Source organism: Talpa occidentalis, unplaced genomic scaffold (assembly GCF_014898055.3).
Source record: "Talpa occidentalis isolate TD23 unplaced genomic scaffold, MPIMG_talOcc4v2.1 talOcc4.4, whole genome shotgun sequence".
NCBI classification, from domain to species: domain Eukaryota; kingdom Metazoa; phylum Chordata; class Mammalia; order Eulipotyphla; family Talpidae; genus Talpa; species Talpa occidentalis.
Genome location: NW_023604295.1, coordinates 99,880,844 through 99,952,932, shown reverse-complemented (window position 1 = coordinate 99,952,932; position 72,089 = coordinate 99,880,844).

Genomic DNA, 72,089 nt, shown 5'->3' with positions numbered 1-72,089 from the left:
ATTTTCTAGTTTCTAGTTGTTATGGCTAGTCTCGGTAAATGGATGAACAGTGAATAAAGAGAATGAACAGATAAATCAATATTAATGTTTTCCTTTCTGTGCCTGAGAATCAATCATAGGTCCATGGCTGGGTCCCAATTTTTGGCACCAATCAAAATGACAACTTTGGTTGCTGGACCCATTTCTTGATGCATTTGTTTTTGGAGAGCAGAGATAAACTGGGGAAAGATGGAATGCTGTATTTTTCCACTAGAGGCATTGTTTGTGTTGTTCTTGTCATTTTTTCTTTTAAAGACACACAGCCTTTTGGTCCAGGCTGTGTGCTAATGTGCCCAGAGTAACCTGGGTACTGCACAGGACACAGGAGAGCAGAACACCTCCTTGCACAGGAGACTCCGTGGGCTCCTCCAACATCATCTCAGCTTCTCACAACTCATGTTGCCTGGAGACTTCCTTATAAATGTGGTAGCAAGGAAGTGCAGAGCACTGTCTGCAGGACTGGCTGCTTAATGTGGGGTCCAGTGCAAAATGGAAACATGAGGCACTGCTAATTTTATTATGAATTCCAGACAGTTGTCACGGCAGAGCAGTAAACCAAGCACAGGACCCCTGCTAGGTGTGTGTGTGTGGGGTCTCTGCACAAGCTGTATGCCCATGAGGCCAGCCTCGACTATCAGGGTGTTGACCTTAAAAGGATGCTTTAGAGACACAACTTCTCTGGGGCAGTGGGTGGCCAGAAAGACTCTCTCTGTACCTCCTTTTTCCTTCCTTATCTTTTCTATGATTCCCCATGTGCCTCTGGTGTCCTGCTCAGAGCCCAGTTCCATTTCCCTCTTTATTTGCTCCTTTCCCTGACCTGCACATCTAACTCTCTGCTCCCAGGCTGCTGTGTTACCATTAGCACAAAGGCCCAAGGTGCCAATTGTTCATACCTTCACTCTGTCTCCATATGAGCTTACTCTGACTCCAGATACTTAGAATTCTACCACTGCTCACCATCTCCACCCCATCACTGGGCCACGCTGCCAGGATCTCTTGCTGGCATTATGACTCATGCAGTAGTCTCTGAATTTCTTTCTCTCTGTGCTGCCCTGGCCACGGCACCCTCCAGGCTATGTCCAGCACACATGGCAGAGCCTGTCTCTCCTCTCCGCAGGGCCACCTTGTATCCTAACTGTAATTCAGATGATTCCTACAAGGTGCAGTAGTTGGAGAAAAACATCATAGTGATCTGGTGAGACAGTTCAAATGGGACCTGAAAGGTGAGGAGCCACAATGTGAGAATTTGTTGGAAGAGTTATCCAGGCCACAGAAACCAAGTGTGACAAAGGAGTAGAAAGATGCCATTGCCACTGAAGTGTGGAGAGGGAGTGATGAAGTTTGGCAAATGGGGTATTGGGTACCTTGACATTCAGGTAAGCAGTTGCATTTTTCATCTAGGTTCTTGTGTGTGCAGCAAACACCCCTGTTATGGCTTTTCAGCCCCAAAGGGCTCAGACACTGATGGGTGTTCTGTCCCAGGGAGCCCAAACCATGGATTTTGGAATCTTGCAGACCTGGGTCCAAATGCCATTTCTACTGTTTACTAAGGAGATGACTTGGGTTTTGTTTCCTGAGTGGCATTTACTCCCAAATGATTATTGTTACTTCCTATACAGGGTGTTGTTTCAAATATTTAAGTCCCTGGAGGGGCTCTGTTATGCCAGGGGTTAACTCCTTAGTTGCTGGATCTGGGGTGATCAGGGGAAATGTAGGGGAAAGGGCTCGAGGCAGTGGTTTGTTATCAACCATATAGAAACATTCTAATAATATGCTATTTTATAAGCTTTACTTTTATTTCACCTTGTATATACACAGTTACATAATTTTACTTAGCATTTTAACTGAGCACTGGTCGGTGACCAAGCCCAGTGAAGAGAGGATACACAGTAGTGAAACATAGCCCCTTTCTACCTGGCATCTGTAGCCTGGCTAGTGCAGCGTCCTTGACTTATTTTGTGTTGTTTAATTTGCATGCAGCACAGCAAGTGGGCTAGGATGTAGCTCTCTCTGTTGAAATCCAAGTTCAGTTACTTAAATGTGTGACCTTGGTCAAGGGACTTACCCTGGCTGTGCCTTTCTCCTCTTCTGTAAAATGGAGATAATAATTAGCTGGAGATGATATCAACTTTGTAGGATTGATGTGAAGATCTAAAAGGGCCACTAAAATGAATAAAATCTCAGTAATACTACATTCTGATAGCTGCTTTTAAGGAAGACTTTTTCTTTTATACTATTGGAGGCCATCTTGCCAACTACATATTTAATGGTATTACTTGAGATTTTCTCACTTATCCTTTGACTTTATGTTTACTATCTCACTTTAAGTATTATATTTGTAGAACTTTGATTTTTAAGGGATTATTACTTTTTGTAATTTCATATGTTCTAAAAATATTTGCCCAGTTCCTCACACTTATTTGGTATTTCTGGCAGTTGGGATATAAGGTCTCTACATTTCCTCCTGTCTTGAAATGCAAATGTCCCATAGCAGCATCAAACAACTGGGAAAGGCTGGGACTTAAAGTAAGACCTACCTGTGGAGGGATAGCAGGAGCTGAATGCAGACACATCTGCATTGGCTAATAAAGAGAACATGAGTTTCAGAGAGCAGCCTGGACCAAGGCAGGATCACACGCTGGAAGGGAGAGCGATTTGTCCAAGGAGTCAGGCTTCTGAGAGGCATGTGGAAACCAATCATCAGCAGGATGTCTTCAAACAATAATTTAGATCAACAAAATGTGACCTGATGGCTGAGTCCACACCCTTGGCCTATGATAATGTATCATTTTAGTGCTGGTTGCCTGGGTCACAAGTGGGGCAGTGGAACTCGGAAACAGTGCATGATGACAAGAGAAAATTTGATGAGGAAATTGGACTGATTCAGCAAGGCAAGCTGTTGTCCAAATGGTAGACTGAGGGGTAGAACCATCTCCCTGACTGGGGCAGAGGCCAGGTGGGAAGGGGAGGGCTGAGGTGAAGGAAAGGATAATTAATTGCTAGAGGGCAGAGAATCCAAACAGAGCTGCTGGGAAGCACAGGAAAGTGTTGTTACTCTTCACGGCAGCTTCTTTGGTTATGTACTGGTCATATTTGTTTTTAAAATGATGGTGCTCTTTAATGGCTATTGGTGGCTAAGTAGTCTCAGTTTAGAAGTAAGGAAGAAAGCAGAGTCTGGGGAACTAGTCTTGTGTGTGAAAACCAAGAAATTTAAATGTGTTAATGCATTTCTGGGTGTAGTTGCCACTTAGGTTCCTTAATGAAGTGAAAAAATCTTCAAGCTGAAAAGCTGTTCTCAGGTCAATGAGAAAGGTGACAGATAATATGTTAGTAGCTTTTCTGTCGATTATCCATTATGTTATGAGGATTGTATGTTGAAACACTGCTGATAAAGTGTCTCAATTAAGACTTTAATTTAGATTTAATAAGTTATTATATGTTAATAAAAAATCAATTAGCTGTTAAATAGCCATTGATCCAGGTACAATAAGTATGTCAGAAAGACATCAAGTTGTCATTGAATAACTGGAGATTGCACAAGCAACATGTGAGCAATTAGATTCTCAGTATATTCAGGCTATAATGAATGTCAATGCATTTAATTCCCATTTAACAAGAAAGCTTAATGTAAAGTCTCATGCCTATTAACTTACATACCTGTTCACAGTTCTTCAATAGATTCATTTATTCATTGGGTCATTCAACACATTTTAATTAAGCACACACTCAGTTAAATGAAAATACCACCAGTAGTAGGCATATTTGAATCCCTGCCTTCAAAGAACTTAAAATCTAGTATTTAAACAAGAATCACCTACCTGGAAGAAAAATGAGATAAAATAGACAATAGTACATTTTTCACGTATTTTCTGATTACAATACAACTATCATTACCATCAACTAAATTTTCTTACATATTGAAAGATTCTTTTGTCATCAGAAGCTGCTTAATTTAGGGGCTGTTTGTTATTGCAGCATGTATTGAAAAGTTGACTAAAAGAGGGTTGACAGAGTTAGACCAGACACACATGTTCTGTCTGGTGTTATGTCATGGAAGTACCTAAAGCTTTATCGTCCTGGAGGAGGTCACTTGAGAAATATAGTAGCTGTCACTCTGGCAAGTGGGCATTGATAAATAAAAGTTACTCTCCATGTTTTTGTGCCTAGCTTCCAAGAGTCTCAACTTCTCTGGGATTACAGAAGCAACTGGGAGGGAGGTAGCCCCCAATATGTATGATAAACATGGATTAAATGGTGAATTTTATGTTATGTGAATTTTATCTTAATAAAAATGGGGATATATCTTCATATTCTCTCTCTCTCTCTCTCTCTCTCCTCTCTCTCTCTCTCTCTCTCTCTCTCTCTCTCTCCATGTCTCTCTCTCTATCTATATTTCTTTCTGTACCTGAAGTGGATACATTTTGGATTGCCTGTATAGTTCAAGTTCTTGTTTCACTGAGAACTGTACTCTTCTTCTAAGAGAAGCCACTGTGGCCATGTTTCCATCTTTAACTTAGTTTTCTTTGTGCTAAGGTCTTTTGTATACAGCACCTCCTTATGAGTCTGATATATTCTCCCTGGCCCTGCCCTCTGAGTCACTGGCCCCTTTTTTCTCCTAGCACCTTTCCCAGAACCAAGAAGGTTTTTAGTTTTACTTTTGAAAACTCTTTGTCAGGCAGGAAAATGTCTGTTATGTCATTATTGCATTCTACCAACTCTTGAATTTATTTCATAAATAGTGTGCAAGTGCTTTAGACTCTGTATCTTGGAGATAACAATTCCTTTTCTTTCATCAGAAGCTCAGCTCTTTCTAGGAACTCCAACACCTTCTTTAGTTGTTCAAAGGACAATCTGTCTCTCTCTCCAGCCCTTCCTTGAATGCATACCACAGGTTGGAGCTGCTTCAGTGTTTAATGTTGGGACAAGTTCTGGGAAGCAAAGGAGCAAAAAGTATTTTTTGTACATGCTTTTATATGACAGAGTCAAACCTAAAGTTCTGGAAATCTCCATATATGTCAGCCTTGGTTAGTGTTTGACTTGGGGAGGCAAAGATAAAGGGCCTGGTTTCCACCTTTAGGTGAGTGTAGGTAAGTGATGCACCACAAGAGTAGGAGGAGAAAGAGACATCAAGAATTCAGTAGAGGGAGGATATCAGAGTAAGGGGTGCCCAGGAGAACTTTGTCCTCAGATATTAGCAGGAATCTAGAAGGCATTGCTGAACATCCTCCACCAGATAGCTAGAAATCTGGGGACCCTTTTAGAGATGACATCTGAACTGCAATCGTAATATAAGCAAATGCTAACCAAAGTAGCAAGCTTCATGGAAAGTAAAAATTTAGACAAGTAAGATATTTCCAAGATGCTCTGAAAATTGTTTCTAAATTTGGTATCCTTTCTCTGAGTCAATTTAGATTTAGTTAGGTGAGTTTGTACTGACACAGATAAACCTTAGCTTTGAAATCTACTTGTAAATAATTGTGTCTTAAGAATCACCTTTCTAGGATCTGCTGCTCATTGTATCCATGACTCTGCAGCAGGAGGAGCTCTCTGTTGAGCAATCACCATGTGAAGGTACAAGATAGAAAAGACAGGTGTTACGAGCTTAAAAGAGCATAGTAGAGGTGGTACAGGGAAGGGAGGGTGCACAGGAAGTTAATAAAAAGATTTTAGTACATATGGCAGCTCAGTGTGAAAGTAGGCCTGTGTTGAGGACACTGTGCCTTTTGTTTAGGTCTGAATCTTATTTTATTTCATCACCAAATAGATGAGGGGACTGCAAAGAGTAATTTTTTTATTTTATATATTTTTTACATCCTTTTTCATTTTCGCACAATGTATGCATTTTCATCTTGGTTATATTCCCCATACAATTCCCACCCCCCTTATGTTGACCCTAATCCCTCCTCCCCTCTGACCCCCCCGTAGTGTGTCTCTGGTTTATAGTTGCTTGTTGATTTTGATTTTTACTTTATTATAATTGGTCTTTTTCCTGGTCCCTTATTTAGGTTTTCTAAATTCCTGCTATGAGTGAGACCATCTGGTATTTTTTTACAATAGCTAAGATATGGAAACAACCCAAATGCCCCAAAATAGATAACTGGATCAAGAAGATGTGGTACATATACACCATGGAATATTACTCAGCAATCAAAAAAGATAAACTCATGCAATTTGCAGCAACATGGATGGAGCTGGAAGGGATCATGCTCAGCGAAATAAGCCAGAAAGAAAAAGAGTAATTATATTGATAAGCTGCCTCACTGCTTTTGGCAAAGGAATGAGTGAAAAAATAAAGGAATGTGGCACATGGACACTTTGTGTCCTTGGACCTTCCCTCCCCCTACAGGAGTCTGAACTGACATTCTCTTGACATCACTGAGTGAATTAATCCTAACTACAGGCAGCAAGCAAAGCTTCCACCACTCCCCTACCAAGTACCAACCATGGGTTTAAAGGAAGTAAAAAGGCAACTTGAATAAGAGGCACTTAAAAAGTCTCCCTTGTTCTCCACCACCAAGTCTAATAGCCCTCCCCAGACCAGAGTGTTCTAAGAGAAATGAAAACATCCCTCCTAAATACACATAGGCACTAACAAAAGCCATGTTAAGAAGGTTAGCAACTTAGTTGTCTCAGCAACATGTCATCAAGTTGAGATGAGCAGAAAACATAGATAAGAGAGGAAGAGGGAAAACATCATAAGCTCACAAAGAGTGGCAAGCCGGGATGCCAAGAGAAGAAAAGTAAAGCTCCTTTTCTTGCTGTTTCATTAAGGGGAACTTAACTTTTAAATAGCCTCTTAAGAAAGCTAAACTAGAATCTGCTTTTGTGTAACCTGTGTACTTGGTATGTATTTAAGAAATTGTGTTATTAGAATTTCCTATGTGGCACTACGTTCAAAAGCAAAATTGTTACAGATGATCACATAAATCCACAGGAAACAAAATGGTGTAGTGTTAAAATCAGATTTGATTTTTTGAAAATATTTTATTAGAAATTAGCAGGCTAGGATAAACATACAGAAATGAAGAAGTGCAAGTTGCTTTGCTTACCTGAGCCAAATTTCGTCATAATTTTATAACACAAAATGAGACAAATGGGCATTTTACAGCCTGATTCTTTTCTCTCTTCTCATAAGATTATGTTCAGAACATTGCTAACATTTGGTTCCTAGGAGAGGGACATTTCTGATTGAGGAAATGAGAGACCTATACTCTCAGCCAGGGCTGTAAGTTTTTATTGGACCAGGAACAGATGGGTAGAAGGGAAGTTAAGGCAAGGTCAGGAAAGAAGCAGGAGAGGATGGAGAGGACCATTCCTATTCCATTTTTGTACAACTCTAATTATAATGTATTTTAATGCTGAGTCAAAAATCTCTCTTGAGGTAATGTTTCAAATCCTGGATACTGGAACCAGGAAGAACAAATCAGCTTTCTCTGTGTCATAGTAATTTTTTAGATACTTGAATGTTAGCAAGTCTTCCCCAATCTTCTCTTCTCTGGGTTAGGGTTTCCTAAAATGTGCCCCCCCCCATCAGCAACATCAGCATCACCTGGGAACTTGTTAGAAATGCAAATTTTCAGCTCACTCCCCCACATAAAGCATGGGTCCCGGTGGTATTGTGATTTTTAATAAGTATATATATTTGATCTTTAACCCTTTTCTAGACATAGAGTTCCTAAAACCCTTGGGATTTCCTAGGTGATGAGAGCTATAGAAGTGTTCTCTGTTATATATATATTAATGAGGTAACTTTTGGACCCTTTAGGATGGAGGTTGGCTATCAGGAGAACCAACCATGTAAATTGTGTGATTGGAATTTTTAGCTTCCCTCCCAGCCCCACTTCCTCCCTCAGAGGAAAGATTTCTCTTCCAATTCACACTTAGTTAACTATCCTCCCACAATCCATGCTCTCCTGTGGTGATGTGACTTACATTTATCATGATACAGGACATTAGCATCCATAAAGCAACTGGAAACTTGACCAGTCCTGCCTCCATCTTATGTGGCAGCCCAACTTGGTACAGTCTCCTTGAGGAGAAAAGAACACACACAGATCAGAACTCCTTACTCTCCTTACCAATGCAGCTGCATGAGTTAGTCCAGTAAAGAACTTAGCCAGCCACAGAATTGTGAAAAATAATGCATCAGAAGTGTTTGTAGTTCTGGGGTGGCTTGTTACACAGCAATAGATAACTGATAATGGAAAATACTAAAGGAACAAAAATGGCTTTGGTGGATAGGGTGTTCAGTATTCCAGAGGAGCAGGACCATGGGGATAAGAAAAGGAGACGTCACAGGAGAGGCAGTTTTTATGCAGAAAGAGTTAAGATGGATGTAAGTAAAGGTGATTCTAAGATTTCAGAAACAGAAAATGAGAGAGGCTAAAAAAAAAATACATTTCTATCCTTGGAAAATGTCTCTAGTATGTGTCTTTAAGAGGGAATAAATGGTATAATGGAGATCATCTTTACTAGTAAGGATTGTCATGAGGGAGTACAGTGAAACCCTTTGTCAATGCTTTCTTAGATCCTGTGAGCACTGTGATACCAGGTGTGTTTGTTATCTATAGTTAAATTACAAATTATCCCCAAACAGCAATTTTAAACAACAAATATTTCTTTTCCTACAGTTGTGAGATGTGGGCCATCAGAAGGTGGTTTTCTTGAGTTTGGGGTCTAAGGTGCAGTTACAATGTCATTTAGGGCTGCAGTAATCACAAGACTTGACTGGGGAAGGTGTCATTTCTAAACTTGCTCACAGGCACTTGGCAGAAATAAATTCCTCATGAGTTGTTGGTTGTTGTCTGAAATGGTCAGTTTCTTGTTGCTATTTGTTCAGAATGGTCTTTACTTCCTTGTGCTTTGGGCCTCTTAATAGGGCCTATTGCACTATGGAATCTGGCTTCTTCATAGAAACTTTAAACACGGCACCTGGCTTATCAAAGCAGGTGAAAGGGCAAACTTGACAGGAAGTCAAAATATTTTTGGAATGTAATCTTGGAAGTGACATCCCATCATTTTCATCATATTTTATTCATAAGAAGTAAGTCATAGGCTTCCAATTATAAAAGATAATGTTATAGAGATGGACATTACATCATGCTTAGGGGCCTAGGACAACAAAAATAAATAACCCATACATTTATATGTACTGATGATGAAGCACCAAGATACATATGACAGTTTCTAACAGAACTAAAGAAACTAAAGACAACAGCACAATGATACCAGGGTGTAGGGTAAATGAATTAATCAGGCTTTTTATGCCACTAGCCTCTGTGACTGTCACCTGTGGCTTTAATCATGTTAATGCAGAAGGCATGGTGTAGGGTAAATGGTTTTTCAGGCTTTTCTGCCCTCCTACCATTAGGATTGCCCTGCCTGATGGGGCACCTGCAGTTGTTACATTGTTATAAGCTGACTTGTTTACTTCTGTGGGCCATGGGAAGGGTATGGAGATAGTCACCAAGAGAAGCAGAAGCAGGAGAAGAAGAGAGGCAGGAGAGTGAAGGGGAGAAAGAGGCCCAGAGTGAAGACTTGCCAGGGGACTGGAGGCCTATTGGCAGTCTCAGGGATGTACTCCAAGAAGGAAAGAGAAGAGCTTCATGGCTTTTAAAAACCCACATTCAGAAGTCATGTGTTATTTCTGACACATCTATTGGATAAAACAAGTCATAAGTCCAGCTCAGATTCAAGGGATGGGGAAATAGATCCTACCCCTTGAGAGAGGGGTGCAAAGTCATATTGCAAAGGAACATGTTTATAGAGATAGGAGAATTTTGTGACCAACTTTTGCAATGTGGACTTAAACTATTTGTGGACTTAAAACTATTGTTCTCATGTAAGTAATGTATGTTGAATATAAAATGTTTAAATAAAACAAAAATATTGCCTCAAATTCTGCCAAGAAGCAACCTAACAACTTCAGGTGAACATCATCCAGGTAGCTCTCTTGTTGTGTATGTGGAATGAAAAATAATGATTTTATAAAAATTGGGTCTTACTATATATTTTGTAGAAAAAGAAAGTATTAAATTTTTCTTGAATTTAACAGAATAAAAAGAAACCAAAGGAATTATGGAAATTCAGATAATGTTTTTTCACCACAGAGATATTAGATCCCAAAAGTTCTCCCTAAGGTTACAAAGAAAGATTATTAAAAAAATTAAGAAATCTAGAGTTAAAAAAAAATCCATGTTTAATTTTAGACATATTGATTGACTCTCTGCTATGAAAGATAAGGAAATTAACACTTTTAATCTTCCTTTCACCTCATTTCCCACTCCCCTCGTTTTGGGTGTTTTAGTAGCATTATTAAAAAAATAATCAGTATATGAAGCATCTATATTTCACATTTATAATTCTTTAATTCCATAATTATCATGGTTTAGCCTCATATCTATGATTAAATGAATTTGCTGCCCCCTACCTGTTCTTGTACTACAGTTTCTGCTTTCCTTAGTACGTTCTTAGTTCTTACATACTTGAAAACTTCTGTTGGTTGCTTTCATATTGACCTGGCTGGTTGTAAAAGTTTGGTGTCCCAATTTCTATCCCGTAAGACTGTGGACATTGTTTCATTGTCTGTGGTTTCACAATTTTGCACTGCTTCCTTAATCACTGCCCCTCCACTCATTATTATTTTTTTTTCCGACTCATTATTGATGCACTGAATTCATTCTCGGTTTTTCAGGAAGGATTCTTAAGGGCTTTATTTTCCAAATTCTTTCATTTTGAGAATGCTTGTCTGTTACCTTTATATGTCTAAAATTTGCTTCTTTATAGGTGATTCTATATTGTTCTGCAGGGTATTGGATGCTTGAATAATTCTTTCATAGTCTTTGAATCTCAATAACGCAAGGTGATGTCTTCTTGATAATTCCATGCTGGAATTTCCTTTACAGCAGGGAATATTCTTGTGTCATATCTCTACATTTCTATTGTGTTTTTAGGCTGTTCTTCAGGAATTCTACCAATGTTGGATGGCCTTTGTCCTTCATATTTATAATCTTCTAAGTACTTTAAAACCCCTTTTTTACCTTTTCCAAGTTTTGTTTTTGATTATCTCACATCATTCCTCAATCAGTGAGGCCTAGATTATTCATCGATATTTCTAATTATTATTTTTCAATATGTGAGTTATTTCATTAGTGATAGTCTCTCTTTTGTTTTCATACTCTTGATTATTAATTTCATGGTTTTATTAAGTTTTTCTATAGTCTAATCATTCACATGACATTTTCTTCTAAAATGGGTACTTTATCATTTTCTTCTAGAATAGAAACTTTGTCATTAGCATGCTATATCCCTTCAGATATCATCCATTTGCACAATTGCCATACCTATCATTTTTATTTTATTCTTAAGGGTGACTCTGTTCACCCTTCTATTTTCTCTAATTGAATGTGGATGAATCTTCTTAGCCTCTCTCTCTAACTGAGATCTCAGTATTTTCTCAGTTACAGTTTAAAGGGGGGGCTACTGTATTTTTATTCACTTTTCAATTTCCCCAAAAGTATAGCAGGAGCTGGGGTGGAAGTAAAGGGGAAGGAGTCTTCTGGACTATATACTGGTTTTGTGTGGGCTGTAGGCTGTCTTCTGGGATTTTGTTAAATGCGCTGCTCTGTGATTATACCGCCTATTCATGGTGAGTCTGTTTCTTAGGGAAGACACCTACAGGCATCAGACTCAGCAGGGCGCTTGGAAGGCCATTTTAGTGTTTCACTGAGACCCTAAGATTCCACTGTGAGTGGGGATTTTTATCTTGCAAAATTTAACTATGAGAATTAACTGTGAGATTTGCTTGCCTTAGTTTTTAGTCCTCTCTCCAGACTAGAAGCTATTGGAAGAAGTTTCAGAATTTTATTGATTTACGTTTCTCTCAGTTTGGTTTTTGGTTTTTGTTTTAGCTGAGGGCAATGTTAGGATCTTACAGAGCCAAACCATAACCTTGATTCACTTCTTGACCATCACATTTTGAAGTTTGTAGCTGTTTGAATTGTTATTGATAATTTTTTCCTAGTTAATAGTTTTTATTTACTAATGTTGAGTTGTTTCATCAAATAAGGGCAAAAATATTTATTTATGATAGTTTCCAAAAAGGACAGGTATCCCTCAAAAATTTAAATTATAGACATAATTTAGTTTGGGTTTTCAGAGGGAGGCCTAACAGAGTTCTAGAGGAGAGGCATTTAGAGATGTTTGAATGGTTTGTAGAAGACTGTGTCAATCACCTATTGTGTAAAAAGCTACTCCAAACTCGGCCGGCCTTCAAATGTAATCATTTGTTCTCATTCATGACCTGTGAACATGTTTGGGTTGGGTTAATCTAGGGTGAGCTCTCCTGGACCTTACTCTAGAAGCCGAGTTGGTCTGGGTTTCCTCCAGGTGTCTTCAGTCTACCTTACATCTAGACTAGAGCATGGTGTTTTCATGGCAGTGGAAGATGTGCAAAAGAGCACACTCATATAAGCAGGCACTTTGTGTTTTGCTTTTGTCAGGTTTGCTTACATCCATGGGTCAAAGCAAATCACATGGCTAAGCTCAAGGTCAATGTCCTACAGTAAGAAGACCTATGAGGTCTCTTGGCAAGGGGACGAATGGGAGGAGGGATAAGAATTGAGATCAGTAATTTAATCTACCATAGGGAGTAAGAATATTTCTTTTTAAAAACAGGTAAGAAAAACAGTATAAAAACCTCTAAAAGTAAAGACATTAAATTGAGAAAAGTCCACCTTGTTTGGGGAGATTATCTCTGGGAAATCATAGGCTCTCTGAGTAACTTGGGAACCCTTTTATTTATTTATTTATTTATTTATTTATTTATTTATTAAATGAATTTTATTTTTATATTCCCCATACAATTGCAACCCCCTTATTTTGACCCCAATCCCTCCCCTCCCTGCCCCCCAACCCCCATAGAGTGTCTCTGGTCATAGTTTTTTGTTGATTTTGATTTTCACTTTCTTATAGTTATTCATTTTCCTGGTCCCTTATTTAAGTTTTCTAGATCCTGCTATGAGTGAGACCATCCGGTATTTTTCTTTTTCTTTCTGGCTTATTTCACTGAGCATAATCCCTTCCAGCACCATCCATGTTGCTGCAAATTGCATGTGTTTATCTTTTTTGAATGCTGAGTAATATTCCATGGTGTATATGTGCCACATCTTCTTGATCCAGTCATCTATTTTTGGGCATTCGGGCTGTTTCCAAAGCTTAGCTATTGTAAACAGTGCTGCTATAAACATAGGGGTGCAGGTGCTCTTTGGAATTGATGTTTTTGTGTCCTTTGGGTAAATACCTAGGAGTGGAATTGCTGGATCATATGGAAGCTCTATGTTTTGTAGGTCCAGAAATCTCCACACAGCTCTCCATAGTGGTTGGACCAGTTTGCACTCCCACCAGCAGTGCAGGAGAGTTCCTTTTTCTCCACATCCTCGCCAACATTTGTTGTTGCTAATTTTTTTAATATGTGCCATTCTTACTGGTGTAAGATGGTACCTCATGGTAGTTTTGATTTGCATTTCCCTGATTACAAGTGATGTTGAACATTTTTTCATATGCCTGTTGGTCATTTGCATTTCCTCTTCAGAGAAGTTTCTTTTTAGCTCTTCTGCCCATTTTTTGACAGGATTATTTTCTTTGTTGTTGTTGAGTCTCATCAGTTCTTTGCAGATTTTTGTGATCAGTCCTTTATCATTAGTGTTGTGTGCAAAAATGTTCTCCCAGTTGGTGGGGTTTCTCTTTGTTTTTGTTATTGTCTCTTTTGCTGTGCAGAAGCTCTTTAATTTGATGTAGTCCCAGCTGTTAATCTTTGCTTTCACTATCACTGCTTTGGGTGATGTGTCTGTAAAGATGTCTTTGATGTTGGGAACCCTTTTAAACAAGATGTGAAGTTAAATGAGGAGGGAAGAAGTATGTCCTTGAATAAATGTCATAGTTGACCCATTGCCCTGCGGTCCAACTTACTTCATGCACTACTTTTTCATGCTGCAATCTTCAAAACAGAGTTTGGTTCTGTCTTTTTCTTCACTATTTTTCCTGGTAATTTACTCTATGTTTGGTACATGATGAGTGTTCCAGAGTTCTTTCTTCCTGGATGAGTGATTGAATGAAATAGCAGAACTATATTTTGGGGAAAATTTAAGTTATTGCTTTTTTCTGTGGATTGCATGAAAAATTGGAACAAATGGGCAGTAGTGAATTGGGTCTGAACCAGAATTCAGTATAAAGATGAATTCAAAATGTGGCTCCATTCTTAATCAGAGACCTCACAATTCTCTGAGCATTGATCAAGAATTAACCCTGGAGGAGATATGTGGGGAAGGCATGGCCTCAAACTGATCCTGAGAACAGTTATAAGAAGAGGAGATGCACAGCAAACTCTTTTCCAGATTGGAGAGAGAAGCAGCCAGGGACTCCCTTCACAAACCAGATGGCAGCCTCCAGCTGGCTGCCTGAGAGATTCTGAAATTGGAAGTGCTCAGGAGCCAAGCAGACCTGCCCTTTTTCAGGTCTGCAGGAGGCCAGGGAGTCCATGGTTTGTAATTACCTCCCAACTGAGTCTTTGTGTGGCAACGTAGCTGGCAGAACTGAAGCTACTGCAGCATTTTCTGTATTAATTTGAAATTGCCTCAAGTCATATTATTTTATGGATGTACAGACATAATGTTGGTTAAATCACATTTAGGCCCTGAGAGTTTTTTTGGTATAGAATGATGGTGTTGGTGGGGTTGAGATGTGGGAGTTGAATAAAATATCTCTTTTTTAACTTGTGCACTTTTGAATACTTACCTTTTTGGAGAGTGAATTGATGATGAGTATAAAAATTTTAAATACATGTGGCCTTTTGCTTTGGCTGGGCCTCCTCATGAGGGCCTTGTGGCCATGTTAAGTCATCTTAACCATTTCTCAGGAGCAAAAGGAAGCCATGAAAATGCTTTTAAAGCAAGAGGGACTGTAGGCTGGCATTTATTCAATCAGATTTATAATTTGAAGGTACCTATTACTCAGTGGTGATGATAGAGATAAGAGGAAGGGTGCCTTTGAAATGAAATCAAGAAACAAATTCACCAGGACTTGATAAATGATTAGATTTGGGGGGATGTCAAAGGGAAAAGGCATGTCAAGGAAGACAGTCAGTTTTTTTTGATGGATGGTGATTCTGTTTATTGAGATGGGTTTGCTTTTATATTGTTATATGTTATGCAGCCATTAATAAGGATAAGGTAGACTAATATTTCAAATTTTTCATACATAGACACATGTCCACAACATTTATTGAGTATGAAAATTAGATTCCAAAATAGTAGAAATAAACACAATTTGTTAACAGTAATCTACCTATCATGTATCAAGCATCTATTTCTATATGCTTTGAAGGGCTTGTGAATTTAGGCAGTGAGCATCTTAGGATGCAGGTGGAATGATTAGAGACTTTCACTTTCTCCTTAATATACTTTTATGTCATTTACTATTTCTGTAATAAACATGCTATGATTTGACAGTATTCCAGTAACTGGTCAAAAAGATTGGAGACTGAGTAGTTAAAGATCATTATTTCTAGGGACCTCGGGGAGAGGCTCTGCTGCCTACAGGCAGAGTGAAAACCACCAGCTTCAACTCAGAAGCTGGGGTTGAGAGAGGAACCAGTGAAAGAAGGCCAGCTTTGGATGAGACCTTCGATGCTTTCATCGATGCTTTTACATGTGGCAAGCAAGCTTGAGGGAGTGAATGACAATGTTTCCTAACTCTGTATAACCTATTGCTGTGGGTAAAAGCTGTGTAGATGTGCTGCAGCTAGTCTGCAAGGTGGCACAGGAAGGATGACCATGTATTGCTGGTACATGAAATGTGCCAAAAAGGGAATAAAATCTGAGCAGGCAGAAGTGAAAACTTGAAAGGGTTCTGCAGTTTAGTTTCCTGTTCTATTTTTCTGAAGTTTTATCCATCTCTACATGGAGCCACAAACTACAGAGATAGCTGCAGTCATCAGTAAGACTGATGCTTGTCAAGGATGCCTGCAGTCAGCCCAAATGTGAGATGGTTTAATCCTCTAATTACAGATGACTCCAGTAGCAACAGGTGCTCTGAGCCCCCAGCCAGGATCACAAGAGACACAATCCTTGCTCCTCCAGGTAAATCCTGTGATTACCCAGCACAGGAAAAAGGTGGGATCTGAAGGGTTCTTTATGGGAAGCCCATATGAGCACTGACTTTCTGAAGCCTGGCTTCACAGGCCCCATGTGGTGCCCTCAGCTCAGTCTTTTCTTCACTACACACCCCAGGCCATGCTGTTCAACCTGCCACTGATCTGTGGTGGGAGCTGCAATTAATAGTCATAGTTTCAACTCTGAATATTTGCAGTGCAGCACATAACCTGTTGGGATGACGCTAGCTCCACCATACACTCAGTCTTGAAGACACTCAGTGCCTCAGTTCTCCATCTGCAAGAACATTAGTATCTCGTATAATTACTGTGAATATTGAAGGAGTTACATATGAGACACTTAGGGTTGTGTCTGCAAAAAATAAAGTCTTAAAAATGCTACTCACTTTTATTTGCTATGTTTTGACAGATGTGAGATGTTCGATGTCCTCTGAAAAAATTAATTCCACTTTGACCATTGTCCGGGTTATCAGTAGATATTGGCATACAGTGAGGGTCTTCTAGGATTTTTGAAACATAAAATGTTTCCCTTTGAAGATGATACAAAAAGACAAATAATAAATCACAACAAAGTCACCTCAAAGTGACAGAATGATTCCTTGGTAAGCAGGGCTCAATTGTAACTACTCATTCATTCATTCATTCATTCACTCATTCATGCATAAAATGAAGACTGGGTGCCAAATGTAAATTTGGACTTGACAGTTACTTCTACAGAACTTAGCAACCAGTAGGGGAAGTGGGCAAAAAATGAGAAAAAACAAATGATACCTATATTGTAGCACATTGTATTAGGTGTTATAAAGAAAAGGAACAGGGCACTGTTAGAATTGGGGGGGGGTGTTGTAGCGTTTCCCATTTAAGACTAGACCATGTACTGGTTATCCATTCTATTGTTGATGGACATTAAGGTTGTGTTGAATTTTTTTTTTTTTTTTGGTGATTATGAGTAATGCTGCTACAAACATTTTGTATGCAATTTCTGGTGACAAAGTTAGTTTTGATAACTTTAATTTAAATTTTCTAGGGATTTGTCCATTTAGAACCAAAATCAGCCTGGTGTGTTTAGTGCATACTAGATGAATGTAAAAAGGGAGCACATTGTTTGTAGAGAATTTAAAAACAATAATAAAATCAAGGAAAATGTTAGCAGGTCTAAAGTCTCTTACAATCTTTTGTTAATTGTTATAAAACAATTGCTGATGTTTCTGTTGCATTTTAATTAACTATATACACATATGTGGATACATAAATGTATATGCACACACGTAATATATACACACATATGTATACATGTGCACACACGTATACACACATGTGTATACACATATGTATACACACGTAAGTATATATGTATAAGCTTCAAAATGGTATTTCAAACATTTTCCTTATAAATCACTATATCCTATATGAAAGTTAATTTAGAGTTCTCAGTTATAGAACTGGCTCTTGACACATTCACTACACAGGTTTATTTCTAGAGTCAGTTTATAAAAGTTGGTAATTATTTGCTGGTTTGAGTGCAGGTTATGTCTTCAATCCCTGTTACATACTACATGTTCCTAGGTTTAAATAATAGATTAGAAATTAACAGCTATAGCACAGTGATAGGAAAGACAAAGACGCAGAACTTGAGTTACATAAATTTTGCTTTTCTTGGAGACTCCTAAGGCATGAGGTGCTGAGACAAGGAAAATGTCAACATCGTGACTGGAAGACTGGTCATCACAGGCTGGAAGACAGGACCAAGTCCAGACCAATATGTCCTTTCTTGTGTCAGCAAAGCTAAGCCTGAGAAACAGGCAAGATTAGAAAGGGAGTAGAATATACCTGCTAACACAGAACTTTGGTGGTGAATGTGTGCCCAGACAAGGCTAAATACTAAGAGAATGATCCATTGTTTAGTAACTAACATGGGAGGGGGGGCTGTTTGTATCAATAAAAATGAGTTGCACCCAGCAGTTGGGACGCTTGAGCTCAGGATGAGAAACCTTAGGTCCCCTGGGTCCTGCTTCTCTTAAATTCTATTTTGTGACTGTCATTTCTTCATTTATTTGTTCTTTTGGATTCCTCTCTTCAACCCTGTTCACTGGAGCTGGACTCAGCATGTGACCACTTGAAGACTATATTTACAGAGAAGTTTGAAAGTGGCTAGAATGGATCCCAAAGAAACAAAGGCATGGAGAATAATGCAGTATCTGGAATTTACTGTGAAGTGATACACTATGAATTGTAGCTATGCCTAACATTGTGTTTAAGAAATTCACTATGTACCCATGTATCTGATCCTTGAAAGAGTTTTCATAATTAAAATTAATAAAGAGTAAAAGTATTTTTTCCCTCAACTCTGGCAAAGATGTTAAAGTCTGGCTAGACTGCCTATGTGCATAAGTATGTGAAGAAAATCAATTTTGATGAACTCATTGTGGCAAACATGCAGAAGTTTAGGTTCAAAAATAGAAATGATACTATTTGTATTCATTAATGTGACAATATATATTTTCCCTTTTTGATATATAATAAAGCAATTCAAAAGTATTTCTCCATTACTTTTTCATTTTTCTGTAATATTTTATTGAACAAATAAAAAACCTTACTAACATACAAAATTTTCATGGTTTCTTTTTTGACCTTTACTATTATTAGTCCTGAAAACAGTTTTGTTGAGTTGAAAATGAAGGTATTACAAACTATCTGCTCTGGTTATGAAATATGCTAGGTAATCCACCAAATCCCATTTCATTTATGTTTTCAAACTTACAGGAATTAAATTTCTCATGATTTCCTTTTACATGTTAAATAAATGTCATTAGCACCTGAACTGATTTTTCATTCGTGCTGCTATCTGTGTGATTTGTTATCATTCAAGTAAATCAACTTTGACTTTATTTTCCCTTCTCTCTTTTATGTTCTTTCTGTAACATTAAGTTCTGTATTCCCATCAATTTTTCTTCTTAACGGATGCATTTTAAAGCTAACAGAGGGCCTCCCTGGTGGCACGGGCGGTTGAGCGCCTCACTGTGAAGCTGTCTGCTGCCTCTGCAGCACAGGTTCGATCCCGGCCGATGGGCGAGAACCCCACATGGCAAAGCAGACCTCGCCTGTCTCGCCCACTGCTCCCCTCAGCAGTGTATTTTGTCAGTTTGCCTGTTCTGTACCCCACTCTGTCTCTGGTGAGTCCTCTCACCCTCCTGCGCATCTGGCCTGTACCCCAGTTCTTGTATAAAAATGAATAAATCTTAAAAAAAAATAACACTAGACATAAGACCTGAAACCATAAAATACATAGAAGGAAATATAGGCGAAACACTACGTGATATTCACATCAAAGACATCTTTACAGACACATCACCCAAAGCAGTGATAGTGAAGGCAAAGATAACAGCTGGGACTACATCAAATTAAAGAGCTTCTGCACAGCAAAAGAGACAATAACCAAAACAAAGAGAAACCCCACCAACTGGGAGAACATTTTTGCACACAACACTAATGATAAAGGACTGATCACAAAAATCTGCAAAGAACTGATGAGACTCAACAACAACAAAGAAAATAATCCTGTCAAAAAATGGGCAGAAGAGCTAAAAAGAAACTTCTCTGAAGAGGAAATGCAAATGGCCAACAGGCATATGAAAAAATGTTCAACATCACTTGTAATCAGGGAAATGCAAATCAAAACTACCATGAGATACCATCTTACACCAGTGAGAATGGCACATATTAAAAAAACTAGCAACGACAAATGTTGGCGAGGATGTGGAGAAAAAGGAACTCTCCTGCACTGTTGGTGGGAGTGCAAACTGGTCCAACCACTATGGAGAGCTGTGTGGAGATTTCTGGACCTACTAAACATAGAGCTTCCATATGATCCAGCAATTCCACTCCTAGGTATTTACCCAAAGGACACAGAAACATCAATTCCAAAGAGCACCTGCACCCCTATGTTTATAGCAGCACTATTTACAGTAGCTAAGCTTTGGAAACAGCCCGAATGCCCAAAAATAGATGACTGGATCAAGAAAATGTGATACATATATACCATGGAATATTACTCAGCATTCAAAAAAGATAAACACATGCAATTTGCAGGAACATGGATGGCACTGGAAGGGATCATGCTCAGCGAAATAAGCCAGAAAGAAAAAAAAAAATATCGGATGGTCTCATTCATAGCAAGAATCTAGAAAACTTAAATAAGGGACCAGGAAAATGAATAACTATAAGAAAGTGAAAATCAAAATCAACAAAAAACTATGAACCAGAGACACTTTTTGGGGGGTGGGGGGCGGAAGGGGAGGGATTGGGGTCAAAATGGGGGGGTTGCAATTGTATGGGGAATATAAAAATAAAATTTATTATTTAAAAAAAATAACACTAGCAGATCCAACCTGTTTCTGTGTATAGTATTTTTATTGTCATTTTAGCTTATTTTTAGACACTTATTTAAAAATTTCTTTATTTTTCTGACATGTTTATCAATATATTGTAATTTCCAAATATTTGAAAATTTAAAAGTTATTGTTTAATAATGTTTCTGGTTTAATTGCACTGTGGTCAGAATATACTTTGATCTTAGCCCTCAGAAAGTTGTTATGACTTGCTTAACAAACATTATATATTTATTTTTGTAAATTTACGTGTAAGTTTGCAAATATAATATATGTTACAATTGTTTGGTATAGTGTTTTGTATATGCTTTTGGTCAAGTTTGTTAATCCTGGTTTTTCAAATCTTTATTCTCACTGATTTTTTTTTAGTATATTGCGTCAAACACTGAAACAGGAGTACTGAAGCCTACAGAGTTTGTGGATATTTACTTTTCTATTTGTTACACTCATTTTTGCACTATGTATTTTTGGAATTACTGTGAACTCATATAAATTTAAAACTGTGTTGGTTTTCCTCATGAGTTGAATTTTTAAAAATTATTATGAAGCAATGGTCCTTATCTCTAGGAATGATTTTTGCCTCAAATGCTACCTCTTACTTTCAACTGTTCATCCTTCTATTTTGTGCTTTTGAAGACAGTGTATAGTTGGATTTAATATTTTTATAATCTAATTTTTCTTTAATTGTTGTTTCTTATTCATAATTGCTAATGCTTTTGGAATCTTTTAATACGACACATTTTCTATACCAATTTTATGTCTGTTCTTCCATTCTAATTTTAGTTTTAAATGTTTTTTATTATACCCTTTCTAATTTGGTAGAGGGAAGATATTATAAGCTCTATTTATATTCTTTCAAAAGTTACTCTGGAAATAAAAAGATGTGTACTAAAATTCTGAGAAAGAAAGTTAAACTTTTTCTAGCTTTCAACACTAGAACATTATAATTCCACTTAACATACATTTGACTTGTATATTATTACTAACTGGTAATCATATCTTTTTTATTTTTAACCCTATAGGCATTCTTACACTCCTTTATAACGTCAATGTCTACATACAACTCCCCATATATTTCCACTCAATTTTTACTTTATGTCTTCTTGCATCTTAGACCTTCAACCTGGGATTACTGCTCACAGCGTGTTCTTCAGAAATTATTTTTTTCAGTGAGAGTCTGCTGATGATAAAAGTTGCCAATATTTTTCTGAAATGTCTTTATCTTATCTTCTCTCTTAAAAGATATTTTTTGTTGGATACAAAATTCTAGGTGTTTTTTTTTTTTTCCCTCCAGACTTTGAAAAGGCATTCAATTGTCTTTTAGCTTCAGAAGTTCAGAAGTTATTTGTTGTTCTAAGTGCTATTTCTTTGAAAATAATCTCTCCATTTTCTATGGATACATTTTAGATTTTTGATTTAACTTTGGTTTTATTCAACTTTTCTATAATTTGCTATTTTTTTATTTCTCTTGCATGGGATTTTTGAATCTATGGGTTAAAACTTCAATCAGTTTTTGAAAATTCTTAATCATTTCTCTTAACAAATTGCTTCTATTTCTTTATCATTTTCTTTTCTGAATTCACAATTTTGGTCATTATATTTTTCATTTTTAGAAGCTTTATTTAGTTCTGAATCTGCTATGATACTTTTTATAATCTTCTGTCCCCTGCAGATATTTTCATGTTTGTCACTTATGTTTTTAAACATGATAAACAACAATGGCAAGCATCTTGGTTTTAACATTGCATTTGACAGTTGCAATATTTGAAGTCTGTGTGGATCTCTTTCTGCTGTCTGTGGCTTTCTTGGTTCTTGTATATATTTATATTATCTTGTATTTTTACATACCTGGGAATTTCTGATTGCTTTCTAGTCACAGGTTTCAAACATAATTTGTGGGGGGTTCCTTGATGTTTTCTCCCCCAGAGAGACTTTGTACTATTTTGTTCCAGACCCCTATGTTCCCTGCCCTTTGGGATCACCATAAAAGAAGTCAAGGTTTGAGGGTTTCTGGTTCCCCAGAAAATGGGGAGTTGGAGCCCAAATAGGCATGACAGTTGTACCCCATATAAATCTCTTCCAATCTCTCTTACTAGCTCTCTATTTATTCCTGAACATTTTTGTGCTTTGCTGCTGCTAACTGGTACTTGCAACATTTTTCGGAGGATTACTCTTGGACTATTGGATCCACCTTGTCCATTGACGTAGTTGGAATTTTCTGGGAGTTTATCCCCCAGTGCTGCCTGTAATGAATAGCTGGTTGGTACAAGAACACCTGAGAGTTTATGTCCCCTAAGAAAATCCTATGGCCAATGACTGGTGCAGTAGCACGAAAGTCTAGCTCCCTTGTCTGAAGGTGAGAAAATCGGTCATATGCAATAATCAGGTTCTCATTCATTTTACTTCACTGAGGATGAATCCACTTTAAATGTTTCCCCCATTTACATCTTTCCTATTCTATCACTTTGTGTCCTCTGCATTTTGCCCTTTTTCTTTCAGACTTTGGGGTTATCTTAACACAATTCCATCTGTTTTGAAATTAGAAGGTATCATTTGCATAAATTTTATTAATTTTCCCCATTTAAACAGACATTATTTTTAAGAGAAATTTTAGGTTCACAGCAATATTGAGCAGAAAATATAGAAATATCTCCTAGACCCTCTCTCCCTATACAATTTCCTCCACTGATTGTTGCTAACATCGTGGTATACTTACATTGATACATTATTATCACCTTAATCCCATAGTTTATATAGGGTATTTTCCTAATATTGTACATTTTATGGGTTTTAATTAATGTATATAACCAGTTGAGCGCTATATAGGAGTCCCACATTTTCCTAGCAGTATTGTACATTTTATGGTGCATTATTAATTAATGCCTCTATAAAAAAAAAAAAAATGTATAATAACCTGTATCATTTGTAGTATAATACCGAATAATTTCACTGTCCTAAAATTACTCTGTGCTCTATGTATCCCCATTCCCCACTCCCTGGCAGCAGCTGATCATTTAATTGTCTCTGTAAATTTGCCTTCTCCAGAATATGATATAGTTAGAACCATACAGTATATAATCTTTTCAAATTGGCTCTTTTCATTTTCAGTTTCCTCTGTGTTCTTCCATAGCTTGATAGCTCAAGCACTTGATAGTGCTTGGATGTGCACTGTTTCTCCATTCACCTACAGAAAGACATCAAGTTTTGGCAATTATGAATAAAGCTGCTGTAAACATCTGCGAATAGGATTTTGTATGCAATTAAGTTTTCAACTCATTTGGGTAAATATCAAGAATTGTTGAATCTTATGCTAAAAACATAGTTTTACGAGAAATTAACAGACTGTCTTCCCAAGTGGCTGTACCACTTTGCATTTCCATCAACAATGAATGAAAATTTCTGTTGTTCCACATACTCTCCAGCATTTGGTATTGTCCATCTTTTGGATTTTTATCGTTCTACTAGGTTTGTAGTAGTATCTCATTGTTGTTTTGATTTGCATTTTCTTAGTGATATATAATGTAGAACATCTTTTCATACGCGTATTTGTCATTTATGTATCTTCTTTGGTGTGATCTTATTCAGGTCTTTTGCCCATTTTTAAAAGCGAGTAGTCCATTTTCTTATTGTTGACTTTTAAGAATTCTTTATATATTTTGGGTAACATTTCTGTATCATATTTGTCTTTGCAAATATTTTTTTCCATACTGTGGCTAGTGTTTTCATTCTTTTGATGGTGTCTTTTGTAGATCTAACTGATTTTTACTCTCAGCATTTCTGACACCAAATGTGTGGGTTTATCACAGCAAACAATTCTCTGCAGATACCAACTGAGTGTCAAACAGTTTAGTTCAATTTTTACATTAGCTACCCAGCATTAGCACAAACTCCACAGATTAAGGCCTCAGCCCCACAAGACTGGTCTCACCTTTAGGTGCCATTCACAAGACTAAGTCTCTTGTATTTTTGACCTACTGACTATAAAGTTGGAAGTCTCCTTCTCATGTTTGATAATCTTCTAGAAGAATTCACAAAACTAAGGAAATGTTTTACTTGCTATTACTTGTTTACTATAAAGGATACAACTCAGCAAGTGGAAGAGATGCATAGGGCTTGAAGAGGGCAGAGTGGTGAGTGAGGCTTCTGCTTTTTTCATGTTCATGCTGTCCTCCCAGTAACTCAGTGTGTTAGCTGGGAAGCTCTCCATGTCATGGGGTTTAGGGCTTTCATGGAGGTTCCATTATGTAGTCATGATTGATCAACTCTTTGGTTATCGATGATTAACTCAATCTCCAGCTCATCTCTCCTCCCAGAGATCAGAGGGTGAAGTTGAAATCACAATTTGAGTCCATCTAGCTGCTAGTCGTCATCCTGCAGTTATCTAGATGTCCAACAAGAGTCATATTATTAGTATAAACTTGGGTATGGTTATTAAGAATTATGTTATTATGAATAACAAAGACACTCCTCTCATCCTATTACTCACAAAATTCCCAGGCATTTAAAGTCTCTTTTGCCAGGAAAACAGGATAGACCAAATATTTATCTTATTTCATCACAATATGAGAGCAGAGCTAATATTTTTAATTTTAATAAGGTTCAGCTTATTCATTAGATCTTTTGTGGGTGATATCTTTTGTGGGTGATATCTTTGACACTTAGAAAGTCATTGCCATACTCAAGGTCATCTAGATTTTCTCTTATCTTATTTTCTAGGATTTTATAGTATTAATTTTAAATATAGTTCTATTACCCTTTAAGAGTTAATTTTTGTCGAGTATAAAGTCTGTGCCAATATTAATTTTTTTTACATGTGGATGTCCAGTTATACCTGCACCATTTATTGAATAGACTTTTTTCCTATTGTATTGCCAGGTAATTTATTTCTAATTTTCATAAAACTATCTCTGGCTAAGGGATATAGATGGTAAGAGAATGACTTTGAGAGGATTGTTTAGGAAGGCAAATATAAGTGATCAATCCATTGGTTTTCCTTTAAATAGCTCTGTTCAAGTAAAGCTTGAAGTAAAACATTCAAGTCAATCTCGCCCTTCACTTTTTTGAGTGAAAGATCTCACTGAATTCTGACACTAGCCTATTATTCTGAATCAAGTTAACTTTATTAGGCCACCTAAAGCTGGCCCATTAGCTGGCCATTTAGCCGGTCTAAAGCTGACCAGCTTTTTGCTAAAGCTGGTTGGGAAGGAAACAAGAGTTTCTAATTGTGCCTTTCTAATTGTGACCTGCTGTTTTACTTCTCTTTGGTTTGGAGAACACAGAAAATGTTCAAGAGAAATAATCTTTGGGGGAAACTGTGTTTATAAGCCCTCAGTCACTCAGATGCATTATCTATATACTGTTAGGTAGTTACAGATTTGGAAATAGAAGAACTAGTAACCAAATGTGTTCTTTCACCTCTGAAGTCTTCCTTTCTTTCACCTGCAAAATGGGAATTTCACCTGAAAGGAGAATGAACAACGATGTAAAAAGTATATATATATATATATAAAACTCTGTGTGTGCATGCGTGCGTGTGTGCGTGTATGTGTGTGTTGGAGGGGGCAGGTGAAGTGGGAAGGAGGTGAGAGAGAGAACACTACAGAGTACACTCACTTATCAAGAGGTTCGGACCATGGCCAATTTGAAATATTACTAACCTTGCATTTTCAAATTTGATGCACAACAACCAAGATGCTAATACTTTCCTTAGTTTAGAAAAAAAATCCTTTCACCCATCTCTTCTAGCCGAAGATTAGGAAAGAGGCTTTAAGAAGATTTAAAAAAAAAAAAAAACCAACTTCTGAGCAGCGGAAAAAATGGTTTGTGATTCAGGGGCTTCGGGCAATTCATCATGGAAATTGGGTTTCTTAGCAGACATCGTGTGAATCCTTTCGTCCCTGTCAACTTTTTAATACATTACATTGAGAATGTAAATCGTGTTGGTGAGGGGGAGCAGAGAAAAAAAAAGGGAGCGAGAGAAAAGAGAAAGCTTCCTCATTTTGGATTTAGAAGGGAGAAAGCATGAGGCCTGTAACTCATATTAACTAAATAATAAAAAAAAATCCATATAAACATACAGATATACAAGTCTATCTGGGAAGGAAGTGGAAAGAAGTGAGTGAGACAGAGTAAAATTGAAATAGATGTATCCTTTTGAAGGTATTTAATAGGGGGGCTCTTATCACTTATTTATATTTCTTTAGTTTTTATTTCTTTTGGTTTATTTCTTTAGCTATACAGACCAACTTTTCTTTCCCATCCTTCAAAAGAAGAGGACAAAGGCTTGAACTCAGGAGTTTCTAGACTAAGCAAAAGAGAAAAAGGGGGCAGATGCTTATACCTCAGTTACAGAGATTATTACTGAAAGGACTGGGGATTTTGTCACCATAAGGAGTATTGGGCAGAGTCTTTGGCTGATCTTTTCACCACACAGTATTGCCCAACTTCATTCATGGCTTATTTCCTCTGACTCAGTGGCTCAAGCCCATCAGGGATGTTGAAGATAAGATTAGTAGGTAGGAGTATTGCTTCTTTGTTTTGTACACTGTTCTTTTGCCTACTTTTCCCACTGCATAATTTGCAGTAATTTTGGCCTTCATATGCGTTTATCACCAAAATTCATTGCAGAGGTCCTTGTGGGTTCGCTTTCCTAGTTTTCCCAGTGACCACCTCCCTCTTTGATTGTCTGGAGCATAAAGGAGCTTCAGCCCATGACATTTCTTCTATGGAGACAAGAGTTTAGCAACCCTGGGCACTGCCAAAGTGAGCACTGGGATGAATCTTCTAAGGCTTTGCTTTTGCTGATTAAAGAAATGTTGTTTGTCAGATGCTTTCTTTTTCTCCAAAGAAACCATTTTTTGTGCCTTTATAATGCCTATATCTCTGAGGCTTTTATTTTTCAAGTTTTCTTTTGTGCCCCTGCTGCTATTGTTTTGGTTTTTCTTGCATTCCTTTCCCCTCTTTATTTTCTCCTTATTTTATGTTTTATTTGTTTTGGTGTCTCTGTTTTGGATTGGAGCAAATAACAAAGGCCAATTAGAAGTACTGTGTGGTGGGGGCAAGGCTTCTCCACTGGTCATCCTTACTGTGGTATAATCAGAGGGTGAGCCAGTCACCTTATGGGAGAGCCCCCAAACATCAATAACTGGAGCTCATTCTCTGGACTTGTTGATTTCCTTTAGAGAATAATCTTCCTATTTCTTGCCAGGACACCTCCTCCTGATAGTGAGCTAGGAGGGCCCCATAGTTCAGTATAGAGGCCTCCATCTAATCCTCTGTTTTCAGCTTTACACCTAATCCCTGACCTCTGAGCTGAAGCCTCTGCTTTATCGTCTTCAGAGAATAAACCTCCTGTCTCCTGCAGAGGGGAGGGGATTGAGATGATGCCTGCTGCCTGGGATGGCTGTGGGGGCTTGACAATCCAACTACTCTTTACATAGATTTTCAACAACTTCCATGGTTTTCAGCTCTGCATCTCCACCCAGCTTCCTACTTGGTGCTTTGAGGAGGCCAAAGTCTCTACATCTGACTCTGCAGGGTAAGTGGTTTGCTTCCCACATGTGTCATTCCTCTGCAGGCACAAATATTCTTCGTTCCCCTAGGCAGTTGCCACCCATCAATCTGCTTTTTGACTTCCAAAACCTGTTGAAATTTCCTATTCTTCTGGTCTTTAGGGGCTGATACTTTTTTATTCATTTACTTTCATTAGGTATAATTTGCGGAGTGGAGGTGTTCAATGTTTGTAGCCAATCCACGTGTTTGACCAGATCAGAGTCTGGACTCATTTTCTCTTTCATATGCCGCAGCGTGTTTCTTACCAGGCTAATGAGTGAGGACTACGGTAACTGGAATAAGTGCCTCAGTTTCTGGGACTCTCCTAAAGGTCTAAGTCCAGAAAGCATCCAAGAGGGAAGCCTTGGAATAAGTCAGACTCTTTGGTGAACCAACATCTTTTTCTTCTACTGCCTTTGAACCTCAATGCCCAGGTCTAAGGCCAATACCATCTGGTGAAATATCTCTAGGTCTGTTTAGGAGTTTGGCAGACTCATCTCCCTTCTCACTGATGGGATTTCTCTACAACCCAGATCCTAACCAGGGCTGCAATTAAAAACAACAAAAAATCCTGACAAAGGAGACCTTTGTATTCTCCGCAAATTATTCAAAACTTCACATGAAAAACTTACAAATGCTCCCAGGAAGTTTTTAGGTTAAGAGCATTCTAAACAGCCCCCTTCCTACCACTTTAACTGGGAAAATACATCAGGGAGGGGAGAAAATAAGAGAGGAAGGGATTTCGGCAGCTCCTGGCAGCAACCATCCAGAGTAGCATCTTGATTTCATAAGTACCATTTTAGCATAAATTATCTCATGTCTAGCTTGTCAATTTGGATAATCTTGGCCCCAGAATGGATTCAGGGGGTCTTAAATGATCTGGTTTGACTCTTCACAGAGTCTGAATTTGCAGATAATTGCCAGAGCTCTTTTGGCTGGGTGAACTTGTTATCAATTGCCTTTTTCAAAGTCAGCACTAACATAATCATTCCCGTGAGCAAAACCCATTACAAACCTTAACTTTGGGAGCATAAACACTTTTCAGTGCTGGCGAACAAATGTGTAAGATTTCATCATTGCTACAACTGGAAGGTCTCTGGGAAGTCAGAGACGTTTTAGGGGAATTCCTGAGTGGCTAAGACTCAGGCCTGAGCTGGGGGTCAGATTCCTTAGGTGGGAGGCATGGACTGGTGTGCCCCACCCTATAGTGCTTGCTGGGCAGAGATGCCATGGCCTCAGATGTTACCAACAGCTCAAGGACATTCCTGTTTCATCTGCCACAATACTGCCCCAAGTCAGTTTCTCCCTATGTCAGTTTGCTTCAGCATCTTTGGGAGGTAGCCTTTATTTAAAAAAGAACCTCACCTTGCCCTGGGCCAATCCCATTTGAATGGAGTTTTACCCATGAGGGGACGGGTAACTTTGGGTGCTTGATTTAGAAATTAGATTCTTTGCCTTTCCTGTATTGTTTCCTAGTTATATTAAAGTTCCTTCCCATTTAAAAAAAAAAAAGAACCTCAAAACACACTGAAATAGCAATCAATGAGATAGTGGAAAGTGGTGGCTAAATAGGTCTGGCTTTTGACCTCATGTCACTGACTTTGGGTAAGTTAACTGCTCTAGACCTACATTTCCCTATCTCCTCAATAGATGGGTTTTAGTAGGTTCCACTGTTTCTTAGAGTTTTTGCAAATATTAAATGATAGAACTGTAAAATTACTTTATAAATAGAAAAACAGAATAGTAACATACTAAACATTAATATTAACGTTAAATCAATCAATCAATCTATCAATCATCATCACTAGTGGAACAATTTAGCTAAGATATGATGGTGGCTATCTCTAGCTTAGCTCACATATTTAGCTTTTTACTGCACACATTCACTTAAATGTCCCATAGATCACTCAATATCTCAAGCAAGTCTGTTCCTGAAATTGCCCAGTTTGTGTTCCCTGTCTCAGGGGTAGTTTTATCTTTTGTCTTCTCCAAGCCTGGATGCATGCTTGATTCCGCCTTTCCCCTTAACTGTTACATCCATAGAAAAAAGATCCTTATGATTTCTCTTCCTAGATATCATTCAGTTCTGTTGCTTCTTCTTTTTTTTTTTTTTTTCCTCTGTGGCTGTTGCTATAGGTTTTTTCTCCTGACGATTACAGGAGCCCCCATTCTGGTTTTCTCATGTCTCGTCTCAGACCTTCTTCTTCTCCAGTCCACCTTCCAGGCTCTCACCTGAGTGATCTCTGTATAATCTGAACTAACTGAACTTTGAATCACTCTTGATCAATTCCTACCCATGCCATGAAACTGTAATTGAACTTTATTGCATCTATTCCTCAATCACAATCTTATTTTGAAACGCTTGGTGAATAATATCACTTTCACAGAGGTAAGAGGAGAGGAGGTGATGGTTACATCACACCCAGCAGAGCAAATTTTCCTAAAAGTCTCCCGTAAACACCTAACACTGTCCCTGCATCCCTCTCCCCACCTGTAGAAAGCTGCCTGGAATCCCCCCTCAGCTGTTAGCAAATAAAAGCTAGTACAGAAAACAGTTTTCACAGTAGCTCCTTTCCCTCCTCAGGCATTCTCAGAGGGGGTGGATCTCCATGCATCACAAATCTGATCAGGTTAGAAAACCAAAATGCTTTGATGGTTTTCTTCTGCTCTCTGGACGAAGTCTAAACTTAGGCTGGTTTAGGAGATACTGTCTGGCCTGACCTTTCCTTTTGCTCTCTTCAAATCAGAAGTATTGAGTGAAGCACTTAAATCTCCAGAAACATGCCTAGTTCTCTCAGTCTACATCTCATATGCTGTTGACACTCCTGCTCCCCCAAGACTGTCCCTCCCCTCTTCCTGTTCTTTAAAACTCCATTCAGGTGTCCCATCATCCAGGAAGTCTTCTACCACCTACATAGGTTAGGGTTGTATACCATTCTCCTAAGTTTGTGTGCTTTGGGTTGTCCTAGCTCCTTTTTGAGTTGTGTGGGAACAGAAACAGTGTCACCTTCATCTCTGGATCCCCTGTACCTGACACAAGACAGGCCACAGGTCTCTGAGTGGAAACTCAGACAGTTGATGCACACTCATCCAGGAGCCTAAACCAGATACATTTAAAACAAAGCGATTGTTCTAGAGGGGCTAAATGGTCCTGCATTTTAAAAACTATTCATGTCATTGTAGTAAGTGGTGTGGCTCACTCTGTCAGAGAGAGTGACAGGCAGGACTGCGAAGCTGGAAGTAACTGATTTGTGATGCAGCTAATGAGCCCAGCAAAGACAGGGCAGTGTGGGCTGAAGTAGCTGTCTGGGCAATGCCATGGGATCTTGCTGGTAATGCAGAAGCTGTGAAGGATTGGGGTCATGTGTTTTGATAGGACAAAAAAAAGGTTTTAAAAACTGACTTGTGATTATAAAATTGTATGTATTATGTTTGTCATTTTTTAGCTTGTGTATAGTATTTCCACCCCTACTCCTATCAGTGACTTGGTTTTCTGCAGTTTCAGTTGCTGCACCACAATTCTTAATAGGCTCTCTAATATGCTTAGTTTCCTCTTTGCATCTTTCTTTTATCCGTAGCCTCACTAAGCAATGAGTGGGACCCTGTGCAAAGTGAAAATGTGGAGTCCCTTGTTCAAAAGTCATTAAGAATTTCAAAACAGTTACAGCAGAACATTAAACCCAATGTGGGGTCCTTCTAAACACAGGACCTTGTGTGACTCTATGGGTTGCCTGTCTATGAAGCCATTCTGCCCCCAATCAGTTCACACAGTTACTGAAGAGTTCTACATGCCAGACTCTGTGCTCAGCACTGGAGATCGTCTAGGAATGAAACATGGTTCTGCTCGTTAATAACAATAGCACCAATAAATACAGTGAAGATAATGGCAATGAGGACAAGACTACACTTAATGTTTTATCTGAAACCAGTTTTACAGATGTGACATCTGACTTAGAGAGGCTAAATGACCCATCTGGGTGACGTTAGCAATTTGGTGGTGTTGGGTCTTAAGCACAGGTTTGTTTCTCTCCTACAACTTTGGCATTTTTTCTTGCCCTTTGCCATCCTCCAAGCTACTAGCTTCACTTTAGCTATCTGGGCTTCCCTGGAGGATGCTGGATATTTTCCTTCAAGTCTGCCTTCTTTCTTTTAGATAAGAGAATCCCTTCCCTTTCTCTTTTGTGAGCCTTCTGTCTGAGCCCATGGCTCCCTTTCCTTTCCTGGTGAGTCCTACTGTGGGGGACATCCAGTCTGGTTGACATTCGTGCATTATAGTTACCACCCAGGGTTCCATACTTGACCATTTTCCCGATCTCAGATGACTTGCAAACAGGGTTATACCAGGTTGAGTCTGAGAATAGCAGCTGCCTCTTTTATGCCATTCATTTTAGTTAATTCTGGTGCTCCCTTCTCAAGTCATGTCCAAACTTCTTAAAAAACTTCCCATCCACCTACAGGGAGAGGTGAGCGCAGTTGGTGCATGCTCCCACATCTGTGCCTTCTGGCCTCTGGGACATCCTTCTACTCTTTCTTGCACATTGCAAGGCTGTGTCCCTATGAGGTGATCACTTTATATTTACATTGCAAAAATAATGTTTAAATATTGGAATATTGGAATAAAATATTCCTTGGCAAGAAGTTCAGATGTTTTATAAAAGACTTTCTGGAGCAGTGTATGTAAGAAACAGGTTACAATGTGCAGGTTGCATGGGTGGTAATTTCAAATAACACCTAGCCAGCAGCTACTTCTGGGAACACCTAACTAGAGGGAAGATGTCTCTAGGAGCTGGGAAGAAAGCTACTTTTGCTGAAGAATAGTATGAGAGTTAGAATTTTCACACATAAGCGGCATGATTTTTTTTCTTTTCCTGCTTCTATCAAACAGTGAACAAAAAAGAAGAAAGAGAGGGAACTACACAGAAGTTCCTTCTCTAGCCTGCTGATGGTTCCTTCCTCATGACTAAGAAAGAAGTCTGGAAGGCAGACTCCCCAGCAATTGTAGGACCTCACTCAGAGGGATTTAGGATGAAACATTGTTCTGAATCCCAGGGATGTGTCCCTGGTCTTGAGGGGTTGACTCTCTGATAAACGTATAGGGCGAATTAGAAAGGGTGGAGACAACATACCCTCTGCAGCCACGGCTTTACCTCTTCTTCCTCTGGTCAGTTACCTTTACCTGTCAGAGCCCATGCATTCTACCACTCCTGTCTCCCACTTTGGTTATGCAATTGCTCTCTGTGATCTGAATGCCTCTCCCCAAATCAGCAAATTCTTATCTGACAGGTCTGCGTGAGTCTCTGCCTGACTGTGTCTCCCTGCCCAGCGTGTGCCACACAGCTTATTCCTGGTTCCCACTGGGTAAGGGGGCTTTGTGGGGCAGGGAAAGGCCTGGGTTGGAGTTTTAACTAAGTTTAACTAAGTTTTAACACTTATTAGCTGTGCGACCAGTGGTCATGTCCTTAACCTTCATCTTCTTGGCCGTGATGAGTGGATAATCACGGCGTCTCTGACAAAGAGGTGAAGGATCATATAGGATGACCTATTCAAAGCAACCAGCCAGGGACTGGGTCCAGTAAATGTTTAAAAACCAACACAGCCTGAATCTATGTTACACTCCATTGATTTCAAGTTGTGTTGGGAAGGCGAAATTTTTCTCCCTCTACCTTGACAGTACCAAGAAAATGGTTTTTAGTAAAATTACAACAATTGCTCCCCTCACTGTCACTTTCTCTGCCTTGCCAAAGAAGCACAAATATTAACACTTGTTTACTATTGAAAAACTTTCTTAATCCTACACTTATGATTTTTTGTGCAAGTCCCTAAGGGAGATGGAAAAAAGAATGTACTCTTGTGAATTTTTTTGATGAAGAAGTTGAAGTATTGATTAAGTATCTGCCCTTCAAATGATTCCACAAAGTGTGGTGAAATGGGGGAGGAGCACAGGTCCCAGGTCGCCGTGCCACACCACACCACGCCACGCCTAAGCCTTCCAGCTGTGCCCATGCTCCGCTGAGCCCTGCCGCTCCTCTTCTGCCTGTCAGCTCTGCCCTGGTGGTTTGTAATGTCTGGAAACTCCACCTGAGGGATCAGCAGATCCCTCAGGCCTTCTCTGTCCCTCCCTGGCAGGAACCCTGCCATCTTGGTGAGAAATCGGGGTGCCTATGGACTGAGTTGGCACCAAGCCCTGATGAAGTGGTTGAAGGTACACAGCCCCTTTCCTGGGGGCCTCCATTCCCTAGTGTAACAGACCCATGCTCCTTTCTGTCTCCTATTCTACCCACTTCCTCATTTAGGGACACATTATTTCCCACCTGTTTTATCTTGGCTATTATGAGCAACATTGGGATGATTGTCCTTATAATTAGATATCAGTGCATATTTCAAACTATTTCCTTAGATAGAAGAGTTTTTCACCTGCGTGGTGTTCTGTTCCCATACGGAATGGGGCATGGGTTTGGGCCAGGCATATTTAACATGCATTCTCCTGTGGATGAAAGCATGTTGGGGACAAGGATGAGCCATATCAAGACTAAGATCAAAATGGAAAATGATCTACATACCCCTTGGGGGACAGTGAAGACACATTTTTTCAGCTTCCCACCCTACGCCAGGGCTGTGCGGGTTTAGGTCATTGCTGGACAAGAAAGGAAAAAAGGGTGTATTAGTTTTCTGTTGCTGCTGTAGGAAAATTCTGCCACAACATTATGGTTTAAACCTACAAGATTTGTGGATTAAAACATCACAAGTTAATTTTCTTACAACTGTGGAGGGAAGAATTCTAGAATCAAGGCATTAAGGGGGCTGTATTCTTTTTGAAGTCTTCAAGAGACAGTCAGTTTCCTTGTCTTTTCCAGTTTCTATAGGTTACATACATTTCTTGGTTCACAGCACATCACCCCCACTTCTAGTTCCATCTTTATATTATCTCTAACTGATCCACCTGCTTCCATTTATAAGGACCCATGATTAAATTTTCCCAACCATATCATTCAGGATAATCTCCCCATAACAATATTCTTAATTTAATCACATTCATGGTTTCTCTTTTGCTATATAAAGTAACGTTTTCATGAGTTCATGGGCTTAGCTCATGAGTACCTTTGATGGGCATTATTCCGCCTTCCAGAGTCCACCATCTGGTCACCTGAAATTCATGTCTATCTCACATGTAAAATATATTTACCCTTTCCCAGTATCCTTCAAACTTTCAACTCATTCCAATAACCACTCAAAATCTAACATTTCATCTGCATGTATTTAGTTCAGAAATCCCAAGTGTCACCTTCCAGACCATGTAAAACAGGTAAAGATGAGACTGAGAGTATGATCCATCCTAGGGCAAAGTTCTTCTCTAACTGTGGGCCTGTGACACTTAAAAGCATGTTATCTGCTTCCAAAATAAAATAATGGGACAGTCAAGGACTAGCAGTTACAGATATTCCTATTCAAAAATGGGGAAAATAGAAAGAGGAAGTCAACTGTCAATAAAATTTGAAATTCAAACGAGCAAACTACAGAGGTTTTTATTCTTTTTTTTTAAAGATTTATTTATTTATTTATTTATTTATTTATTTATTTATTTATTTATTTATTTATTTATTTATACAAGCACTGGGTATAGTCAGAAGCGTGGGAGGGTGAGAGAATTCACCAGAGTCATAGGGAAGAGCAGAGCAGGCAGACTGATGAAGTACACTGCTGAGGGGAGCAGCGGGCAGCAGAAAGGTCTGAGCCCTATGTGGGACCCTCACCCCTTGGCCAGGGATCAAACTGGTGCTGCAGAGGCTGCCGGCAGCTTCGCAACCAAGCGCTCAACTGATGTGCCACCAGGGGAGGCCCTTTATTCTTTTTTCTTAAAGATTTATTTTATTTATGCATACAAGAACTGGGGTGTAGGCCAGAGGTGAGAGGATTCACCAGGGACAGAGTGGGGAGCAGAACAGGCAGATCTACTGAAATACACTGCTGAGGGGAGCAGCAGGTGAGAAAGGTGAGGTCTGCGGCACCATGTGGGTCAGCTCCCTGGCTGGGATCGAACTCATGCTGCAGTGCCTGGTGAAAGCTTGATAGCCCTGAGACTTTAACCCTTGCACCTCCAGGGAGGCCCCAAACTACAGAAGTTTTTAAAGGTGAGGATTAATCTTCTGTAATTCAAGTTTTTTTTTTGGCTCTCAGCTCCAATCTTTGTGCTTGAAGCTCTGCCCACTAAGTTAGTTTTTCTTTTTCTGAAGGATAGTACATGCTTGCAATTTGAGTAATTTCTTTGTGTGTGAGTGTGTTTTTTTTAATTTAAATTTTATTTTTATATTCCCCATACAATTACAACCCCTTTATTTTGACCCCAATCCCTCCTTTCTCCGCCCCCCACCCCCCATAGAGTGTCTCTGGTTCATAGTTGTTTGTTGATTTTGATATTTTCTTTCTTATCGTTATTCTTTTTCCTGGTCCCTTATTTAAGTTTTCTAGATTCCTGTTATGAGTGAGACCATCCAGTATTTTTCTTTTTCTTTCTGGCTTATTTCGCTGAGCTTGATCCCTTCCAGCTCCATCAATTCCAAAGAGCACCTGCACACCTATGTTTATAGCAGCACTATTTACAATAGCTAAGCTTTGGAAAAAACCCAAATGCCCAAAAATAGATGACTGGATCAAGAAGATGTGGTACATATACACCATGGAATATTACTCAGCATTCAAAAAAGATAAACACATGCAATTTGAGTAATTTTTTGACTGTAGAACTGTGGCAGTTTGGTAGCCTTCCTTCATTTCACCTACTATTTGTCCCTTTCAGTCCATACTGCTGATAGTGTTTTTGCTGATAGAGAATTCTAAAGAACTTTGTGGATCTTCTGATATGTTACAGGCATTCGCTCCATTGGATGAGCTGCTCTGCCACAAATTTTTCCCACATGTTCCAACTCTCTTCCTGGCTTCTGCAGAGATGGCCAAGGGGATTCATAAAACACACAAGTAATCTCTTTAAAGAATGCTCTGCACAACCGAATATTTTTACCTTTTGTTATTTCTGGGATGCTAGAAAAATGCCTTCAGGCCATTTTCATATGCTTCCCTGACAGCAAATTTCCTAACTCATTGTCTTTTGAAGTCTGGATAGAGAATTTTTCAAATCATCAAGTTCTGATTTTCTCTTTCTTTTCACACTTTATTATAAGAAACAAGCAGAGACCAGGTCATATGTTCTGGAAATCTCAACTAAATATCCAAATTCAGTACTTAATAATTTTGCTTTCTGCATAACCACAGGACACAATTCATCTAAGCTTTGGGTTATTATTTATATAACGAGAATCCCCTTTCTTCCAGTTTCCAGTAAGATGTTATTCATTTCCTTCTGGGCTCATACCAGAGCACCTTTAAAATTCATTTTAGAGATTTAGGAATTCTCTAAGATAATAGAGGTTTTCTCTACCATGCTCTTTGCTTCCTTCTTATCACTTACTAACAAACTATTTAACATATATGTTTTAACCTACAACTTCTTAAAGGAAATCTAGGCATTTTCTATCAACTCCTCAAAATTCTTCAATCCTCTTCCTATTATATAATTCGAAAGCCACTTCCACATTTTTATGTATTTTCTGCAGCAACATCCCACTTCCAAGTACTAGAATATCTATCAATTTCTTAATGTTGTAACAAATTATTGTAAATTTAATGGTGTAGATTTAAACACATTAATTTTCTTAGAGGTTAGAAGTCTGAAAATCAAGGCATTGGAAGGATTATGCTCATTCTGGAGGTTGCAGGGGAGAGTCCATTTCTAGTTTATAGAGGCCACCTGTGGAGTCCTCTCTGAATTTGATGAATCATCTCTACCACCAACACCCTTTCCCCTCTCCCCTACCTCCCTTACCCTCCCGCCCTCACAACTCCTGCCAAAGAGAATTTTAAATTGGGTATCACTGCTCCTTTGAATTTACAGGTGTAATTTTTCCTTTGGAGTGGAAGTGGGGTTCAGAAACTAGGTTAAAATATGTTATCCATCTGAAACCAATACAAGGTTATAAACCAATGTTACTTCAATAAAAAAATCTAAAAAGATGGGCAAAGGATCTTTTGGGAGTGATGAAAATGTTCTATAATGGATTTTGGTAATGGTAGAACATTTTTCTGTGAATACAATAAAGTCCATTGAACCCAAAACCATTGCCCAACTGATCTATCTATCTATCTATCTATCTATCTATCTATCTATCTATCTATCTATCTATCTATCTATCTATCTACCTACTTACCTATCTGGATAAAGGAAGAATAGTGCATTATTATACACCTGATTTCCCTTTTTGCTGTGCCTTAAGAAAAATCTGCCACATGAATACTTCCACATTGCACTCCAGAAAAACTCTACCAACTGGTGCTTTCTGAAGTCACTGTGAATGCTTGCCCCTTTCTCTTAGGTTCCTGCCAACAACAACCACTAATTTTCTTTATTTCTGACAATTTGATAGAGGAAAATGATATATAATTGTTGCTATAGAGTTTATTGAATTACAAGTAAAGTTAAATATCTCTTTCAGAGATATTTGAAATATTTTTGAATGTGATAAGTATTCCCTAGTTTCTCTTCTGATTCTAGAAAACTTTGTATATGTAGATGCTTCCTTGTCAATAGGACTGTAGCATACATTTTGTGTGCCCAGGTACACTGCATTTCCCAGATTCTCTGTGGGTATGTATGGTCATGTGGTTAAATTCTCCCCAGTGATATGAGTCAGAGTGATGTGTCCTCCTTCATTGGCTGCCCCATGGAATCGCCCATAGAATAACAACCAGACTGGCATGGGAGCCATTTGTTGAAGGTGGTGGCTTCCTTGTCAGTATGATGAAGAACCACTGTCCTGGATTAGAGTGTGAACAAGATTTAGCTTTTCTTTTGTTTGGAGCACTCCAGTTTACTTTATCTCACACAGTTCTATCACCTCTATATTGTCATCTGTCTTTAATCAAAGTCTCCCTCATTGAATTGTGAGCAGAGTCCTTGCTTAGTCATCTCTGTAGTCCAATGTCATGGAGCAGATTTTCAGTAAACAAAAATTGAATGAATGAATGAATGAGTTAGTTGTATATTTACTTGAAAGCATCTTGCTGCTTCTCTTACTTCAGTTCTCAGAGAAACTGTTCTCATTACCAGGGAAAACAGGGAAACCAGCATGTGAATTACATGTTAACACTCAAGTCAATTCCAAGATATATTTCTATTTATAAAACATGATCCATTTTCTTACGTGGTACTTAGAGATCAGAAGATGTTGATTGTATAGTCTCTTGACTTTCCAGGTGATGAGGAAGAAAATAGCTCTGGATGATTGTTTATCATGGCCTGACCATTACTACTTCAAATTGAGCTCATGTGAAACTTCAGGCTTCCTGCCTAGAGAAGAGTAATTTTTTTTTTTATCCCATACTAGAAGTTAAATGGACCCAGTGAGATCCAAAGAGCTTAACAAATCCTCTGCTTTGTCACAGTGAAGACCTTTGCCTAATGCAAGGTCTTATCCTGCAGATTGCTTGGGGCCAGAAGATAGCCTGGTTAATCTAAGCTGCTCCTACTTCCCTACAGTGTTCACTGAACTGGATTTTTTTTTGTCTGTGAATAAAATGGACCAAATCTGGGTTGGTTGCCATGGTGACTATATCAGAAGCCTCTGGGCTCTCTATCTTGCTCTGCTGACAGCTCCTGTGCAGTGAACCCCCTGTGGGCTGTGGGTGCCTCAATTCCCAACTTTGTGGAATCACCTTTCCAGGAAGGTAAAGTTTGTTATGAAAAGACTGGCCAGTTTTTAAGGGAAATGGGCTCTGGTTACCCCTTTTTGGACATGATTTTATGTCCTTGTGGCTTGCTTGGATATGATTTTAAGAACACTAATTAATTCTTTCTTACCAAAATTTCTCTGGACTAGGGAAGATAGCCTGACCTCCTTATCTCTTTCATCCAGAATCAGCCAAGGTTTTGTAAATTCAGTACTTAGTAGGTTTGGAATTCTATGTTTAGCCACATAGAGGCATATTCCTTCTTCTTTGGTTCAAGGGCTTCTTCCCAAGGGTCAACCTGTGGCTGGTCAAGGTCATTCTGAGGAGGCATCTGGGGCTCTTGACTCAACTCTCTTGGGATTGATGAATGGTCTTGCTCAAAGTGATGATCTGAGGACGGTGGAATTGGCACTACTGAGCTAAGCTAAAGTGTCAAAAGTGATTTATTAATCTTCCTTTTCCAAATTGTAGTCTTGTTTCTCTACACCCAAATATCTATATAACATTAATTCATAGTAACTATTAATGTGCTATATGATGTCTCAAATTCAATTCTCTTATACTTGGCACCCAAATTTTGTATGTTCAGAAAAGCTGGTCATATTTGTTCTGGACTACTTCAGTAACAACTGAGCTGATGTATCCAATACACTCTGATCCTTTCAATCCACTCTCCACACAGCAGCAGAGGGACCTCATAAAATTCATATCTGATCATGTCAGGCTGAAGGCCTTCCAGAGCCTCCCTTGCTTTTGGGCCTCGATTCCCTTTGCAGTTTTTGTTGCACGTGCTCCCTCTCATTCTCTGTGCTCCAGTCATACTGGGCTGCTTTTGGTTAATCTCTGCACTGGGTTCAGTTCTGCCACAAAGCTTTTGCTCAAAGCTTCTCCCTGCCTACTTTCTGTTGTTTCTTCATCCAGTTTGCTTTTAGACATAGTTCAGATCTCAGCCTAAGGATTACTTATTTATTTATTCATTTATTTTTTCACATTTTATTTACATTTTATTTTTTATATTCCCATACAATTACAACCCCCTTATTTTGACCCCAAGCCCTCCTTTCCCCGCCCCTCCCCCCACCCTCCTTAGCGTATCTCTGGTTCATAGTTGTTTGTTGATTTTGATATTTTCTTTCTTATAGTTATTCTTTTTCCTGGTCCCTTATTTAAGTTTTCTAGATTCCTGCTAAGGATTACTTTTTAAGGGATGCCCCCCTAATCCCCGAGACTACGCCAGGTTCCCCTATTAGATGCTCTCATACATGTTTCTTTCATTGAACTTACCTAATACAGGTAATTGCACAGAGATTTATGTGATTATTTTCTTCATGTCCATTTCCCTTCTTAGACTGTGAGATCCAAAATAACAGGGTCTGGGTTTGTGATTATTATTGTGTCTCTTTACCTAGCACCATCCTAGAACACAACTAGAACTCTATAGGTGTTTATTGCATTAACACATGCTAGAACCACTGGAAAAGTACGGATTATATTTATTATTATTTAACAGTCAAATTTAGGACAAAATCTCCCAATTTCCATTTACTGCTGATTGAAATTTCCAAAAAAATTTAAATTTGATGTTAAACTCCAAGGACTAATTTAATCACTGCTATTTTCATTTCGTTTATGAGATTCTAAGAGGTTCAAATGATCCATGCCCTCTGAAGGACAGTTATAACTACTGCTAAGGGTTGGGGAGAATGTGGGCCTAAGGATGGCCACCAGCGGTTATGGAGGTATAAACGACTCTGGGAAAGCACAAAGTTTTAACCTGATCCTCTGCCTGATCTAGCACCTCATTCTATAAAAAACACACCTCTCTTGTTCATCTGCATCTTCCATTCCTGCCTCCCAGCAATTTCCAGTGAAGGGAGGTAGACCTCTGAGCTCCCATGGTGCTCTGTGATTACTGTTGGCTGAGCAATTCATGGTGAACTTATTACAATTCCTTTTTAATGATATTTTTATTACTATTGCTTTTATGACTCTCCTACTAATCTGAAATTTTCCTTTCACACCCACATCTCTGTGACCAGGCTCTTGGCGCACAATGCCTGGCATGGATTTTAGTGGTTCTTTACCCAACGCACACTAGCATCACACGGGTGGTTGCGAGTACAACCCAGTGCCTGGGCTCTGAGTCAATTGGTTTGGGGTGGCCTCAGAAATTTTTCAAATCTCACAGATGATTGTGATGTTCAGCCAAGTTTGTGAAGCTCTGGGATGGATACTCAATAAACATTTATTGAAGTGAACTAAGAGGAATTATCTTTCTCTGTGAATGAGTGTGTGTGTGTGTGTATGTGTGGTGTTGGATCTGAAGAAGAATTGGTTTTGGCGCTAATAAAATTCTGTGTTTCTCTCCTTTCTTCCAGTAAACCTTATAGATTCTGAGGACCAGAACAGTGTTAGGGGTTTGGAAGACTTCCAGCCACAAAACCGAGGGATGCCACAGTTGTTCATAGAGACCTATTCCCCTGCTCCAACTCTGTGCTGAGCACAAGGGCAGCGAATCAGCAATTTATCTGCTTTCTACTGCCAAATGTCGTAACAGGAACAGTTTTTCCTGCTTCTGCATGCTATTTGGAGGTCCAAATCAATTAATTTTTGTTGGGTTTTGCAGCTGGTGCATTGATTTTTATTCACTTATTAATTCATTTGCTTCCTCAATAAGTATTGATTGATTATATGTATAGCTTAATGCCAACTCTGAGGGTTACATGAAGGAAATGTTATACAGATGCCCTGAAGAACTTCAAATCTAACTGGTAGATGGTGGTAGATGTACATCAGACATCAGTGGCTGTGAATCTTGCCATTTAGATTCATACAACCTGGTGGATTGCTGGGTCCACTACTTATGAATTAATAAGGACCCTGGGAAAGTTACCCTCCTTCTCTAAACCTTAGTTTTCTCATAGAAACAGTTATCCTCTGTGAACGATAATAAAAACTATATTATAGGATTGTTGTGAGGATTGGGCATTCTTATAAAACGTTTAGCATGGCATCTGGCACATAGCAAAAATTCAAGTAGGTATTAGTTGTTACTAGGAGAGAAAGCAACTTGGGTCGGAGCAGTATTGAGAGTGAAGGATGTAGGGAAATTTAGAGAAGATAGAGATTGAAGTGATGATGGAAGTTGGGGAAGAAAGCCTGGGGAAGTTAGACAGTAAGCTGCTTCTTGGGACAGGTGTAATTTGGAGAAGTGGAGAGATGTGAATATTTGCTGGGTGTGTGGGGCTGGGGTGAGGGTGGATGGTCTGGCTGGGGTTGAGTGCACTCGCTATTTGAAATGTGGAAAAGTTCATTATGGGTCTGCGTGCTCACCTCTGCTCCCAGGCTGCCCAGGAAGGGAGGTTGATATGTTAATTGGTTATGTCTGCTAGTCTCCTGCTAACCCTGTATTCAGCAAGTGTGGTGATTTATCATTATGGACCAAATGTTCCAAAATGCCATTTGCAGAGCTGGGAAGTCTAAATTTAGCTTATGAGTCCTGGGTATTTAGAACTTCAAGTTAAATTCTAGATTTTGAGATTGGGTTTAGACTACTTTGGCTCTTTAACTGCAGTTAACATTTTCCTTGAAAATTCCAACCTTTAAAAGGCTCTATTTGACAGCAAGCTTGCCAATATTTATGCTCCACTCCATTAGCATCACCAGGGCTGACTCTCCATTTTCAAAGATATGCATTTGGCTGGAAGAAATCACTGCTGTTTGCTCATTTCACATGCTCATACAAATAGGTATGCACATGTGTGTGAGTCTACACATGCACATGCACACACACATACACACACGGGTACCTGGACACTTCTAGTATATGTGCACATGTACCAGGTCCCCTGGGAAAGTTGGCCAGTATAATGTCTTCTTTTGCGTTTGACTTCATCTGTCTTTATTTTCTTCAACTCTTTCTTTTTCCTTCCTCAGTGATGAGCCTTTTGGTAAAATGAAAGGCAATAAATATATTACCACTCTTTAATGATTGGTGCCAGGGATCATTATATTAAATACATCTTTCTGTAAGTATCCAATGGGCTTTAAGACTGCTAGTGTTGCTTTGCACTTCAAAGATACAGACTTTAAGGACCATGAGGAAAAAGGAAAGAATATAACTTTATTTTAACTTAGGCCCATGGACTGTTGATAAAAAAGTCTACTTCATATGATTAACCAATGCGTATTTGGGCCTGCTCCTTTTGCTAATTCTGAACCCATATAAAATGCATAGTTAACTAGGTCATACTTAACTAAGAGGATCCTATTTTTAATAGGATTCTTAATCCTATTAATGGGTATTTGCGAATACGTAGATGGGTAGTTCTTAAGAATCTGATAAAAGCTGTGGATACCTTCTTCAGAACAATGAACATATTACATATATTTTCTGCATTCAATTTATTTTTCTGCACTGCAAACATATATTTAATACAGTTAGAATGTTAAAAAATACTTAAAAAGTCTTATGTTCCTCTTAGTTTTATTTATTTTTTGCTTTCTTTCTTTTTTTTTAAGGATTTATTTATTTATGCATTCAAGGACTGGGGTACAGGCCAGAGGTATGGGAGGGTGAGAGGATTCACCAGAGACAGAGTTGGGAACAGAACAGGCAGACTGACTAAATACACTGCTGAGGGGGGCAGCAGGAAAGCCAGGAGAGGTCTGCAGTGCCATGTGGGTTGCTCTCTGGCGGTCTGGGGATTGAACTCATGCTGCAGAGGCTGCGGATTGCTTCATAGTGCGGTGCTTAAACCCTTGCACCACCAGGGAGGCCCTCATTTGCTTTATTTATCTTCCTCATATACTGAGTGAAGACTTAGGTCATTGTCTTAACAGTGACAATGGATGGACTTCAAAATTGTGACATGCGTTGCAAATTATGTGGGTTAATTTTTCCTATGAGCATAACCATTTTATATCTCCGGTTCACTTTTAAGTCATTCTACTTGTGGTCCATTTCCTCTGTATTTGGTTTAAAGCCTTCCAATGCAGTCCATTTGGTTTGTAATATATAGGGGGATGCTTCACCCACATGTTCTAGGATTCTTGCAGTGATGTCTTGTTCTTGAATAGTTCTTGTGAAGGGGAGCGAAGACAGGAATGACCTATGCACCATCTTGGTCCCCAATTTCTTCATGGGAGGATATTTTAATCCAGATCTGTGTCACCCAGTCCACGATCAAAAGGCAAGCGCAGTTTCTTCATATGTCTCTCTGCTCCATGTGACTCCTCTAGGTCTCCTTCTGGCTTTCCATCCTCCTTCCTTCCTTTCCCTCTTAGTCTTATTTTTTTGCATGCAAAAATTCATAGCCACTTCCTAAAAACCCTAGTAAATCAACATGTGTATTTAATAGTAAACCATAATTTTTTTCAAAAGTAACTTTCACAAAAATATTGCTATAATGTGGCTAGAGAGGTTTTTTTTTTGACATGATAATGGAAATATCTTTTATATCCAATCAGTTTAGACTTCATTTTAGTGGCAAACAGGATAGCAAATTTTAAGCTACAATGGCATTTACTAGCAAAAAAGAATTTTCACAAGTTATTCTGATAGATGAGGTATTTGTTAAGGAACACAGGATTCTTTAAAATACTTTAAGTTGAATTGATGTAAGAGTATTTTCTTTGTTTCTGGTTCAGTGAGGTCAATTTTTTAAATGTCTGAATTATAATTTTTTTTTTTGGTCAAGAAAAGAATCAGATCCATATATTTCAATTTTATGGTCATCTGACAGAAGTAATCTTCATGGTTTTTTGTTTTGTTTTTTTCCTATTTGTACCTGCAGAAGATCCAGCAAAATCTTTTAATTCTTGACTCTGTCCTCCAGATATATTTTTCCCAATAATGCAAACAGTGTATAACTGTCTTCTCCAAACACCATAATGGTCACCTGGCTAAGAGACTTTAATTTTTTCATCCACATCCATATGGAATCTGCTGGACCTTGAGCCAAGAGTTCTGGCTCATTCAGATGGTCAAGATGTCAATCAAGTTACTCAAGTCATGAATGAATTTTTTGTCAAATCAGTTTGAGAATGGGATTTGTTAGTCACTCAAGAAAAGTAAAGCTTTCTGCCTGAGGTTAATTAATTGCATCAAAACTTTAGAAAGCCAGTGAAAGTTTAGCACTTATTTCTTGACAAATCTTATTGGCAAGGCCTTGTTCATGGTCCTGAGTTTGTACAGTTGAAGGGCACATGACTTATTTTAGAATTATTACTTAAATCATGTGGATATGCAATAGAAAACAAGAAGTCAGTATGATGTGTGAATATCTTTTTCAGCAAATTGCTAATATGGAGGCTTTGTGGAACATTAATGTGCTCCAACTGTACTCAAGGCACTTACAGATTTTCCCCAAGGTTTACTTGACAAAAAAATTTTCACAGTTACAAAGCTGCCCAAGAAGGCTCACCAAATGGGCATCAGCATGTATTGTAAGAAGAAAACTAGGCACTGACTACAATGAGAACCATCAATACACTTAGTCATACATAGTTTGATGATGGGAACTCATTGGCTTCAAGTTCCCCTGAGATCTTTAACAGAAGAAAAGCTGGTGACTCTAGACTCTAGATTTTAGGGGCTATACTTTACTGTTTTTCTCTTATCAGATATACTTGACTGCTTTGAGGCTACAGCTCCAAGGTCCACAAGGCTGTTTTTGCTTGGCCGTGTGGTAAGTACTTATTGTAGGATGCTATAAGTTCAGGTTGTTGTTATAAGTCTCCTGCTTTTTTGAGTTGGCTTATCTTCTCAAGAACATGAAACTCCCCCCAATAGATAGATTTTTCTTGTTCCTTTGATTTTGCAGTCTTTTTTTTTAAGATTTATTTTATTTATGCATATAAGAGCTGGGGTGTAGGCTGGAAGGGAGGGGGTGGTGGCGGCAAGAGGATTCACCAGACAGAGTGGGGATAGTGCTGAGACTTAACCTCTTGCACCACCAGGGAGGCCCTGATTTTGCACTTTTTATGCTTACACTGAGCAAGAAACTCACTGTGCAAGAGGGATTATGTTGTTGCTATCTATCACAGTTGAGGTGAAACCAATGGAAAAAAATTTTCTTCTGCTTTATCTTCTTTGATGTTTTTCAGCCTAAGTTAGGCCATGCACTAAGGATTAATGCCATAATCATAATGGAATCTTATATCTAAAATATTTATATACATATACCGACAGAAAAAGACTCTGGTAGTGATAACTATGCAAAGTTATCTACACTTGTTATCTATACTTGTTACTCTGTAATGAAGAATGGTTTGAAACTGAATGGGTGTCCTGAAACCAATTTCCAATGCGGGTTCAGTTTCCCCACAGCAACAACAAATAATTCTTGAGATGCAAGTTGGGTAGCCTACAATTTCACTAAATTCAGTTCAATTCAGACACTATATAGCAGAGATAGCATTAGATTCCACAGGTTGAGAGTTTTGTCCTACAAGAACCCCTTCATCTACTGTCACCCCCTCCCACCACAACACACACCATTTCAAACTCAAATCATATGCCCAGGCTATTACCTGTACTACATTCTAACCCACTACAGACTGGAGGTTCCTACAAACCCCTTCTTGGGTTCAGTTAATTTTCTTAGTGACTCACAGAACTTAGAGAAACACTTTACTTGCTAGATTACTGATTTATTATAAAAAGATGTAATTCAGGAACAATCAGATGTTGAGACCCACAGGGCAAGTTATGTGGGAAGGGACTGGGGGCTTTCATGCCGTCTCCAGGTAGACCATTTCCCCAGCATCTGCTGGTGTTCACTAGCCAGGAAGTTTTGCAAACCCTGATCTTTTAGGTTTTGTAAAGTCTTCATGACATAGTCATGATTGATTAACTTGGTGGTCATTGGCAATTGAACTCAATCCCAGTTCTTCTCCCTTCTCAGGAGGTCTTGGCGTGGAACTGGAAGTCCCAACTCTTAGCATCAGGTTGGCTCCACTGGAAACCAGCCTTAATCTGTAAGTATCTTCAAAAGTCACCCCGTCAAGAAACAAAAGACACTTTAATCACCCTCACAACACTTAGGACTTTCCAAAGTTTTGGGGAATGTGAGTCAGAAACTGTGGACTAATACTGAATTTATAAGAGACATATTTTGAACATCTGGAAGACCCACTATATCTTATTGATCACAAAACAAAAGTTGACAAAATTTATTTCTTTTCACAGAGATAATTTCCAAATTATTAGGACGCAGGTTAAGTATAACAAATTTGTTCTTCCATTTGGTTTATTCTATTTCCTTGGCTATCTTCAGAATTTTTCATCTCTTTCATTGATCTTTCTACTTTTTGCATTTCTATTATTTTCTTATTTAGAGTTTCAGTTTCATTCTTATGTTCATTGATTGTGTTTCTTATAAGCGTTCATTTTGCTCTTCTGTAAATACTTTCTCTGAGTTTTCTTTGTATTGTTCCAATTCTTTGATTTTCTTAATTATGATAGTTGTGAATTCTGTATCTGAAAGGAAGAAAAACTCTTTCATGTTTCTGTGACTTGGTTCTGGAGATTTGTTTTTTTCTTCATGGTCTAGTGTTCCCCTGGGGACTTCCTTGGACATTTTTCTTTTTCTTTCTTTCCATGGTTTGCTTTCCATTTGTTCTACTGTAGTTGGGGATTTTGTTGGATGAGGGCCTTCCTTTCCCACTGCTCTGAGTGTTTACTGGTTGGTGGGCATGGAAGCTGAGGCCTCATGGGGTTTGTTATGGTGCTTAGAGTTCACCCTGTGGCTGGTTGGGACTGGGAAGTGGGTGTTGTGGCATCTAGAACTGAGTACGGGATGACGGGGAGTGGCTATGCAGCTTACTTTGAGGCTGGTTGGGGCTGGGATTTGGTTGTTCTGGCATCAGGGGCTGGATGGCCTTATTTAAGGCAGATGTTTGGGTTGTCCCTACTTGCCACAAAAATTCCTCAGTCCTGGCCAAGTGTCTTTAGTTCTGCCTGGAGGCAAAACCAGGTGGAGGTGTTCAGCAGATCTCTGTTACCCTGGTCTGCAGGGAGGGATCATACAGACAGGAAAGCTCTTCCCTGAGTTGACTTTTTCCCTGGGTGGGTCAGCTGACTGTTAATACTTCCTTCACATATTTCACCCATGTAATGTAATTTCTTTCCATTTTCTTAACAGGGATCATTTTTTTAAAATAACCTGAGCGACAGATTATTTATTTATGCATAGAAGAACTGGTGTATAGGCCAGAGGTGTGGGGGGATGGGTGAGTGAGAGAACTCACCAGAGACAGAGTGGGGAGCAGAACAAGTAGATCTACTGAAATACACTGCTGAGAGGAGTAGCAGGTGAGATAGGAGAGGTCTGCTGCACCATATGTGGGTTAGGTCCCTGATAGGGGATGGAACCCAGCCACACCGGTGATAGCTTGATAGCAGCGCTGAGACTTAACAATGATCATGTTACCACATTACCCTAATGAAAAAAACTCACTAAGTTGTGACTTAAGGAGAATGTGCTCAGGGGCGTACCCAGTTCCGGCCTCACAACTAATTCTTTCTCTTGTTTGCTAGAGACTAATCTAAGCAGTTTCAGTTTTCAGAGCTAAAGCTAGGAGGAAGAACACTTTGTCAGTGATTTAGCTTATGCTCTATAACAACGCTTCCAAATAAGAGCACTAAAAAATTTGGCCTACTTTGTGGAATGAGGAGGGAAAAACACATGAGAAGAAGCCACAGATTAGTGTTTCAATAATTCTCTGCACACCCTTGTTGAATTTCCTTAGTTGGAGATCAGATATTCCCCAAAATCTAGGATCTCAGGAGTCAGATTTTCACAATCAGGGTTCTTAGAAGTACTTTTCTTTTTCCTATACCCTAAATATGTTTGGGTTATATAATGTTAGAAAGCATTTTCTTTGTTTGAAATACTGCTACTAAAGAAAAAGTCAGTCATCAGAAGGAAAGCAGAAGCTAACTTCCCCAAAATGTAACTTTTGGGGTCCTGCCTGATTAATTAATAATAAAATGAAAACTTGCTACATAATCCTAAACTTACATTCAAAATATAGAGATTCCATATATTTTTTTTTAAAAGATTTATTTATTTTTATACAAGAGCTGGGGTACAGGCCAGAGGCACGGGAGGGTGAGGAGATTTACCAGAGACAGAGTAGGAGCAGAATAGGCAGACAACAGAAATAAACTGCTGAGGGGAGCAGCAGGCACGACAGGAGAGTTCTGCTGCTCCATGTGGGATTCTCGCCAGGCGGGATTGAACCCTCTCTGAAGAGGCTGTGGACAGCTTCACAGCACTGCGCTCAACCCTCTGCACCACTGGGGAGGCCCTAGAGATTCCACTGTTTAGAAGTAAATCAGGTGACCCTATTTAAACCAGAAAAGGTTAACTACTTTCAACAATTTATTACAGTTACGCTTTTGAAAGCCTACACATTTCTCTGTAATGTTCATGAGTTTCTGTGGCATACACCGTCTTTAACTATCAGAAGTTAGATGTCGGCCCCAGACTGTAACCCACCACAGAAGTTATCTCCTGAGATTACTTATATTTTGGCAGGAAGGGGGTTGTCCTGTTGAGAGCATGCAGAACAAGCAACACAAAGCAGGTTTACCTCTCTTGATGCAGGTCACGCTGGAGTCATCTTAACACCGATGACCATCTATGTCAAACCATTGTGAGTCTCACACACACATTTCATGGAATCTGAGTGACATATTTGAAACCATGTAACACAGAAACACTAATTTTCACTGTGTATAAAATGCAAAGTAATGAAACTACCCCCAGTGAAACACAGCAACCATTCAACCCAAATACACATCAGACTGGAGGTCCCAGGAATTGCACAAGGATCCTTGCTGCTGCCATGTGGCATTGTCATCCTAGCTGGTCCTTGGTGCCAACATTTCCAGCTTTTCCGTTGTCTACAGACACCTGAACGTCTGTGAGTTCTGAAGGCTATTGTCCTGTTATTTAACATTCACTTGCTATAATTTAGCAAAGTTACCCGAGCTTCATCAGTGATTTTTTACAAGTGATGAAAAATGCACGAGAAACATTAATAACTTTGGAATAGAAGTTAGAGGTAGTAAAGCACTTCCAGGAAGCCCAGTGACTGCCATGACATGCTATTAATGGAAGAATAAGCCCTCTGCAAACTATTAACACTAATGCTAAGAAAATAAAAAGCAACATTAAAGTACATTATTCCATGATGCTTGAGAATTTATGTACCTCTAGAATGCATTCCCATTTTGCATTTATTTCTCACAGGAATTAGTCTTGAATCATCAGTGGCCTTCAGCTCATCTCTGGCATAAACCTGACAACCAGTGTTTGTTTACGTCCTTCCTCTCTCCTATTATGTAGCTTCATCTCTCATTTCAGCGCCTAGCAGGATGCCTGAAATACTGCAAGGGCTTGGTCAAAGCTTGTGGAACAAATGAGAAACAGCTAGCATCTATGGACTATTTTTTATATGTCTAAAAACTGGTTAGTACTTTATATGTTTTATCTCCATGAATGTTCGTTCACCCCTAAAGAGTAAGCCTTGACATCCACAGATGAAGAAAACAGGCTCAGGGAGGTTAAATCACATGGCCTGGCCACACAATTAGGAATTGTAGAGTTAGTTCTAAACCTGCCAGACTAACCTGTATTATCTTCCAAATGAATTAAAGGGGAAAATCACTGTAATTAACACCAATCATAATTGACTTCTATAGTAAAAGTGATTTCTGGACGCTATCAAGTGTCCTTGGGGCAGCTAACTGCATGCTCTTTTCTGATCAGCTAATGAACAAAGATAGAACTGGGATCAAATTTGAAAATAAGGGTTGGAGAGAAGTAGAATAGACACCAGTGTTTCCCAAAGTGTGCTTCCCAGAATAGCGTCAGCATTACCCTGGAACTTGTTATAAAAATAATTTCTTGGGCCTCCCTGGTGGCGCAGGCGGTTGAGCACTGCACTGTGAAGCTGTCTGCAGCCTCTGCAGCGCGGGTTCGATTCCGGCCGGCCAGTGAGAATCCCACATGGCGTGGCAGACCTCTCCTGTCTTGCCCGCTGCTCCCCTCAGCAGTGTATTTCTTTTGTCTGCCTGTTCTGTTCCACTTTGTCTCTGGTGAATCCTTCAGCCTTCGGTCTGCGCAATTCTCTAGCCTTCTGACCCCAGTGCTTGTATAAAAACAAATAAATCTTTAAAAAAAAAAATTCTCACCCATGCTCAATCACCACAGTCCCCTGTGTTCCTCCCTCCCTCCCTCTGATCCCTCTCCCTCCCCATCCTTTGCAGGATGTCTGTTTTTGTTTTGTTTTGTATTATTATTTCCCCCCCTGATGTCTTATTTTGTTCCCCCATATTCCTCCTATAAGTGAAACCATCCAATGTTTTTCTTTTTTGTTCTGAATTATTTCACTGAGCATAATTCCTTCTAGCTCCATCCATGTTGCCGCGAATGGCATGAGTTTATCTTTTTTGATTGCTGAAGAGCATTCCATTGTGTATACATACCACATCTTCTTGATCCAGTCATCTATTTTTGGGCATTTGGGTTGTCTCTAGGTTTTACCTATTATAGGGGCACAGTTACAAGCTCCTGATTATGATACTTGATCAGGTTTGAGAGCTACTAACCTACACAACATAGAAAAAGGCACCATGTACCATATTTGGACATGGGATTCCTGAGGGCAGTAGGGGAAGAAAAAAATAAGAAGGGGAAAATGCTGTGGATGAGAGTGAAGAGAGACTTGAATCTTGAGAGGCCCAGGTTTCTGTATGGATGAGATTGCCAGGTTGGGTACCTGAAAGGAACAGGACTTTTTGAAATTTAATTTCTCATTCTGCAGTAGAAATCACTATAGTTTGTTCAATCTCCTAATAATGTCTGATTCACAGACCAAGAACTTTTTGTAAACGTGAGAGAAATGACTGACTTCTATTCTCTGCCAGCACAAACTAGTTAAATGATCCACCGACATAATTAATTCAGCAAAAACAGTAGGTTGGAGCTAGGCATGGCTGTATAAGGGAGGTTATCTGGAGTGTCCTAGAAAAGGTGAGGAGGCTATTGGAGCCCTTTTTGTCTGGCTTTAAAGGTTAGGTTGATTCCAGCTAGCATGGAGAGGAGAATGAATGAGGGACTTGAGGTCCTGGTCCCTGTATTTCAGGGACATGTTGTGGTGTTTAGTGCTAACTCCTAACTCCCAAGACTGGCCAGTGATTCACCAATTAATATGAACTGTGGAGTGTCACCATTTACACAATCTCCAACAATTGATAGGTGTAACTTTGTCTGGTAATGTAATGCTGTAAAGCAAGTCACTCTAAAACTGAGTAGATTAAAACAAGGCAACTCTTATTTTGCTTATGAATCTGCCATTGGAGTACGGGGTGGCAAGGAGCAGCTCTTTTCTCTTCTACTTGACATCATTTGGGGCTGCAGAAGGATTCTGATTCTCAGTTCTGATGTAGTGCAAAAGTTCTGTGATTAGTAGAGGTACCTGCCACAGGTAAGGGGAGCATAAGTGGTGAATAAGTGATATTTAGGCGTCATTTTCAAATGCAACAAACAGTCTTACTTTTCCTCTTTCCTTTTTTTTCTTTTAAAAAAATTATTTATTTATTTATATATATTTTACATTGTTCATTTTTATTTTTACAATGTGTGCTTTCTTTTCTCAGGTGTAGTCCCCCTAGAATTTCCACCTCCAATTCACCTGTGCACCATCACCATAGTCCCTTGTGCTCTTCCTGCCCTGTGTTGACCCCTCTCCCTTCCCCTGCCCTGCAGAATGTCTCTGATTTATAGTTGTCTATTTTTGTTTTGTTTTGTTTTTTTAATTGTTATTATTTTTCCCCCTGGTCCCTTGTATAGTTCATTTTTCCTTTTTCTAAACAAAATTAGTTCTATGTCATTTTACCTTCTAACAAAATTCTTTGTAGCCTTTCTTGGGTTATTTTTCTTTCTTACACATTTTCATATCATATCAACATTAAGGTGTTCATGCTTGTTTATAAGCAAGAATGTCAGATTCATCTATTCCTTGTGGGAAAAGGCCACCTAACTGAAGAATCAGGAAACAGACTCACTGTCCTCTTGTGCTCATTGCAGCGGCTCCCACCATTCCTGGCCTTTACCAACAGCCTTCTCTCTGCCTTCTGAAAAGTCTGCTGCAGAGCCTCTTGATTTCTTAAAGTATATTGACCCTAATTTGGTTTTGAGAATTTTAAAGAATCTTTCTAAATCCCTTATGGTGACTGCAAATACCATGGGGTGTTGCAAATTCAGAGTTGGGGATTATTATGGAAAAGCTAAAGCTATGACTGTGTCCATAACAACCAGCAGAAAAGTGCCGCTTTGGCTGTTTTGTTTGTTGAATAACTGATGGTGGTTATTTTTCCGCATCAGATCAAGTAAGTGGATGAGACAGATAGCAAGCACACAGACAGATGGTGCTTGTGCTTGCATGAAACCACAATATTTGTCTTAAAGATGTCTAAAAGGCAACATTTTGGAACAACAAAATTGAGCCTGACTGACTTTATGTATTTCCCTGATTTAACTGTTTAGCTCAGCCTCAGACAGGCAAGCTTGGAGGGAGGAGAGCATGGGCTTTGGAGCAGACAGAGCTGCACTAGAATTTGGGGTCTGTTGCTTGCAAGCCCTGAGACTTGGTGTTCCTAACTTGGAAGATGAGATCAGTGGTATAATGGCACCATCCTCACTTTGAATGGGTAAGTGTGTATATGAGAGTTAAGAGGGGAACTATAGATGAAACTGCACACTGGGCACTCAGTAAGTGCTAGCTCTCCTGCTTCCTCTTCTCCCTCACAGCAAATGAGAAGTGTGAGGATTTCAGTGGTCACCATAATTATGATGTGGGGAACAGTTCCCAAAAGTCCAGACACCTGTGGAAGATAGGAATTACCAGAAAATAGTGGCAATGCTTGGAAACACAGCACATTATCTCAGCTTTTGTCTCCCCTGAAACCCAGAGAGGCTGTATCCAGGTAAGGCAAGGGAAGACTACCTCAGGATTTTATATCTATACATTAAAAGAGGGAAAGCTGCCTCCTTACAGCTAAAAAAGGACAAAAATGAAGAAGGGAAATCAGATTGTCTGCATCAAGATGAGGACAAAATATGGCAGAAGTACAGGGAAAAGCAAAAACATAAGCTTCATTTTTCCCTTTAAACCAAGAAGAAAACAGCAGGCACTCATGTCTAGAAATCCAGAAAGACTCTGTCTTTCAACAGACTGAAAGGGAAGGAAGAGCTGGAGACCCCAGAGAAAGAGATCTAGTTGAGAGGGTTTAAGAAAGGAAGCAAATGCAATTAGGAGGTATAGCACTTGCAGGTTGCCAGTTACAGTTGCAAAGCTTAGTTTCAAAGTCACTCATGTGTATCTTCATGATAATTTTTAACTGGTGTGTGTGTGTGTGTGTGTGTGTGTGTGTGTGTTGGGGGGGGTTGTTGTAACTAAGTACCACAAATAACTGGGTGGATCAAAACAACAGAAATCTTACACTCTAGGAAGCCAGAAGATGGAGAGTCCGATGTCTTTGGGGGGTTGTCTGACTCCGGAGCCTGTGTTCTTGTCCATGATAAAGCATGGCCTCCTGTGCGCCACAATATGTGCATTGGACATTACATAACCACTGCTAACTGACTGTGTCTCCAAAGTGGTTTCAGATTTGGTTTGAGACTGCACAGGGCCTCTCCTACCCTCACAAAAAAAGGATGTTGGCAGCACCATATTCTTTATCCAGCCCTCTATCAGATGATCCTTCCTTGCCCTTTCCCAGCTTCTGGTAATTTGCAGGCAGACTTTAGGATTCCTTGGCTTGCGGTTGCATCAATCTCTACCTGTGTTGTTACCTGATGTTTTTTCCTGTGTGTCTTCTTCCCCAGTTAGTCTGTGTGTCCAATAAGGATACCAGGCATATTGAATTAAGTCCCACCCTAATGGCTTAATTTTAACTTGATTCTATCTGCAAAGACCCTGTTTTTTAAAAAAGGTCACACTAATAAGTATGGGGTGGGGTAAGACTACAACGTATCTTTTTTTGGGGATGCAATTCAATCCATACCAGACTTCTCTGAGAGCCTAATGAAAAGTATGGTCTCTCTGCAGAAAAAATGTACGTGTATAAAGAATACATTTTGCAAATGATTTTTGGGCATTTACAGGCCTTTGAAGTCTGTTGTGGATTCTCCGACTTGTTACTCAAAGTGTGATACAATAGTATCAGCTTCATTTGGGAGCTTTTTAGAAAAGCAAGATATTGGACCCCAACTTGGATCTGCTGCATCAGATTCTGCATCAGTTTGATAAACCCTGCTGGAGTGGTCTGCAGCCTCTAGATGAACAAACATCTTTCTCTTGTCTAGCTGGTAAGAGCAAGATCATCCACCTAAGCCTTGTTCCCCACCAGTCAACACACCTGCTTCCAGTCTAACCAGGTTGTTCCTCTCTGTGGCCTAGGTAGACCGTACCCATTTACAGTTTGCTTGTATGGAATACCTCATCACCACTAGTAGATGTTCCCCAGTACCTACTTGACAGAAGCAGAATGTTATCATCAGCACACTTATATGGGGCAACTACTGTGTGTTGGGCCTTGTATAAGGAAGCATAGACCTCATTGAGTTCTGTCCTTCAAAGCGCTTCCCACCTAGCTCCCTCTCCTCTTTGCCCTCTCCTCTTAATCTGCTGTTCTTCAAGGATCACCCTAACTCTTCCTGAGTGCCCTCCTCAGAACCATGGTGACCATTTTGTTTTCCACAGTGATTTGGAATGCTCACTGCTGATTCATGGGTGCAGTTTGGTGCTGGCGAAGCAGAAGTTAACCTTTTTTCTCCAGCTGCCCTAAGTTTCCAGCTCAATCTTTAGTTACAGAGGAACACGAAGCTGTCCAGTTGAGCGCGTGATTTCTTTTTCTTTTGTAGAACTTTGGCCTTCCCCAATCCTGCCTGGCATCTAGGACAATGTCCTGAAAAGGAAGGCTTTGGCTACCTTCATAGCACCTTCCAGACTTCCTTCTTGAGGTCCCATAAGAGAATGTGTGGGAGCCCCAGACATGTCAGACTACTTCAGCTGAAGGGAACTGAGGGGGCAGCTAGAATGGGTTGGTCTGGACTCTCTTGGGAGAGAGAAAACTTCTGACTCTGAGGCTGCCCTGTTTCCTGGCAAGGATAAGGAAACAGTATGTGCTGGCTCTTTCTTCTGTAGGTGCCCTCTTGAAGTGCTGTGATCCTTGAAGGTGGTGTTTTGGTTTCCAAGGTGCTACCCTGGATGCATTTAGAATAGCTCTATTAAAAGTAGGTAAAACCCATGAGCATACAGTGGGGCCTCTCCTTCACTGAGTGGTTGCTGAGTCATGGCAAAAAGGAGAGATCAAGTGGGAAGGATAAAGACAGGATTATATCCACTCATGGATTTGGAATAAAATCTTGTTGCATGCCATGTGTAGGGTAAGTGATTATCAGGCTTTTCTGCCCTCCCGCCATTAGGATTGATGATGGATCTGTGTTGCTGAATGCATGCCTGATGGCGGGCACCTGGAGTGGGGTCCAGGTGGGCATACGTATGTGGGTACACCTGGGCTGAGACTGGTCTTATAAGGCCAGCGTCATGGAGAACCAGCAGAATGAAAGAGAAGCAGAAGAGAGGGAAAGAGCACAAGAGAACGCAGGAGAGCCCAGAAAGAGTGAAGATTCGCCGGGGGCTGGGAGGCCTGCCAGCCTCCCGGCCCCCTGACACCCTTGCCGTGTACCTGGTAAAAGATTAATAAAAGCCTGAAAAGCCACCGTGGGCTCCGGCCTCTCCTTTACTGTCTGCATAGGATCGTAGAAAACCTACTGTAGGGTAAAGAAAATATCAGGCTTTTCTGCCCTCCCGCCATCAGGATAGATGATGGATCCTTGTCCTGAATGCATGCCTGATGGCGGGCACCTGGAATAGGGTGTGGGCATAGGTAGATGGGATTCAGCTGAGCTAAGACTGTGCTTTTAAGGGTGGCGTCACGGGGGGACGCCAGCAGCAGCAGCAGCGGCAGCAGCAGCAGCAGCAGAACCTGAAGGAGAAGCCGAAGCAGAAGCAGAGAACGCCAGAGAGCCCAGATAGAGTGAAGACTTGCTGGGGGCTGGGAGGTCTGCCAGCCTCCCAGCCCCCCAGCCAGCACCCCTGCCTGCCATATGCCTGGTGAACCCCAAATAAAAAACCTGCAAAACTACTGAGGACTCTGACTCCTCCTTTACCTGATCTGCATGGGATCAGAAAACCTGCACTGTGTCCAGTCCGGCCCCTTACACCTGCCCTATGTCCTTCCTGCCACTACACTCTGTGAAAGAAATGTTAGGTCATTTAAGAAAGATATTAAAACAACTTTATTCTCTGCACTCCCCTGAAATGTAACATATAGTATTCAATGACCACATGGAGCCCCTCAACAAAGCATTGTATCTTATTTGTGAAACAGACTTTGTAGATGTGTCTCACGAAAGAGAGTTCTCCTTATAACAGATAATGGGGAGGTCAATTTTTTTGGTCAACATATTGTAGGGTAAAGAAAATGTCAGGCTTTTCTGCCCTTCCGCCATCAGAATAGATGATGGATCCTTGTCCTGAATGCATGCCTGATGGCGGGCACCTGGAGTAGGGTGTGGGCATAGGTAGATGGGATTCAGCTGAGCTGAGACTGTGCTTTTTAAGCGCGGTGTCACGGGGACGCCAGGAGCAGTAGAAGCAGCAGGAGAAGCAGTAGAAGCCGAAGCAGAAGCAGAAGCCGAAAGAGAAGCCGAGAAGCAGCAGAACGAACGCCAGAGAGCCCAGATAGAGTGAAGACTTGCTGGGGGCTGGGAGGCCTGCCAGCCTCCCAGCCCCCCAGCCAGACCCCTGCCTGCCATATGCCTGGTGAACCCCAATAAAAAACCTGCAAAACCACTGAGGACTCTGACTCCTCCTTTACCTGGTCTGCTGGATCAGAAAACCTGCACTGTGGCCTGTCCTGCCTTACACATATTTATTTATTTTTACATTTTTATTTTAATTTTTTTGGTCACATTTTATTCTTGCTTATGTGTACAGGTTCCATTCCCACCCCACCAAAGAAACAGTGCCAAAATCCTCTCTGCCTCCCTCCTGCACCCTTCCTGAGGAGGATCTTTAATGCCAGGATGAGGAATTCCTTCATTGCAACATTTTTAAAAAATCTTTTCTTGCTTGTACATGGGCCACAGGTGGATGCTATAATACCATTTTACAGTGGAAAAAACTGAGGATAAGTGAGGCTAATTAGCTTCACTTATTCAGTAAATCGACTAATAAAAACTTAATAGACTGCTATTCCTGGTCAGGCATGTGTTCGGCTCTAGGCGTATACTTGTAAGCAAATGCACATCGTGAGCCTTTAAAGAGACACTGTATACTCAGGCAGGTACTCAGTAAGGGATGCCTGTCAGAATTCCCGAGAAGTCTTTTAAAGATCCAGTGTTTGGGTCACAGTTAAGATCTTTTGAATCAGGGTCTCTAAGGTGGGTTTGGGAAACTATTAAAAACATTCTCTGGCTATATCTGAGACTTCCCTGGTTAGTAATTGCAGGTCCAGTGGGTCAGAAAAATGGCAGTTAATGTGTGACAGATGATAAAGTCTTCCTTGGGAATGAGCACAAGTTCCCCCATGCACGGAGTTATAGCTGGTCCATGTTGAGAGATCAGGGAGGACTTCTTGGAGGAAGGGGCTATATAAGGATGAGGAGCCACCATTGGATGGAAGCAAGGTAGTGATGGTGAGGGGGAAGAGAACTCTGTTTGGAAGAGAAACAACCTGCATATATTTAGAGATCCGGCAGGCCTGATGACTAGGGAGATGGTGAGTGGTTTAGAGGGGCTTGTTTTTAGTGGCCTGAGATGGTCAGTAGTGTCAAGTGAGAATGAAGAGGCAACTTGTCTCATTGCTGTAGCCTAGTTAGTAGTGTAATAAAGTGTACGGATAAAGATAACAGTCTATCAGGAGGACTTGAGATGGACTCCAAGGCTCACGTCATAATTTCTCTGTATGCCTGCTCCAGACACTCTCTTTTTTAAAAAAAATAAATAGACATGCAGAGATTATATTATCATCAGTAGGGTGAGATGTGTGATGACACTTACACTTGGCCATGTGATTCTGGAGAAACAAATTAAGATGGGAAGCACAAGAGCCCTGGATTCAAACGCTAGCTCCATCACTCACTAAGCTTTGCTTGCTCGTCTGTCCTAATCCTAGTGTTGAATCCTAGTGAAGATTAAATAAATCAGGCCAGGTGAAGCTTGAGGGATAGTGCCTGGCTTCAGTCCATGTCAGTCTTTTTGCTATTACTATTCTCTGCTTGAGACAAACAGCATGAGTTTTGGATACAAGATACTTCAACAATACATATTTCATTAACTCCTAATGGAAGTCTATTGAGCAGGATGAAAGAAATGAGAGAGAAACCTATTCAAATCCACTTTCCCCTGGGGAGACTTTAGTAACTCCGTTCCAAATGCGGTGTCAATAATTCTTCCCTCCATACACAGGGAAACTGACTCTTCGGTCTAGGGACATTTTTCTCATAAACATACATTTTTCTGCCAGGCTGGGGCTGTCTGAGGGCTTTTAGGACCTGGACCAGGTCTTATCAAATTGGTGTTATTTCCAGCATCTGCTTAAAGTTTCACCACATTTATTTAGTGAATACATAAATAAGCAGACTTTTAAACTCTCATCCCTGATAAAGATCATATAGCTGAGAGAAGAGAAAAGTTACCCAAGTTTTTTCAAATCTCATCGAAAGTCTTATCTGTTCTTTCTGAATGTGTAGCTAAATCTTCCCTACAAAGCCTTACCTGTACTGTTCCTCTATTTTTAAAGAAGTGCTCTCCCGGAGGCTGACTTGGAAGGCCTGGGCTGATTCCCCAACCTGTAATAAAGTGTACGTATAAAGATAGCAGTGTTGTTATACAATTTAATTAGTACATCATTCAGACATTTGGACCACTGCCTGGCTCTTTTTTTGTGTGTTCATTTAGCTTTTAGTCTAACTCCCACATGAAATAAACAAAAAGGCTAATTGCTTTTGGATTTTAGCACTGGGTGAAATACCTGGATTCATTATGTGAATCATATTTTATAGGTGGATTAAGGGTTCTATTGGTAAATGATAAATTCCAAGATGACAGCTATAATACTTAAAGCAAGGCAATTGAAAGGTTTGGGCTCCCAAAGGCCACATATGACTCCATCTGACATGTTCCTATTTTCATAGCAGCATAAAATGTTTGTACTGATGGGAATGTTGTCTCAGGGTGGTAAGATTTTATATCTCATCACTCTACAACAGTGGTGTGCTGGTGTTTAAGAATTAGCTCTTTTGGATCCAAGAGAACTTCTACGTAGGATAAAGAGGCAACACATCAGGGATCTATGCTCACTATAGATTAGAATAGAATAGAATGAAATAGAATAATGATATCAAATTCAATGACTGTAAAGAGATGAAGAATCTGAATAAATCCCTAAGATATGCTGCTTCACACATGCAAGGCTCTTAAAAAACATACCTGAATTCGGAAACAATTTTGGGAAAGACAGAACATTTTCAGCTGGCTGAGACTATATTCCCTAACTTGTGAAACAGAGACTTTAAGACCAAATATGTTTGGGCTCAAATTCCACTTTCTCCACTTACTAAATAAATCAGTTTGGGCAAATCGTATAAGCTCCCTGACTTTAAGTTTTCTCATCTGTAGAAATGAGTTAACATTGGGATCTAATTTATTAGGTCACTTTTAAAAGCAAATGAAGATATGGATTAAAACATTAAGCACTGTTCTTTTTTTTGTTTTTAAAGATTTATTTATTTATGCATACAGAACTGGGATACAGGCCAGAGGTGTGGGGGTGGGGGGTGAGAGGATTCACCAGAGACAGAGTGGGGAACAGAACAGGCAGACTGAAATACACTGCTGAGGGGAGCAGAGGGCGAGACAGGAGAGGTTTGCTATGCCATGTGGGTAGCTCCCTGGCTGGGGAGCAAACTCATGCTGTGTGGCTGCGGTTAGCTTCATATGTTGCGTCTTAATCCCTTGTGCCACCAGGGAGGCCCAATAAGCATATTCTTGGAAGAAAGTGAGTACTCAATAAATATACTCTATCATTGTAAAAAAACAAAACAAAACAAAACAAAAAAACAAAAAAGAGTCATTTCTCCAGGAAAAATAAAGTCTTCATTTGTGGTGTTACCAATATCCATGGTGTAAATAATCTCAAAAATGGGTAATTTTAAAAATGCCTAGTAATGAGAAGTTGAGAAGAGATGCACACAGTCAGTTCTCTTCAGCCCATTTGAGCTGCCTCCTTGCCTGTGGGAAGGTCTGAGTCTCAGAATCCAAGATGGATTTTTTAGTTGTTTTTGCAAGATGTCAGGGGGCAGGCCAGTGACTCCCTTTATCTGTTGCACATGTGGAACCAGGAAAAAAGGATGCCCCTCTCCTGCTCCCTTGAGAGTGAGGGAGGCAGATGAAGGAAACTTGTATTTTCAGGTGTGCTGAGGGAGCCCTGTGTAGGGCTGTTTGTGGCCCTTATTATCGGATACACTCTTGGCTGCACACCATTTCCACATCCAGGTAGTGGAGGACCAGCTGGGGAACCAAATGAGTATAACTGGTTTTGAAAGCATTTGGTCCAGTACATGGCACTCAGCAGATGGCAGTTGTTATGTGGGGCTGAGGTAGTGACTGCTAAGGTAGGAGAGATGATGGGAATTTGCCCTGCCCAGTACTCATTGAATTTTTTTGTGCCACGTGATCTGTGATCTGCTTGGGGCTGGATTACAGAGAACATTCAGCCCTGGTTCTGCATTTGGGGGCTGGCTGCCTGTAGGAGATCTCTATGGAGTGTGGTTTGGATTAGTCACAGAACCTGCAACTTTCTCTTATTTCCCATGATAGTAACTGTGATTATTGTATGTTAATCAGAATTTTGGCTCCAGCTGCCTGGCAGCAGCTGTGCAGACTACCCCGGGGTAAACAAGACCTTCTCTGCTGGTCCTCCAGGCTTGGCAGACCCTTTCAGGAGGATAGAAGTTTGCATCTCTGAGTTATCAAACCAACAGTATTATTTGGTGGCCCCCTTAACAAATGATTGCACCAGATAAAGGAAGACTGAAGTTGAAGATCCACCTAAGGTATAGAAGAGAATTTGTGAGCATGACTATAACAGGCAAGGTTTTTCCCTTATTATGCGCAAGGCAATGCGTGTTCTACAGTCATTATCTAGTCTCATAATTTCCCTGTGATGTTATGTGTCTTGCTGAAGATGATGCAGTGGAGTTGGTGCTAGGGTGCCTATTCTGATGGTTTGACTCCCAAATCCAAACTGTATACCCTTCTGTTTTATCATTTCCCTCTCTCTGAACCTGAAAAACAGATGTTATGACACATATTCCTCACTAACTCTACACAGGCACCAACCATAATGTCCTAAAGTCCACCTCTCTTGTCCACTCCCCCAGAGGGTCTGGGTCTGAAAATGCCCCCTCTCCTGGCTGTTGCTTGGGGAGGGAATTCTGACATCTCCACCCCATCTGACCATGTTCTGGGGTAGACCAGTTGGTTAAACCCTGTGACCTCATCTCACTTAGGACCACATATTACACTGATGGACTATGCTTTCCACCAGTTTCCCACGGAGGTCAATGAATTTGGAATCAAAAAACCTCTGAAAACCAACACTGCCCACAATGGAACAGGTTCAAGGTTTAAGTGGATGATTTTCTTACCAAACAGCTAATCAAATTAGTAAACATTTTACAAAAATCATTGTGTCTGAGAAAACTGAAAACCCTAAAGCTTTCATGGGAAAGAACAAACAGTGTGTATTTTGTACATGAAACTTATGGGTTCAGGGGATGGAGAGCAGACTGTTGTAGTTTCTAGAATGGCTCCCCATGACTAGGTCCTGATATTTTTATTTCTCTATAATTTTCTGTCCTTGAGTGTGGACCCGGTGACTCACTTCTTACCAATAGGATCTAACAGAAGTGCTGGGTATTACTTCTGAGGTTAGATTTTAAAAAGGCTGACTTCTAGCTTGCTGGATCTCTCTTGTGTTGCCCTCAAAGCTCTCACATACAGGGCAAGCACATTTCTGTATGTTTCATGCAGCCCATGGAAAGGCCCATGCAGCAAGGAATTAATGTGTGAGGCCATCAGCCAGCAAGGACCTGTCAACATCGACCTGAGTGAGCTTGAAAGCAGATCCTCCACTGGTTCAGCACTGGGATGACTGGCACCAGAGCCAACACCTTGATTGCAGGTAGAATGTCCACAGCAGCTTCAGGCTTGAGCAGGCTGCAGAGTGGGTCTGGTTTACGTTCCCATAGTCTGAGAGAGGAGAAAAGGCAAAGGAAGAGGACAATAAATCAAAAGTGGTTTGGTGGTAGCATTAACTGTCTTGCAGGAGTTATTGGCACAAGTCCTCAAGTGATCCCTTTCCATAATATGCTCAGCACAGCACACTGAGAACCTCTTGCAGGGTTGGGTTGCTGAGCTGACCATCAGAAAACTTTCCCTCATTCAAACTGGGCTTAGGATGACTGTGGCACAGGATATGTGATTCTTGATGGTTGGAAAGCAGAATTTCCTTCCCTAAAAATTGTAAAGGTTCACTCATGAGCTAAGGAAACAGTTGGATAATGAGTAATTATTTCAAACCAAGGAATCAAAAAGTTGGATTTCCTTTTCAAGTAGCTTTACCAGCACTAAATGATTGAGGCTGGGCATGACTTCCTGCTGGTATCTCCTTAGAGCTAAGTTTTTGATGGGTACTGGATCTCAGAAAGAACTGTAATTAAACTTCTTTCTACACCTTCTAGAATTCAGGTTTGTCACAGAGTCTACCTGACTGTATGACTGATTAATCAAATTATCAAATTAACTATGCAGAATTTGACACTGCAGCAAGTATTCTTTTCAAATTATTATTATTGTTCCTTGTCAAAGCTTATATTAAATATTATTTCTAAAACCTTGACATCCACTGGCTGATGTTTGCTGTGTATGGATCTGGGAGCTGGGTGTGTGTATGTGTTTGTGTGTGTGTGTGTCTTAGGGAAACTAAGGTAGGAAGAAGTTGTCGGTGAGAATACTGAGAAATTTAGACTTGGGAAAAAAAAGAAGCAATACTAAGACTTCTCTGAAGTAATGGAGATTCTCCGTTAAACTATAACCTTCTCCTTGTCGTTGAAATGTTATTTTCATTGTGGCAAAAAGATTTCATAAACCTTATGTTTATACCATCTGAAAATCACTATCTCCTCTGATGCTGTGCTGGAGCTCTGATGACTGGCCAGGTGAGTTTGTGGCTATGTTCATTCCAGTCCTTACAGAAGCAGATACCAAGATGGGAGTACAATACGCAAGGACTTTACTAGGAAACCCCCTGCATGAGAGGGAGTTGGGAAAATCTGGCAGGGCCCTGAGACCATAATGCAAGTTTACTGATTGTAAGAACAAGGGAAGGAAAGCTGTTTTCTGGCCTGCTATACACTGTGAGCTGGCAAGATTGGCAAGGAGTCCTGGAGTAAAGTCAGGTCCCAGAGGACTCCATGGTATGGGCCTGCCTTAGTATCTCTGCCACCCTCAGTCATTGGCTAGAAGCAGCCCAGGGGAAGTGTGGCTTCAGTCCTATGGTTGAAGATCTCAAGGTGCATCCTGCAATGGACTTGGTGGGGCTAGATCACCTGGTGCTGAATGAGACAATGTGTCCTACCCCAGCACTTGACATAGGCAGGTCACTTCCCCAAGGTACATAATTGATGCACACAGCCTGTAAACTCAAGAACATACTTAGTCTGCTGGAGGGAATGTGAGGAGTGCTGGGAGTTAACATCCCTGGAAAAATTCTTTAATCAATGATGGATGAGAGGAGGTAATAAATACCCTAGTTCCTTGCCCATTGGGCAGGGTATTTTAGAAGAAAAGCAGAAGAAGGGGCTGAGTCTGAAACATGGAGCAATAAGTGTGCTAAGGTCAATTAAAAATGATTTTAAACTAAAAAATTGGAGAGTTGAAAAAAAGAGTTAGGGTGAGTTTTGGCTTTGTATGATGACCGGTCTCTGGCTTAAAGAGGTATAAACATGAAACAACTCTCAGATTTCTCCAAGGTCTTGGGGGTGGAGGGGCATTGTCATGAGGACACTAATCCCATCTCCCAAAGACCTCCCCTCCAAATGACATGGCAATTAGATAGCAACATGAATCTACGGGGACACAAGCATGAGCCAATGCCAGTAAATTGACTTGGAGTTTATTTATTTCTTTATTTTTAAAGATTAATTTATTTTTTATACAAGAGCTGGGGTACAGGCCAGAGGCGTGGGAGGGTGAGAGTGTTCACCAGAGACAGCGTGGGGAGCAGAACAGGCAGACGACTGAAATACACTGCTGAGGGGAGCAGCGGGAGAGACAGGAGAGGTCTGTTGTGCCATATGGGTAGCTCCCTGGCTGGCTGGGAATCGAACCCGCACTGCAGAGTTTGTGGACAGCTTCACAGCGCTGCGCTCAACCTGCTCTGTCACTGTGGAGGCCCTTGACTTGGAGTTTAAACAAGATAATTCCAGATGATTTAGAAAACTCTTGTTCTGTTAAAGTTCAGGGAAAAATTGAGGCATGATATCTTCTTTGAAATTATTTCTTGTCTTTATTCTGGATTAAGCTTCTTCCTTCTCTTCCTCACCCGCTTTTGTGCCTTTGTTTTTCTTGATGCCGTTTACCATGTGACCTACACCTCCAACCTTCATCACAAATAAAATGCACTAGGAGTTTAGAAAGTATCCCTGCCAATGGAGAGATCCCGGCTATTTTTTGTTTGTTTGTTTTGAAGCTGCAGTGTTAACGTTTTACAGGTATTGATTTAATAGTCCACTGTGGATTTTACTAGCTGTCATACAACAACACAATTATTTCCCATTTTATTGAAAGAGAACTTGACACTTTATTCTGGATCATTTCATACTTCTTACCTGGGGGATGTAAGCACACCAAAAGACTCAGCTGCCTGTGTGTATGTGCATATGTACACATAACCTCTCTCAGTATAAATAAAAGTGACTGAACTACTGAGTCACAAGATGTATCTTTTGTTTAGAGTCTGGGAGGACAGTCACAACACTTTTAAAAAAGTTGTTTCATGATTATTATGGGTAATTATAATGCAATGACTACATGAAAAACAATAAGTTGGTATCTGGGTTTTCCCACCTAGATTTCGCTAATTCTTCATTGTCTATCAGGCTCTTATGCGGTGAGTGAAGACGGTCAGACTATCTAGGGCTCCTTCCCCAGCTTAACAGTGGGTGGGTGCTGCATTTTGCCTGGCAGCCAGTGAGAGCTTCCAGGGCCCTTTGGGTCCAGCAGCCAGTATTAAAGACTAGCTTTTCCATAACATAAATCCTAATGCAAAATTGGTCATTATGGGAACCTCCATGTTAGTTCCTTTTTTGCTCTCTTGCAGATGAAAATGGAGTGAGTTTACCCAGATCTCCTTGGCTCAGGTATCTGGAGACTTTTCTTCAGTTTCCCACCTTTTTCTGGAGAATAACTCAACCCCTCAGCAGGATGTTCAAGACCCTCCTGGCTGTGGGTCTCAGCTTCTCCAATCTCTCCCACATCCCTTGTTCTGCCATATTGCCTCACTGGGTCATGGCCTCAAGCCTGCTTTGTACTTTTGCCCCAGACATCTGGGGACTTGTTTCTCATCTTTCAAAATACCCAGTATGAAGCCCTTCTTGACCTGTGGCACATGCATTTGCAGTATCCTCTTTTATGTGAACAGATTTCCACCACTACTGTGACTGTTTAATTAATGAACTAATTAGTTCAAATATAGCCATCTATTTCTCTGAACTGTCAATTCCTGTGGAGGGTTATGTCTCCTTACCTTATTTCTAGAAATCTACCTTTAATATCTTCCATAACACCCAAGCCATATTGGAGCTCAGACAATATTTGTTGGGTAAATGAATGGGTTAGAGAAATAATACTACTAGTAGTTCATATTAGGAAGAAATCACCATGGCAATGTCCGATGTCCTGACAATGGTTTTCTTTTAATAGGTATGTACTTTTTTCAAAATTCACAGAACGATACACTTGAAATTCACGCAATTTATGATTTGTAAATTTCAAATAAATTAAGTAATTGCTGACCTCTCATTAATAATAAGCATCATTAAATGTTAGGGGTGAAGCATTCTGATGTCTGCAACTTACTATGAAATATGTCAAAAAATAAGATGGATTGATGACTAGATAGAGGAGTAGATAAATGGATAGCAAATATAGCAAACGTAATTGTATAAATCTAGTGAAGTGTATACATGCCACAATTTTTTCAACATATTTGCAAATGTTTATAATAAAATATTAGAAGTTAAGAAATCAGCAAAAGAAGTACTTATTGCTTTTGAAGTGAAGAAATCCAGGGTTTATTTCTGGAGCAATATTCTATCTCAAGACAGTTCAAACCCTTACAACTTACCAACTACTTGGCCCAAAGCCATTCTTCTAAAATCCATTGGGCTTGTCTAGTTCTTAGTATCAGAAACTCCCAGCAGTCTCAGTCTCCTGCCCAGAAAGCTTTTCCTCTGTCACTCATGGCATCTTGTCCCACCAACTCCATTGTGCCCTTATCCCTGTCTTCTGTCTAAGGAGTAGCCCCGTAGGAAGGGAAATATACCCTGTCCCTTCGCTGAGCAGCCTCTTTCTTTGCTTTCCTTCTTATTCAGGTGTTTCTTTTCCTTTGTCTTCGAGGACGATGGAAAGGGAATGAACTGAGAACAAAACATTCACAGCTCGGCACTGAAGTTACAAAAGAGAAAGTTGGGAGACTCCGACATGAAAAATGTTTACTAGTGGGAATGAATTACCTCTTCCTCCTCAAAAACAGAAGTGAGGAAACTGAAGACAGCAAATGTTTTCTTTAGAAAAAGAATATAGTTTCTTTTATCATCATTTCCTCTTCCTCATATTTTATTACTGGCAGAAAATACCATTATAAAAAATGAAGAGTACTGACATCTCCTTCCCTCAAAACACATGAAATACATACATTTGGCTGTCTTTGGGCAGCAATATTTTGAAAAAAAATTAGGTGGCCACAGAATGCATCCTTTCCATCCCTATAAACCTCAAGTAAGTACTCTTTCAGCCTCCAGTCAGTATTTAATCAGCATACCATAACTTTTATGGCATTGAAATGAAATGCTTCTGAGACACTAAATTTCAAGTGTTGCTGTAAACTTTGGTCATCTGAGTTTGATTTACATATGATGGCCCCATCCACAGTGATGATGGGGATAATGACGATTGTTGGTGTTGATCATCTGGGAAAAAACACTTTACATAGACAGACACATCACCATAGCTTCCATCTGCTTGATGCCTTGGGCATATTGGACAGGGAATAAGGAGCAAAGATGAATCACAACTTTTATCTATCAAAAACAAGCATAATTTACATGAATTTCCAGAAAATATCAGTGTATCAGTTAGGAAGCTTCAACTTGAAAGCAACATATGACCTGAAATAATAAAGAGAATTTCTTAGTTCATGTAACTAAAAAGTCAAGGCTTAGGTATGTATAATGTCATCAGACCCCTGGCTTTGTCTCTTTGTAATTTTCTAGATTTTGCTTCAGTCTCAAACTGGCTTGATTTGTTGTAGCAAAACAGTGGAACACTTTAAGACTTCATTCTTCTGGAGAAGTAGAGAGAGACATTGAGCCAGCCATTGCAACAAAAGTCTTGAATTTTATTTGGATTGACCTCCCTGAGGTCATGCAACCCACCAGGTAGATGGTATGACCAGGTAGATGGGATGTGCTCATTTGGTAATGCTAATGTTCTCCACCTCTGGGGCCAGAGAATAAAGATCACTTCCTTGGGAACACCTGGATCCTCAGATGAAAAGAAAGGATACTGAGGAAGTTATGGCAAATACCCGCTGCATCAATTTCCTTCCTAGGAGGTCATTGGAAGTCAAGTTTCTACAATGAACATCAAGTGATGAAGAGCAGACAGACATTGTTTTCCTAAGCTATGCAAAAGCAAATGTCAGTGATACTGAGTAAATTAGAAGATTTATTGGAATACTTTTCTGATATTCCAATTCAACAAACTGGTGCCTTTTTTTCTTTCTATTTTTCTTACCAGAATGACTTGATGGTATATCTCTACTGGTTTGCATAGCAGAGTTCACAGGTCAATATATGAAGACTAGTGTAAATGCAAGAATACAGTACATAATGGAGGGAGAGGAACATTTAATATGTGTCAAAATGTGTAGGGGAAAGAATTAACATTTATTCAATATCTATGGCATCAGGCCAGCAAGGTAGTTATGGGTATTTTTCCTTCCCTGTTATTTATTTTTTTTTAAAGAGAAAATACTGAATGTGAAGTATTGAAAATAAAAGAGAAAAAATGTGCTGTAATAAAGGAAAATGTTCAGAGAATATATAAGAAAGAAAATCTCCTATCCAGGATATAGGGTTAGAACAGAACTCAAAAATTATGTGTTTATATCAGACTCTGCCTTTAATTATGGGCCTTCTTTGACCCAGCAATTCCAACAAAAGTCCTGAAATGGATTTGCCTCCTCAAGCTCACAGAACCCACCAGGTAGTAAATCACAATGGCCAGGTAGATAGGATGTGCTGATTTTCATAGCTCAGTCATGTGCTCCACCTCTGAAACCAGGAAGTAAACTGCATGGAATGCACAATATTGTGAAAAGGTCATTGTACTAGAAGTCAGGGGGCCCATGTCAACCCTGCCATAACATATAACCATAGCATGTGACCTTGAATAGGATGTAAGACCTCTTTGCCTTGAAGGACAATATTCTGAGTTCCTGAAGGGAGAAACATAATTAATCCAATGAGTTAAGATGAGAACCAAAAAGAGAAGAGTTTGCTATTGGGAAGATCATGAACACTCAGTAAAGAAATCTGATTGGGGCCTCCCCTGGTGGCGCAGCGGTTGAGTGCTGGGCTGCGAAGCTGCTCACAGCCTCTGCAGCACCAGTTGGATCCCTGGCCTCCAGCGAGAGTCCCACACGGCGTGACAGACTTCTCCTGCCGCGCCCCCCGCTCCCCTCAGCAGTGTATTTCGTTAGTCTGCCTGTTCTGTTCCCCACTCTGGCTCTGGTGAATTCTCTCACCGTCCCGCACTTCTGACTGTACCCAGTGCTTGTATAAATAAATAAAATAAATCTTAAAAAAAAAAAAAGAAATATGACTGAAAGGATGAGCAATGAGTTGGAAACATCTTTTGATTTATTATTAATATCTGCCTGTCTCTCTATCTATCATTGATCATCACCTCTCTATCTATTGTACTTAGTTAGCTATTTATGTATCATCTATATTCCTTACTGGATTTTCCAAGAGTTGAGAAGGTACATAAAAACACATATAATAAAATAGTGAAATATAAAAAAAAATGGGTGGGTCTGTATAAATTAGAAACATGGTGATACTTTTTTCAATTCCCATAATGAACAGTAAATTTGGCTCCGATCTTTCTGGCATATAAAGGAAAATAAATTTATGTATTTTAGTGTCTATGAGCATTTACAAATACAGAGCATTTGAGGGGGAAGCCACTTTTTATAGAAATAGGATCTGCAAGAAAATTCCTCATGTTGGATGTGGAAGAATGGAAGGGAAGGGTGGTGAGTGGAAGAAATTTGCAGCTCAACACAGTGAAAGAAAAGAACTGAAGAGAAGTGTAAATGCTGTGTTTTTATAAAACTTAGTTCAGGTTAGCAGAGAAAATAGGAGCACTTTAAAGAGACAGTAACATGAAGATAAATTTGACTGATACCGACAAAGAGTAAGTCTTTCTGGAAAGAACTTTCCAGTTGGAGAAATGCTTTGGTTTTTGGAGGAGCCCATGATGAAATAATTAGGGAAGTATTGTTTATTGTTTGCTGTTGCTAAGTCTGACTGTCCTGTCTAAGCAGACAAGGCTGGGAGGACACATCTCCAACCCTGCCCCTCCCCTCTGTTTGTATAACTCCATTTTCCACCAACAGTCCCATGTGCCTGACTTGGGGTGACTGAGCTTGCCCCCTGGATCATGCCAAA